This window comes from Mauremys mutica, chromosome 20 (genome assembly GCF_020497125.1).
Source record: "Mauremys mutica isolate MM-2020 ecotype Southern chromosome 20, ASM2049712v1, whole genome shotgun sequence".
Lineage (NCBI taxonomy): Eukaryota > Metazoa > Chordata > Testudines > Geoemydidae > Mauremys > Mauremys mutica.
Window position 1 is genome coordinate 20667037 of NC_059091.1, and position 72089 is coordinate 20739125.

At 45.7% G+C, this 72089-nt stretch overlaps 1 protein-coding gene, 1 long non-coding RNA gene and 1 pseudogene across 2 annotated transcripts; 2 read left to right on the plus strand and 1 right to left on the minus strand.

Moving 5' to 3' along the window:
* The first annotated feature begins 9650 nt into the window (after nt 1-9650).
* On the plus strand, nt 9651-29466 carry LOC123353821 (annotated as a pseudogene).
* Nucleotides 29467-45481: 16015 nt separating this feature from the next.
* LOC123353465 (C-type lectin domain family 17, member A-like) lies at nt 45482-56071 on the plus strand. The gene is made up of 3 exons (XM_044994566.1): nt 45482-45594; nt 46285-46394; nt 55923-56071. The coding sequence occupies exons 1-3, from the start codon at nt 45511-45513 to the stop codon at nt 56056-56058; spliced, it is 330 nt and encodes a 109-aa protein (XP_044850501.1). The 5' UTR covers nt 45482-45510; the 3' UTR covers nt 56059-56071.
* Nucleotides 56072-65971: 9900 nt separating this feature from the next.
* On the minus strand, nt 65972-67527 carry LOC123353477. The gene is made up of 3 exons (XR_006574510.1): nt 67396-67527; nt 66517-66742; nt 65972-66082 (listed from the first exon to the last, which is right to left on the minus strand). It is a non-coding gene; the product is annotated as an uncharacterized LOC123353477 (long non-coding RNA).
* Between the last annotated feature and the right edge of the window lie 4562 nt (nt 67528-72089).

Genomic DNA, 72089 nt, shown 5'->3' on the forward strand with positions numbered 1-72089 from the left:
TGATGAGTGGCTGATACTGCAGTCTGCCCCAGCGAACGGGGGCTAGATAGAGACTGGGCAGTAGCCAATACTGAGGTGGAGTGGGGATAGTGGGGTGGGGGTTCCCCTGGGAGGGGGAGACCCAGTTAAAGGGGCACTGGGGTCCTGGGAGGGACACGGGGGCCAGTGGCTGTAAAGCGGATCACCGGCCTGCAGAGGGCGTTCCCAGGCTGGAAAGAGCTAATTCCCCAGAGTCAGCCAGCAGGAGGTGCCGCAGGGGTGAGTCCGACCCTTTACAAGCCAATATTCATAACTTCAAGTACAACAATGACATGTGTACAAATAGGATGAATAGATTTGGTAGATCATAACCTTTACAGAGATCTGTTACATGGCCTATGTAGCATAACCCATATTCCAGTTATAGCATATATACATTCCTAATCATATTCCCATGAAGCCTTATGGGATGCACCATGGCCATGCGGTTGTACAAATTCATGGGGAAACTGTTTCTGGTTCTATAAGTATGACCAGCTCATGGAGCAGATGTCAGAGCTCTTAGTGATCTACTTAAACAGAAAAATAAAGTTTCAGTCTGTCTTTATATCTATATGGATTCAGATTTTATGATACAAGGACTGTTATACTGGATTGGGATTTGGAAAAAGAATCACTGGGAAACAGCTGAGGGGAAAAATTTGGTCCAAAAGGAGGATTGGAAATGTATCTATGATACTCTTAATTTTCCTGGTTGTAAGACATATTAAAAGTAATCAAAAATGAGAAGGGAATGAAAAATATTGGAATGATGAAGCAGATGCTTTAGCTAAATTAGCAGCAAAGGAACCTTTGGGATTATGGGAGTTACTAGAGCTCAAGCCATTAAAAGAGGAGGTTAAACATGAGGAAAGATGGGGAAACTGGACGATACAAGGTGGATACGTGGTGAATAAGAAACAGGAGAGGTAAAGTGGGTACCTGACAAACTTCAAAGAGAACAGATTATTAATCTGTGTCACTCTCTTGCTCACCAAGGAATAGAGAAAATTCTCTTTAAGGTAAAATAAATTGAATATGGCCTAAGGTGCGAAAGCATGTAGAAAACTTTGTTAAAAACTGCATAAGGTGTGCAGCAGATGGGAATAGATCACTGAATTTGGGATCCTTGTTGCATCAAAGAATTGTGGGGCCGTGGAGTAAACTAGAGGTTGATTACATTGATATATGGCCTAAGACCCAAAGGAGGAACCAGTATTTACTAGTGATAGTAGATTCCTTTTCTGAATTGGTGGAGGCAATTCCCATCAGAAAATATACTGCAGCGACCACTGCCAAAAACTTGTGGGAAGTAGTGTTTAGTAGATATGGAACTCCAAAAGTAATTGATTTAGATAATGGGCCACAATTTGTAGGAGAAGTAATTAAAAGTTTATTAAAAGCTTTAGGAATAAAGCAACAACTACATATTCCCTATCATCCTCAATCGTCAGGGACAGTAGAATGAAACTGGCAAAGATTGGAACGATACATTGCCAATGGTGTTGGCAGCCATCTGAAGTAGTGATCAATTGGGAACTGTCTACCAGCCTATCAAATTCTCTTTGGAAGTTCTAGGAGATTGTGGAGCCCGTTATTGTACCCAGAAGAAGAAGAAGAGGAGGAGGAGGTATCAGTTACCCAGTGGGTAAGGGAGTTACTGATAGAACTTAAGAAAATGGAATTTAAACTAACTGACGCCATTGAAAAAGCAAAAGATTATGTGGATTCTCATTTGGCTTAGGACAGTAAATTATGGAAAATCGGAGATAGAGTAATGTATTTGAAATTAATATTGAAAAATCATGTCCTGAAGTCCAGATGGGTTGAACCATTTTCCATCATGAATAAAATTGCACCTACTGTCATGCAGATTAACAAGGGGAAAAAGGGAAAGTGGCTCCACACATCACAATTCAAGTTATGCCTAAAGATTAAATAATGTTCTGTTCTTTTTCTTTTAGTTTATCTTAGAGCGGGAAAGGAATACCCAATTGCACCAGAGATTATCCTGTACGGACCTTGGATTTGGAGTGTGGATACGGTGCTACAATTTTTGTAACTGGCTTATTGCTTATGCTGACTTTGTCTTGCATTTTGTGCTGCTTAGAAGAATTGTGTTGTGTGTGTTATATTTTAGGAAATAAAAAAATAGTACCAGAGTCAAGCGAAGATAGATGGGGTTAGTGTAAATATTTAAAATAATATGGCCAGAAGCATTGGACATTATTCCTATGGAATAATGGTCATGGCTTCAATATCGAGGATCCTCATAATTAAAAAAGAGTGGAAATATGGATTTTGGCTTTTATGTTTTTGAATATTTGGGGAAATTTAGGGGCACATGGATATACATGTGGGAGCACCTCTAGGATGGAGGTATGGATCAAAGGGGATAATACATTTGACTATTCATGGGACAGAATGGGTAAAACAGGAACAAACAAAACCAGATGTAGATAAAAATCTTTTGAGGTAGAATTTGAAATATGGTGGGAAGATGGCAAAAATGTGACATAGGAATATCTAAGCCAAAAGATTTGGAAGAGCAATGGAGGTATTTGAACATACTAAGGGGGAAGGTCACCTAATGTTTAGATTTAGTTATAATGAGAACAATATAGAATATCAGGGTTGGAAGGGACCTCAGGAGGTATGTAGTCCAACCCCCTGATCAAAGCAGGACCAATCCCCGGACAAATTTTTGCCCAAAATGGCCCCCTCAAGGATTGAGCTAAACCCTTGGTTTAGTAGGCCAATGCGCAAACCACTGAGCTATCCCTCCCTCCACATGAATGTGAGTACTCTGAACTATACCTTTTGGAATTTTGGATTTGATGTCATCCTAGATGTGACTAATGAACAAGAATTGGCTAATACTCATGTGGGATGGAATGAGTCAATGGCTCTTAAATTATGGGAAATGGTGTAATGGCAAATCCCTCCATAATAATAAGATTGAGTTGCTTTAGGAAAACTAATGGGGCGATATGCAAAAGATGTATCTAAGTCTGCTCAGCTGGAAAAAAATAAACATTTTGATCCACAATGGTTAAATATTAAAACTGGGGAAAGAAGGAGAAGAACTGGCAATTTTTCATTGGTATGATGTTTTTAAAGGATGGTCTCCCAGTGTCATAGTTCTTCTAAATTTAATGATCCATCATACTGTCATATTATTTCCATTAATGATTTTAAGCTTCATTATGTTATGCTTATACTCTCAAATAAGGAAGCAACAAGAAGTTTTGGAGCAAGTGATACATAAAATTGAATTGCTTGTGAAATTATAAAGTGATACAATAATTAATGTCATTAATCATGTATCAAGAGGGGGGAATGTTAAGCGCTCTCTCTCTATATCTATATATATCTATATATATATATATACACACACACTGTGATTCATATATCTGTGTAATAGGTTATAGGTCACTGAGGCCTGGTATGCATGACGTGTACTTGACATGAATGCGTGCATTGCAAATTGACAACCGAAGCAAGAACTTAAGGTCAAGAACTATTCGAACTTTTTGTGCGAAAACAATCTTATGTTCTGGGAAAAAGATGGTGAACCATCAGAAAAGGAAACACCAGCTGGACTGATTTTAAATTGTATAAGGATTGGAGGAAATGGCACACCTTGGATCATGGCAGCCTCCCAGTCTTGTCTCTTTGGAATTGTGCGGGTAGAAGGCCTAGTAAACAAGGGCAGAGAACCAATAACATGACAGAATGGACCATAAATGGTTGCCTATGATTTCTGCAGATCGAGTCATTTATTGATCCAGAGCCCCGTGTGGATACAGATGTGGTTTTTGACGGCTCCCCACATCTTATGATCTTATTATCGGAAGGAATTTCGACAGGCCATTGGGACCATTCTAACCTTTGGACTGTGGTATAGTATGTTTGGGGTGTGACTGTATAGTGACTAAGGTTTATTTTGTAATCAATAAAGAGTATTATATACCAACACTGTGTCCGCTATCTGCCTGCTCTCCATCCCATAAAGAGACCTCTATTGCAGGTCTAACAGATTTACCAGGTCATGAATGTGATAACTTTGGAAAATACTCTCAAGATTCAGCAGGTTCAAGAAAATGGAGAGATATACAGGACATGTTTGAATTGCATGTGACGGGTTCCCCCCGGGATGCCACCTGAAAGTAGATACCATTGAGCCCATCCAACCCACCAGCCTGGGCTCCCTTTACACTGTACTGCTGCGATAGGCTCTCAAGCCCCCTCCAGTACACATACAGGTAGGGACACACCCAGCTGCAGCTTCACACACAGTTGCTGAGATCAGCTCTGCATGGGAAGGTTCAGCTAAGGAACTGTCCAATTTCTCCAAAGTTATACCATCTTGCGCTTGCACAAGGAACTGTACAGCGTAAGCTCATGAAATTCACCTCCTCCCTCAGTGTGGAGAGGAATATACACAGCTTTTTGCCACAAGTAATGATTCCCCCACACACTGGTTTTAGACAAAGCAAAAATAAATGTATTATCTACAAAAGATAGATTTTAAGTGATTATAAAGGATAGTAAACAGATCAAAGCAGATTACCTAACAAATAAAATAAAAATGCAATCTAAGCTTAATATTCTAAAGAAATTGGATATGAGAAGCAACTTGTCACCCTAATTGTTGTTTTAGGCAGTTTGCAGGGATTCTTGAGGGCAAGCTGCACTTGCTTGCAGCTTAAAACCCCAGATATTCCTTTCACAGGCTAGAAATCCTTCTAGCCTGGGTCCATCCCTTCTCCCCAGTTCCATCCTTGTTTCTCAGGTGTTTCCAAGAGTCTCCTTTGGGTTGGGAGTCAATGAAGAACTGTGATGATGTCACTCCCCTGCCTGCTTTTGCATATGGCAGGAACCCTTTGTCTCCAACTTTAGTGCCCACTCCTTTCAGTGGGAAAACACTGGTATTCTATGATGGAGTCTGGTACCAGGTGACTTGGTCACATGTCCCTGTAGGGACACAGCAGCCATGACTCGGAGGCTGCAGGGTTCTCAGGAAGGCTCCCCGGTGGGAGATTAGCATCTTCTAAGACCTCTTGTTCTTCCTAATGGCCCTTCCAAGCCAGCCATCAAGACTGATTGCATTTTCCATAGTTGGCATTCTCCAGGTGTAAACAAATTTCCAATAGATGTATAGACAATATTCCTAACTTCATATATCAAAATGATACATGCATAGGAATAGGACAGTCATATTCACTGAAGCATAACCTTTCCAACGATATCTTACATCATCTATCTTACATATAATAAATCAGTATTATGCCATAATCATATCATAATAATATTATAATGAAGAATACAGGGCATAATGCCACGTGGCAGTTTAGCCAAGTAAGGCCACTTGTCCGGATTCAAAATAGATGGTCCTCTTTTTGGCTGGTTTGTCTCCCATCTGGTAGTGGGAAAAACTGGGTGTGATTTTTCTGGTATCAAATGGGAGACCCCATTTTGGACAGTGCACTTCTCTGCCCCACCAGTATGACTTTGTACACCTGCTACATCCAAGGTCTGGTCCATGGGAGCAAGACACCCTTAAAATAGGGTATGCAGTATGACCTTGCACCAGGGGTGAAAGTAATATTAAACACTTATCTATATGGGGGCCTGGCTCTGGGCCTCTGGAACGGTTGGGGCCTTGGGCTGAAGGGGCAGGTGGAAAAGTGGGGCTGGAAGTCAGCCTCCTCCAGACAGCCTATCCATGCTGACTGGCCCGCTCCGCCTGGGGCTCTGGCAGTGATTTAAAATGGCCCAGGACTCCTGCTGCTGCTGCAGTATCTGTTAAATCCCAAACAAACTGATTCTTCTTAAAAAAGGGAGTCCCCAATACTATTGGCTCAGCTGGCTGATCTATCTGAAGCATTTGTTCTTTACAACAAAAATCCCCCACTCTCTCTCTCTGGGTAGAGCTATTTCTGCTGAGTGATACATTTTTCCTGTCACTCCTGCCCCAATTAAGGAGGCTGCTCTAATAATCTCTGACACAGATCGAGTCAAATCACAATTTATATTGACAATATTTACACCTGCCCCACTATCCAATAGGGCATCTTTGGGTCCATTATCTCCCACAATGACAGTTGGCCTAGGCCTCCCGTTTGAATCCCATCTTCATCTAGTTACCATCTCCCACTCCTGAGGACCCATTTCCAGTGGGAGGGACTTGTCATTGGGGCTTCCCTATAGACCAGGGTTCTCTGAACCCTCAGCTTGCACAGCTGCAACCTTTTTCTGCTCCTTAAACATTTCTTCTTCCATTCTTTGCATTTCGTTGATAAGTTCATCAGTACGTCTCCCATCCCACTTATCCATATCTACTCCCCTCAATTTCAAATACCTCCAAGCGATATTCCAAATCACATGTACTCCCTTCTGGGGCTCATTTTGATTATTCCACCCTCTACCTCCTTGGGGTGGGGTGTTTTGTCCTCTACCATGGCCTCTTCCTCTCTCACAGTAGCCTGATCTATAAACACTCTCATCTGAATATGTTATTGCTTCAACAAAAGGTACTCTAGGTTTCAATCCTTCTACCTGGCTTCCCCCTTTCATCATTTGTTGGCATACTATCCAGCGCTCCGATGCATCCTTAACAGTTAACCCCTCATCCTGGACTGCTTGGTTCACCAAATTAGTAGACATCGCTAATAAGTTACTGTCCAATCCTTCAAACATATCATTCCATAATTCCCTCTGATTCAAATCAACTGCCATCAAAAAATCAGGTGTGACATGTCTGAAGACCTCCACCCTGGGATTAGTCGCTGGTTGTATTTCTCCAGCCAAGAATCCTAATGTTATTCTCCTTAACAGGTAATCCCTGGCTGAATCTCCAGGCTTGATGTGATCTGCACAGGATAAAACATTCATGTGTCTTTGGCATATATCTTTCCCTAACAGCATAATAAATCGTGGTATCAGTTGGTGTGCTTCTGGCTGCCTGTCCAAAACATTTTTCATTCCATCTACTGGCTGTCTAATCTCTCCAGTGGTAGCTGCCCTGATTAACCTATAAGATTCACTCATATTTAAATTCTCTGTTCCTCCTAACTCTGCCCACTGTATTAGCCATGGAGCTAAAATTTTCATATTCAATGGGCCTAATGACTGTACCATCAACTATGAATCTGATGAATTTACAGGAATTATTTGTGTCTGCTCTGACTGTATCTCCCCCCCGGCATCCTTAATGGTTGACCTCCCTTCTATCACTGCTACACACTTTTCTGGCTTAAGCTCTCCAGGACAGTTTCTTCTTATAATAATAATATGAAATATACCAATCCCCTAGAACTGGAAGGGACCTTGAAAAGTCATCTAGTCCAGCCCCTGCCTTCACTAGCAGGATTAATTTTTTCCCCAGATCCTTAAGTGGCTTTCTCAAGGATTGAACTCACAACTCTGGGTTTAGCAGGCCAATGCTCAAACCACTGAGCTATCCCTCCCCCACTAGTTCTTCCCTCAACTTAGTATAAAGCCCCTCTCGAGGTTGGTCAAATTCCCTTTGCTCTTAACCCCCTCACAGATCCTTTCCCTACCAAATATCATTGGAATCCAAACCCAAATCCAAATCTCTTTCTTTTTGACACAAAGTCATAACTTGCAGTTCCTGTATTTTCCCTTGGTTTTCCTGTCCTGCTATAGTTCTCCTGCACCAACTGTGAGAAACGGTTGTGATCTCCTCTTCCTTTCCATTAGTCAAATCTTGAATTAACTGTTTCATTCCTATCTCTTGATGATCTAATTTATCTTTGTCTGCTTTAATCTTTTCCCAATCCATCATTCTTTTCTCCAGCTCCCTATTTTGTTTCCCTATTTGTTCTAACTGAGTTTGCACTATCTGTGCCTGCCTCACTTCCCGCTCTAAATTTTCCTGGCAAGTTTAAAATTCTCTTGTAATGTTTGTAACTCTGCACAGATTTCCCCCTTACATAACATTGCCTTTAACAGCTTGCCAAAAGAGTCATACTACGGCCATTTGCTTTTTACTGGCATTCAGCTTGTACGTTTGTACATCTTTCTCAAACCTGTTTTCTAAGGTATCAAATGTCACATCCAGTTCCACTGCACCTTACATTCAAGGGCACATCCCAAATGCAATAATCTACTTCTCTAACAGAGAAGGGGGTTTAACTTTAGTCCACTGGGGTTCCTCTTTCACCTCTTTTCTTCTCTTCTTAAACAGTATTTTAAACCTTATTACACTAACACCATGTGAAATCATCCCACACCATTTTTTTCCCCTCAGCAATTTCACAAATAAGGAACTAGTCTTAAATAAGACTTCTTAGTCTTAAATAAGGACTCCCCCAACACTGTAAGACCTTGTCTCGAAATCCAGCACTCCTTAATCTCTCTCTCCTCTCCGCATTCTCCACCAATTGTTAGACCCACAATAGAGGTCTCCCTACGGGATGGGGAGCAAGCAGATACAGGTCACAGTGTTGGTATATAATACTCTAAATGCTCTTTATTGATAACAAAACAAACCTGACTCACTCCACATTCACACACCAAACATACTATACCAAAGTCCAAAGGTCATAAGGGGGTAGAGAATAGGACGGAGAATATCTTATTGCCCTTATATAAAACCATGGTACCCCACATCTTGAATACTGAGTACAGATGTGGTCTCCTCATCTCAAAAAAGATATATTGGCATTAGAAAAGGTTCGGAGAAGGGCAACTAAAATGATTAAGGGTTTGGAACAGATCCATATAAGGAGAGATTAAAAAGGCTATGACTTTTCAGCTTGGAAAAGATGAGACTAAGGGGGGATATGATAGAGGTATATAAAATCATGAGTGATGTGGAGAAAGTAAGTAAAGAAAAGTTATTTACTTATTCCCATAATACAAGAACTAGAGGCCACCAAATGAAATTAATGGGCAGCAGGTTTAAAACAAATAAAGGGAAGTTCTTCTTCACATAGCGCACAGACAACCTGTGGAACTCTTGGCCTGAGGAGGCTGTGAAGGCTAGGACTATAACAGAGTTGAAAAGAGAACTGGATAAATTCATGGAGGTTAAGTCCATTAATGACTATTAGCCAGGATGGGTAAGGAATGGTGTTCCTAGCCTCTGTTTGTCAGAGGGTGGAGGTGGATGGCAAGAGAGAGATCACTTGATCATTGCCTGTTAGGTTCACGCCCTCTGGGGCACCTGGCATTGGCCACTGTCGGTAGACAGGATACTGGGCTAGATGGACCTTTGGTCTGACCCAGTACAGCTGTTCTTATGTTCAGAATGGTCCCAACTGCCAGTGTACGTTCCTTCCATCAGGCCTTCTCCCCACACAATTCCAAAGAAACAATCTTGGGCGGGCTACAACGAGCCAAGGCCATGAGCCAAGAAATCTCATTTCCTGCAATTCTTATACAATTTTATATCAGTCCAGCTGGTGTTATTTCCTTTTCTGATCATTTTCTGTATTTTTCTTGGAATGTAAGATTGTTTTTGCAAAAAGAGTTCTAAAAATCCTTGACCTTAACTCCATGCTTCGGTATTCATACCAGGCCTCAATGATATATATCTCAACATCTCTATGATTCTGCACTGACCTAGAGAGGAAATGGTTGAGCCATGATCCCTGACCTGGCAATTGTGAGAATGGGAAATGTAACCAAAAGTGGCCGTGTCCCCGGAAAGGTATGATGACATTTCCTATCACTATAAACTGTACTGACGGCAAGGAGTAGAACCGAGACATCTGCAGCCATGTGGCCACACAGCTCCTGCCACAAATGGGAAAGCTCGGAGCAGGTGGAACTGGCAGTACAGGGAGAAAGCAGCGCATCTGGAAGAGCCGGTAAAGGTGAGCTGGGCTGAGGAAGGGTGGTCTTTGATTAAGGAGCTGCCCTGGGAGTCAGTTCTTTTTATGAATAAATCTTTAGATTCTAGATTCTAAAGGATTAGCAACGGTGTGATTTCTGGGAAAGATCTGACCTGTATATTGACCTGGGTCTGGGGCTTGGTTCTTTGGGATTGGGAGAATGTTTTTTCTTTTACTGAGGTATTGGTTTTCATAACCATTCATCCCCATAATGAATGGCACTGGTGGTGATACTGGGAAACTGGCATGTCTAGGGAATTGCTTGTTTGACCTATGGGGGTGAGAACGAAGTCCTCTCTGTTTGGGCAGGTTTGGTTTGCCTTAGAGGTGGAGAACCACCAGCCTGAGACTGTGACTGCCCTGCTCTAAGTGACTTGTCCTGAAATGATGCTTTCAGTTGTGTCCCGTGAGAGTCAGCGTTACACCCACATGGAGAGATCTAACCAGTGTTGCTCTCCACAGCTCTTTGCCTCTCCAACTCCACCCAAGGGAAGGCCAATGTGATCCTGTATGTCCTGCTGGCGATTTGCATTGCAGTGGCCACCGCTCTCACTGTGGTGCAACTTCAGAAATGTAAGTCTCCTCTTTGTTTCTACCTCGGCCTCAGATCTCACCTGCCAAGAATGTGGCTGCTCTGACTAGTTTTTGGTGGATTTTAGCAGTGGGGCACAAAATTTGGCTGAGAATGGAGGCTCAGCTGTGACCTTAATTATGGAGCACTTGCAACTAATAAGTAACTTTCACTCACCTCTGAGTTAAGGTGACAGGATTTTCAAAGTGGTGTGATTTGTCCTTAGCATAACTCTTGCTACCTTTCCAGGGGACTTATGCTAGTAAATACCAGAGAAATCTGAACCAAAATTGTTATATCCTTGGGGCAGCCGGTGTAGGAAGCAATCACTTGAGGCCAGAGAGCAGACAGCTAACCAAAACCTCCATTTTATTTTACAGAAACAGAGAGCTCACTCAGCCGGTTGAAACTGGCTGAGCTATCCCTTAATAGTCTAACTCAGTTGCCACAGTAACAAAACCCATGACAACCAAATACACAACAAAAATCAATAACCAGGCCATGTTTGTATTAACATTGTGAAGGTTCTGCAATATTCATACAAAAATGATTTTTAAGGGTGTTCTGGGGCCAGTGCAAAGGGCTGGCTGCAGATCCCACTAGTGGAGTGGGAGTGAAAACAATGCAACGGGGGCATTGCACAATGCGCTGGCACAATTACCTCTTCCACATTAACCCAAGGAGAGCTTGGGTACAACAAATGCATTCCTTTCCTTTTTAACTTTGTCAAAAGACATGCAATAAAATCCTGGGGGTTGCACATGGGTGGGGTCTCTTCCTTGACACGCCCATACAGAGCAGCTCTTTTCTGCCCCCTGTTGTTTGCAGTGTCCAAGGAGCTGGCTGGCAGGAAATGGCTGGGAGTGAGAACAATGCAATGGGGTCATAGCACAATGCGCTGCCACAATTACCACTTCCACATTAACACAAGGAGAGCTTGAGCCCGACAAATGCATTCATTTCCTTGTTAACTTTGTAACTAGCTAACCACACACAAACCAAGACAGGCTCCTAGTGGCAGCAGGCAGCTTTCTGCTCTGCACAGCACTCAGAGCTCTGCATTGCTCTGCGAAGGCTGAACCTTTCCACTCTCAGCTTTGCTAGGCCCCTATGAGCTCTCCAGCCACATTCCGTACCCATGTATAGCAGTAGCAGCTGCACTGCACATCTTGGGGGCTACTGGCAGCTCAGTGTAACATAGAGCAGCCCCAACGCAGCGCTACATTGAACCGAGGACCGAGCTGATGTCCAGAATAATGAATCCCTGTGTTGAGCACAGTGCACCGGAAGCGGAGGATCACAGCTAGCATGAGAGAATGTCCATCAGAAGTTTTGGGTAGTAACTGGGAGGAAAGTGCATTTTACAGCAGCATGGATGTGCCCTAAGATATGGGTTTCCCCTGCTGATAAATTTTACTCTGCTATCAAAAGTCTCATGTCTACAGTATCCCAGGGTCTTGCTGAAGCCCAGGTGGATCGAGATACAATAAGAAGAGATGCCCAGAGAAATCTGTCACATCACCAGAACTATCTAGGTGAGAGGATAAAGGAAATGTATCTATTCCTTGTTGGACTTTGCAGATCTTTTTTGGTCCTTACACCTCAAGGGAGCGGAGAGTTGGGCCCATGGGGTCAGTTGCAGGGCTGGTGGAAGTTGATGTAGCTCCTTGGACTTCAGTGGAGCTGATCAGACATTCTTCAGCCGGGGATCTGACCCCAGCTCAGACAGGGCTCTAGCTTATTGTGGGGTGTGGGAACCACAGGAGGTGGAAGCAGCTCTTAGAAGTTGTTGGATAACATTGTCCTTCTCCTAGGATCACGGATTAGCCAATTAAATTTTGTTTTGATGAGGTCACGTTTCTACCAGTGTCTCATTGATGGGGCGTGTTATCCGGCTGGGGAAGCCAGGACCATGAGTGGAATTGGTCTGTACCAAAAGTAGAAATATGCCTGGGGCCCCCATAAAGATAACTTCTGGTTGGGTGAGTGGGAACTGAGGACCCAACCTACCCAGAAGAGTGTGGTGGTGTGTCCCCAATCACCCAGCAAATGGCCCCTGCCAACCTACCTAGAGTTGGATAATTGCACAGGGGCAAGGCCAATGGGAGTCCTTATGCTGGGGTGTGGATGATGCCCCTGGATTGTCTGATTACAGCCCTGGGTCTGACCTGTTATTTCCACCACAGTTCCCCTACGTGGGTCATTGACTGGATCTCTCTTAATAAACACTGGTGTTAATTTGCTAATTTTCCCCTGGGACTCTAAAGACTGTACTGAGCCTGCACCCACTTGGACTGCATGGGTGTTTCTGTGCAGCACATCCTGGGCACTGAGAACATCCCATTAACAGGGTGTTAGTACTCAGATCCTGCTGCTCCAAAAGGGGTTCCGAGCCCCAGCTCAGTAGAGGTTGGCTGCTGTTGTGGCTAAGGCATGGGCTGGGACTCACAAGATCTGGCTTCAGTTCCCAGTTTTGCCACTGACTCCCTGTGTGACCTTGAAAGAGTCACTTAATTTCTCTGTGCCTCAGTTTCACTATCTGTGAAATGGGGAACATTTCTTGTCTATTTCTATTGTAACCGTCTCTCGCTCTGTGTCTATGCAGTGCCAGAGCAAGGGTACCCAATCTCAGTTCGGGTTTGTGCAGCACCTGGCACAAAGGGGCCATAATCTCAGGTGGGGCTTGTAGGCAACACTGTAATATAACTCATTAATAGCTATCAGTGAAACCCATTTATATCCTTGCAAACGACTGCGCTTGCTCGATAACTTTCACACACTCGTGGATGAATGGTCCTTGTGCAGTGCTCCTCAGGATGGAGCATGTGGGTTGGGCAGCATGAGGTCCTGTGTTGTTATTTAAAATGGAAACTCCCCATTCTCTCATCTTCCTTTCAGAGTCGAAGATGTCCAAAGAATTCAATGTGTTTAACATTCGACTTTTTAATGGTATGTTCTGCTGATGTTTCTCAAGAGGTGGGGCATAAACAATTTCAACGTCACAAGAAATGCACTAAAATCCTGGGGGTTGCACATGGGTGGGGTCTCTCCCTTTGACACACCCATGTACAGCAGTTCTTTTCTGCCCCCTGTTGTTTGCAGTGTCCAAGGAGCTGTCTGGCAGGAAATGGCTGGGAGTGAGAATAATGCAATGGAGGCATAGCACAATGCGCTGCCACAATTTCCTCTTCCACATTAACACAAGGAGAGCTTGGGCCCGACAAATGCATTCCTTTCCTTTTTAACTTTGCAACCAGCTAACCACACACAAACCGAGACAGGCTCCTTGTGGCAGGAAGCAGCTTTCTGCTCTGCACAGCACTCAGAGCCCTGCATTGCTCTGCGAAGGCTGAGCCTTTCCACTCTCACCTTTGCTAACCCCCTATGAGCTCTCCAGCCACATTCCACCCCCGTGTGTAGCAGTAGCAGCTGCACTGCACATCTTGGGGCCACTGGCAGCTCAGTGTAACATAGAGCAGCCCCAACACAGCGCTACATTGTACCGAGGACCGAGTTGATGTCCAGAATAATAAATCCCTGTGTTGAGCACAGTGCGCCTGTAGCGAAGGATCACAGCTAGCATGAGGTAACGGACATCAGAAGTCTTGGGTACTACCTGGAAGGAAAGTTCATTTTACAGCAGCACAGATGTCCCCAAAGTAGTGGGCTTCCCCTGCTGATAAATTTTACTCTGCAATCAAAAGTCTCATGTCTACCGTGTCCAAGGGTCTTGCCGAAGCCCAGCTGGATCGAGATACGATAAGAAGAGATGCCCAGAGAAATCTATCAGATCTCCAGGACTATCTAGGTGAGAGGATAAAGGAAAGTTGTAAGACTGGGGAAGTTCATGCAGCTCCTTGGACTTCAGTGGACCCCAACTCAGACAGGACTCTAGATTATTGTGGGGTGTGGGACAACCACAGGAGGTGGAAGCAGCTCTTAAATGTTCTTGGATAACATTGTCCTACTCGTAGGATCACTGATTAGCCAATGAAATTTTGTTTTGATGAGGTCATGTTTCTACCAGTGTCTCATTGGCTGAGATTGTTATCCTGCTGGGAAAGCCAGGGGATGTGTGGAATTGGTCTGTACCAGGAGTAGGCACATGCCTGGGGCCCCATAAAGACAACTACTGCTTGGGTGAGTGGGAACTGAAACCCGTCTCCTCCAGGACACTCCTCTGACCATTTGAAGACAGGAAGCAGGAATAAGGGAAGTGGGAGGGCCCAGCCTACTCAGAAGAGTGTGGTGGTGTGTCCCCAAACACCCAGCAAATGGCCCCTGCCAACCTACCTAGAGTTGGGATCATTGCACAGGGGATCATTGCACAGCATGGAAGCCTTCATGCTGGGGTGTGCTTTATGCCCCTGGATTGTCTTAATGCAGCCCTGGGTCTGACCTGTTTTTCCACCACAGTTCCCCTGTGTGGGTCATTGACTGGATCTCTCTCAGTAGACACTGGTGTAATTTGCTAATTTGCCCCGGGACTCTAAACGCTGTAATGATCTTGCACCCACTTGGACTGCATGGGTGGCTCTGTGCAGCACATCCTGGGCACTGGGAACATCACAATAACAGGGGGTTAGTACTCAGATCCTGCTGCTCCAAAAGGGGCTCTGAGCCCCAGCTGAGTAGAGGTTGGCTGCTGTTGTGGCTAAGGCATGGGCTGGAACTTCCAAAATCTGATTTCAATTCCCAGGTTTGCTGCTGACTCCGTGTGTGACCTTGAAAGAGTCACTTCCTTTCTCTGTGCCTCAGGTTCAGTATCTGTGAAATGGTTAACATTTCTTGTTTATGTGTATTGTAACTGTCTCTCACTCTGTGTCTATGCAGTTCCAGAGCAAGGGTACCCAATCTCATTTTGGGTTTGTGCAGCACTGGCACAAAGAGGCCCTAATGTCAGGTGGGGCTTGTAGGCAGCACTGCAATATAAATGAGTAATAGCTATAAGTGAAACCCATTTACATCCTTGCAAATGACTGCGCTTGCTCCATAAATTTCACACACTCCTGGATGAATGGTCCTTGTGCAGTGCTCCTCAGGATGGAGCATGTGGGTGGGGCAGCATGAGGTCCTGTGTTATTATTTAAAATGGAAACTCCCCATTCTCTCATCTTCCTTTCAGAGTCGAAGATGTCCAAAGAATTCAACGTGTGTAACAGTCGACTTCTTAATGGTATGTTCTGCTGATGTTTCTCAAGAGGTGGGGCATAAACAGTTTCAATGTCACAAGACGTGCACTAAAATCCTGGGGGTTGCACATGGGTGGGGTCTCTCCCTTTGACACACCCATGTACAGCAGTTCTTTCTGCCCCCTGTTGTTTGCAGTGTCCAAGTAGCTGGCTGGCAGGAAATGGCTGGGAGTGAGAACAATGCAATGGGGACATAGCACAATGCGTTGCCACAATTACCTCTTCCACATTAACACAAGGAGAGCTTGGGCCCGACAATTGCATTCCTTTCCTTTTTAACTTTGTAACCAGCTAACCACACACAAACCGAGACAGGCTCCTTGTGGCAGCAGGCAGCTTTCTGCTCTACACAGCACTTCTGCTCTGCGAAGGCTGAGCCTTTCCACTCTTACCTTTGCTAGGCCCCTATGAGCTCTCCAGCAACATTCCACCCCCATGTGTAGCAGTAGCAGCTGCACCGCACATGTTGTGACCACTAGCAGCTCAGTGTAAACTAGAGCAGCCTCAACGCAGCTATACATTTTCCTGAGGATCGAGCTCATGCCCAGAATAATGAATCCCTGTGTTGAACACAGTGCACCTGTAGCGGAGGATCACAGCTAGCATGAGGTAATGGATATCAGAAGTCTTGGGTAGTAGCTGGAAGGAAAGTGCATTTTACAGCAGCATGGATGTCCCCAAAATTATGGGTTTCCCCTGCTGATAAATTTTACTCTGCTATCAAAAGTCTCATGTCTACAGTGTCCAAGGGTCTTGCCGAAGCCCAGGTGGACCGAGATACGATAAGAAGAGATGCCCAGAGAAATCTGTCACATCACCAGAACTATCTAGGTAAGAGGATAAAGGAAATGTATCTATTCCTTGTTGGACTTCACAGATCTTTTTTGGTCCTTACATCACAAGGGAGGGGAGATTTGGGCCCACGGGGTCAGGTGCAGGGCTGATGAAGTTGATGTAGCTCCTTGGACTTCAGCGGAGCTGAGCAGACATACATCAGCCGGGTATCTGACACCAGCTCAGGCAGAGCTCCAGATTATTGTGGGGTGTGGGAACCACAGGAGGTGGAAGCAGCTCTTAGAAGTTGATGGATAACATTGTACTGCTGCTAGGATCACTGATTATCCAATGAAATTTTGTTTTGATGAGGTCACGTTTCTACCAGTGTCTCATTGGCTGAGAGTGTTATCCTGCTGGGGAAGCCAGGGGCATGAGTGGAATTGGTCTGTACCAGGAGTAGGCATATGCCTGGGGCCCCCATAAAGATAACTACTGCTTGGGTGAGTGGGAACTGAGACCTGTCTCCTCTAGGAAACTCCCTTGACCATCTGAAGACAGGAAGCAGGAATATGGGCAGGGGGAGGCCCCAGCCTACCAAGAAGAGTGTGGTGGTGTGTCCCCAAACACCCAGGAAATGGCCCCTGCCAACCTACCTACAATTGGGATCATTGCACAGGGGCAGGGCCAATGGGAGCCCTCATGCTGGAGTGTGCCTGATGCCCCTGGATTGTCTTAATGCAGCCCTGGGTCTGACCTGTTATTTCCACCACAGTTCCCCTAAGTGAGTCATTAACTGGATCTCTCTTAATAGACACTGGTGTTAATTTGCTAATTTTTCCTGGGAATCTAAACATTGTAATGAGCCTGCACCCACCTGAACTGCATGGGTATCTCTGTGTGCAGCACGTCCTGGGCACTGAGAACATCACAATAACAGGGGGTTAGTACTCAGATCCTGCTGCTCCAAAAGGGGCTCTGAGCCCCAGCTGAGTAGAGGTTGGCTGCTGTTGTGGCTAAGGCATGGGCTGAGACTTCCAAGATCTGACTTCAGTTCCCAGTTTTGCCGCTGACTCCGTGTGTGACCTTGAAAGAGTCACTTCATTTCTCTGTGCCTCAGGTTCAGTATCTGTGAAATGGGTAATGACTCTACGTTCCTGATTACAGAGCGGTGTAACATATGCTCAGAGCAGCAGTTTTCGACCTGTGGTCCATAGACCTGTGGGGGTCCACAGACCATGCCCAAGATTTCCAAAGGGGTCCTCACCTCCATTCTAAAGTTCAGGGGTCTGAAAATGAAAACAGGTTGAAAATCACCGGCTTTGTGTTTAAGCGCTTTGCTGCATTGTGGTCTCAGTACCCTATAGATACATGGGAGTGAAGGTCTTTGGGTGTGTATAGGGGGGCTCTGGTTTGCTCAGCGCTGCTGAGAGCTCACAGCTCCCTTGGCCTGCAGAAGGAATTTGGGAATGCTCAGCCTTTCTGGTATCAGGCCCATCCAGGGCTAACATGAACTGAATTCTGATCTTGGTTCTGCTGGTGTCAGTGCCGTGACTATGGATTTAGACCTCCATAGAAAAGCCCTGTGATGCAGAAGTGGAGTATGGGCTATGTGATTGTGAGCCTACTGAGGTAAAAATTCCCTCCCTGAATACAACAGTTGGCTTGTAGGAAAATCAACGAGCCCAGGATAGCAGAGATGCTTAGATAATAAAATGGTGGACTCCAGTATCAGAGCATAGATAGGTCAAAGGGTGTAAATGGGGACACATACTGTGCTTGCGGATGGATGGACACATAGAAATTTCCAGGTGCTGTGAAGGAAGGTCTGAGACAGCCTAGAAATATTAACCTGTTGATTTCAGTGGCATTTTTCTACCCCCTGCCTGCCCTGACAGAGAGAATGTCGAAGGAGCTGGCTGAGGTGAAAAGGGACCATGACGGACTCCAGGAGGTCTTGAGCAGGGTGCAGGACGAGTTACAGAATTTCAAAGGTAAAGAAGCGCCGGGCAGGGCTGTGAGGCCTGTGACAGCATTAACCTCAAATGCCCAGAGTCAGTGAAAGGCAACAAGGCACAGCACGTTCGACTGTCATATTCCCAATAGGCCCCCTGCACTGAAATTGAGCACATCTCCACAGCTGGGCGTCCCCAGTGGCTGTAGAGCCAGCACAGATGTCTCCGATGCCACCCTCCTGTCTGGCCCCAATTCTCACATTGGTTCTAGGCCTTTGGCACCAGAGTTTGTGTAGAGCCAGCGAGAGACTCGGGGAACCATAACCCATTCCCTGATATCTGCCCTCCACCCAATGGAAACAGACACAGCTGATAATCTTGGCCCTCCTTGGCTAAATACATAATGAAGCCTTAGGGTACGTCTACACTACAGGACTATTCCGAATTTGCATAAACCGGTTTTGTAAAACAGATTTTATAAAATCGAGTGCGCGCGGCCACACTAAACACATTAAATCGGTGGTGTGCGTCCATGGTCCGAGGCTAGCGTCGATTTCTGGAGCGTTGCACTGTGGGTAGCTATCCCGTAGCTATCCCATAGTTCCCGCAGCCTCCCCCGCCCCTTGGCATTTCCGGGTTGAGATCCCAGTGCCTGATGGGGCAAAAATCATTGTCGCGGGTGGTTCTGGGTACAGCCTCACCCCTCCCTCCCTGAGCAGCAGACAACCGTTTCGCGCCTTTTTTTGCTTGGTGAACTGTGCAGACGCCATAGCACAGCAAGCATGGACCCTGCTCAGCTCCATACCGCAATCGTGAATGTTTTAAACACCTCGCGCACTCTCGTGCAGTCTATGGTGAACCAGGACCTTCAATCCGAGGCGAGGAGGAGGCGGATACGGCAGTGCGGCGATGACAGTGATGAGGACGTAGACACAGAATTCTCTCAAACCGCGGGCCCCTGCGCTTTGGAGATCCTGATGGTAATGGGGCAGATTCTATCCATTGAACGCCGATTTTGGGCCCGGGAAACAAGCACTGACTGGTGGGACCGCATTGTGTTGCAGGTGTGGGACGATTCCCAGTGGCTGCGAAACTTTCGCATGCGTAAGGGCACTTTCATGGAACTTTGTGACTTGCTTGCCCCTGCCCTGAAACGCCATAATACCAAGATGAGAGCAGCCCTCACAGTAGAGAAGCGAGTGGCGATAGCCCTGTGGAAGCTTGCAACGCCAGACAGCTACCGGTCAGTCGGGAATCAATTTGGAGTTGGAAAATCTACTGTGGGGGCTGCTGTGATGCAAGTAGCCAAAGCAATCACTAAGCTGCTGCTACGAAAGGTTGTGACTCTGGGAAACGTGCAGGCCATAGTGGATGGCTTTGCTGCACTGGGATTCCCTAACTGTGGGGGGGGCGATAGATGGAACCCATATCCCTTTCTTGGCACCGCAGCGCCAGGGCACCCAGTACGTAAACCGCAAGGGGTACTTTTCAATGGTGCTGCAAGCACTGGTAGATCACAAGGGACGTTTCACAAACATCCACGTGGGATGGCCAGGGAGGGTTCATGACGCTCGCGTCTTCAGAAGCACTACTCTGTTTAAACGGCTGCAGCAAGGGAATTACTTCCCAGACCAGAAAATAACAGTTGGGGATGTTGAAATGCCTGTCGTTATCCTGGGGGACCCAGCCTACCCCTTGATGCCATGGCTCATGAAGCCATACACAGGCAGCCTGGACAGTGGTCAGGATCTGTTCAATTACAGGCTGAGCAAGTGCAGAATGGTGGTGGAATGTGCATTTGGCCGTTTAAAGGCGCGCTGGCGGACATTACTGACTCGCTCAGACCTCAGCCAAACCAATGTCCCCTATGTTATTACTGCTTGCTGTATTCTCCACAATCTCTGTGAGAGTAAGGGGGAGACCTTTATGGCGGGGTGGGAGGCTGAGGCAAATCACCTGGCCGCTGATTACGCGCAGCCAGACACCAGGGAGATTAGAAGAGCACACCAGGAAGCGGTGCGCATCAGAGAAGCTTTGAAAACGAGCTTCATCAATGGCCAGGGTACAGTGTGACTGCTGTGTTTGTTGATGAACACCCAACCCTCTTGATTGACTCAGTCCCTGTAAGCAACTCCCCCTCCCCCTTCGAGTACAGCTTACTTATGCAAATAAAGTCACTCTCATTTAAAAAGCATGAATTCTTTATTGATTCATTATAAAAAGAGGGAGAGAAGTAAGGGTGTGGTTTGGGAGGAGGATAGGAGGGATGGAGAAGGCCATTAAAAAAAAATCACAGTAACGACATCCTTCTGGTTGGGCTGTCCACGGGGGTGGAGTGGGCGGGTGCACGGAGCCTCCCCCCACGCGTTCTTACACGTCTGGGTGAGGAGGATGTGGAACATGGTGAGGGTTGAGGGTGGTTATACAGGGGCTGCAGCGGCACTCTGTGATCCTGCTGCCGTTCCTGAAGCTCCACAAGACGCCGGAGCATGTCAGTTTGATCACGCAGCAGCCCCAGAGTTGCATCCCGCCACCGCTGATCTTCCTGCCGCCACCGCTGATTTTCCTGCCGGTCTTCCTGCCGCCACCTCTCATCTCGGTTGTCCCTCCTGTCCTCACGTTCATCCCTCCTGTCCTCACGTTCACTGGCCTCTTTCCTGTAATTTGAAACCACGTCCTTCCACTCATTCAGATGAGCTCTTTCATTGCGTGTAACTTCCATAATATCCGAGAACATCTCATCTCGCGTCTTCTTTTTCCTCCGCCTTATCTGTGCTAGCCTTTGGGATGGAGGAGGGATGGTTGAAAAATTTGCAGCTGCATGAGGGAGATAAATATTTAGAAAGATACATTTTACAGAACAATGGTTATACTCTTTCACAGTGAACAGCACTATTCACCTAGCACATGTGATTTCCCTACAAGGTCGCATTTTTCATCTTAATAGTGAGTGCTTGCAGCTCTGGAGTTACAGATCTCACAGACACAGGTCCAGGCATCAGAATTCAGCTTGCATGCGGCCATGGTAAGCCACTGTCTTTCGGCTTCTGTAGTGATTTACCCCTCCCCCCCAACGCATGGCTAATACCACGCTAGCTCCCTGCTAATCAACAACCTTCCCACCCACCCCCACCCACTGCGTGTCTGGTAGCTTGGGGAAGATCGCCGGTGACCAAACACAGAAAAGATCATCGGCATTTCACTCCTCCCCTCCCCCCGCTTCGCTACGTGCAGGAAAGGGTTTTTTTTAAGCTAATGCAGTCCACGAACCCAGTAGAAAAATGGCCACCCCCCTTACTTAAATTCCTGATTTTTAACCAGGTTATCCTGAACGATATCACTTTGCTGAGGATAACAGAACAAGATAAAGAGCGGATGCTTCTTGAATGCCAGCAGTCACCGGGACCATACGCTGCTATGCTTTGCCACGCAATGATACCTGATTACTTGCTACATGCATGGCGTGGTAAAGTGTCCTACCATGGTGGGCGGAACAAGGCTGCCTTGCCCAGAAACCTTCTGCAAAGGCTTCTGGAGTACCTACAGGAGCGCTTCATCGAGATGTCCCTGGAGGATTTCCTCTCAATCCCCGGACATGTTAACAAACTTTTCTAAGTAACTATACTGTCTGCGAATGCATCCCAAGTCCTCAGGGCAAATCAATCATTAAAAAAGGCTTGCTTAAAAAACAATGTTTGCTATTTGCAAAGGTACACTCACCAGAGCTCCCTTCCATGGCGTCATTGTCTGGGATAGTGGCTTGTGAGGGCTGGGAGGACGGTAATTCCGTCAGGGTGATAAAAAGCTACTGGCTGCTGGGGCTCACGGAGTGCTGTGTGCTCTCTGCTAGGTCTTCCTCCTCTTCTTCATCTTCATCTTCCCCGTCTGCATAATCCTCAGCCATGGCAGAGATTACAACCCCCACCTCGGAATCCACAATCAGGGGTGGGGTACTTGTGGCGCAGCCCCCTAAAATTGCATGCAGCTCAGCATAGAAGCGGCATGTTTTTAGACCTGCCCCGGACCTTCCGTTTGCTTCTTTGGTTTTCTGGTAGGCTTGTCTGAGCTCCTTAACTTTCACTCTGCACTGCACTGAGTCCCTGCTGTGGCCTTTATCCGTCATAGCCTTAGAAATTCTTTCAAATACTTTTTCATTTCGTCTTTTGGAACGCAGTTCTGTTAGCACTGAATCCTCTCCCCATATAGCGATCAGATCCAGTACCTCCCGTGCAGTCCATGCTGGGGCTCTTTTACGATTCTCAGGAGACTGCATTGTTAACTATGCTGATGAGCTGTGCGTGGTCACCTGTGCTGATGAGATCTCCACGCTGGGGAAGCAGGAAATGAATTTCAAAAGTTCGCGGGGCTTTTTCTGTCTACCTGGCCAGTGCATCCGAGTTCAGAATGCTGTCCAGAGCGGTCACTGGTGCACTGTGGGATACCGCCCGGAGGCCAATACCGTCGATCAGCGGCCACACTAACCCTAATCCGATATGGTAATACTGATACTAGCGTTACTCCTCTCGTTAGGGAGGAGTACATAACCGGTTTAAAGAGCCATTAAAATCGATATAAGGTGCCTCCTAGTGTGGACGGTTGTGGCGTTAAATCGGTTTTACGCTCCTAAAACCGATTTAAACGCCTAGTGTAGACCAGGCTTAACGTGGGATGGATACAATACAGTATGGCAGAAGCCACCAGATGGTGCTGTTGAACATCAGTTTGCAAGTTCTCTTTCCAAGCATGTTAGCAGTATTCAGTCTTTGAAGACATGCTGTGTCCTTCTTTGCAGGCTGTGATTTTTTTTAAATTTTTTGGGTGGGGGGGGGGGACGGGGGGAAGCTGTTGCAACTAGCAAGGGAGTTTGCTCCCTACCTGAAACTCTCTAACTAGGTTCAGTTCTTGGGGCAGAGCTATATATCCAGGAAACTAGGCAACAGTGTCTGGGCTGAGATCACAGACTAGCCTGCTTTTTGTTTATGGGCACCTCTTTTGAAGGACTAGTGCACAGAACGAAAATCAACAAGTTATACTAGACAAATATTAAATCACAGATTTATTTTTCAATGGGAAACCGACCTACCAGACCCTGCCATCTGCTACCACATGTCAGAGGGGTGACACTGCCATGTAACATAAAACCACCCCATAGAGGATGAATATAAAAGTATGAATATTTGCAACAAACTATTTGCCAAGCTTTTCAGCAGGGTGCGGGGAAATTTCTTGGAGAAATTCATGAGAAAATCCAAATACTGAATAACTTATAGAATTTCTTTAACTGCTTATGAGCAGTTAGACTGCATTTTGACTCTCTAATGCAGGCTTGTCCCATAATTTGACTTCTCACAGAATTCACCTGGCAGCGTTTTAAGAAAAGTTGCTATTTCTTTTCAACATCGACTAAATCCTGGGTGGACGCTAAGCAGTTCTGTACCGATCAAAGGTCTGGCCTGGTTATCGTTAACACCGAAGAGGAACAGGTAAGCCATCCACTCAGATTCCTATTGTGGATCAAGCACAAGGGGCCAGATTCTGTGTTGTTCCACCAGGGTGAATTTGGAGTTACTCTAGATTCACCCCAGCATAACTGAGATCACAGACTGGCCCACGTTCTCCAGGAATTTGGAAATCTTTTTGGATGTAGCTTGCTGTTCATGGGGGATTGAGGGGAGCTCAATATCTACAATCATTTGAAAAATGTTGAGTGACCTATGTGAACAGAAATCTCAGTGTCAGATGTGGATGGTTTGATGTGAATCAAAATTCATGTGTGCGTTTCGGGGCTTGGGGGGGAGGCAGTTATAATCCCATGTGAACCCAAATCACAGAGTCTCATGGGAACCTAAAAATGAAATTGTATTGCTACTCACCTGGGCAGGATTTCAGCTGCTGACCCAGATGATTTTCACAGCAGCTCACTACAAAAGGCCTTTTGATATCCTAGGAAAGACCCCACTCCCGATTCCTCATCGGGACTTTGCAGAAGGAATCCTGCCCTGAGGGAGAATCCACCTTAAGTTTTAAATTGAGCCCGGTGCCTGCTAGGAACAGGACTTTGGGAGACTAGTTGGTGCTGAGAGGATGCCCATGTAGTGCAGAGTTGGGCAAGATATGGTGTGAATCTGGAGTCACCAGAACCTAAATCTCACTCACAAGCAGCACAGCTCATAGCGTGTCTATTTCGCTATCCCGTCTTCAGTTCTGGATTTAAGGCTCCCCCAGTTACCAGGGTGCAGACTGGGACTTAACAGGGACTGTAAGATGATTCCTTGGTCCCCCTTGATGGAGGAGACCTATGGCCATGAGCTGCACAGTCCCCAGAGGCAGATCCTCAGTAGCTGTAGAAGGATTGAAAGTTATCTGCAGTTCTCAGGGAATAGCAGTGTAATATTCAGCCTTATTATTATCATTTATCTGTATTGTGGTAGCACGTAGAAGTACCAATCAGAGCCCTGTTTTATCTAGGTGCTGTACACACGTCACAAAAAGACAGTCCCTGCCCAAAACAGGCCAGTGTTCACCTCCCATTCTAAAGGGGAAATTTGCAGGGCAAAGGGCAGAGATGAGGCATTTGAAGTACAGCTGGTCAGAAAATGAGCTTTTATTTCCTGTGGAAAATTTCATTTTGGGGGGGCAAAAATTTATATATTGCAATTTTTTGGCTGAAAATTGAAACATTTCAATTTGGAAATGCCGCTGCAAAGCCTCATGGAAGCTGTGGTTTGGATGCCTCGGGCCCCCATTCTTTAGAGGTCAGGCAACCCACTCAGTCTACATCTCCCATGATGTACAACAGTCATTCCTCTTGAAGAAAGAAAGCAATGCATCATGGGAGTGCCTGGTGCATCATGGAAATGTAGGGTGGCAGCCCTAATGTAAAGGGTTGGGAAAACAGAGGAAGGGGTCAGACTCTACAGCTACAGACTCTACTGCCCACAAACACAAGCCCCATGAAACCCCCTCACCTCCCCCCTCACCTTCTGCTTGGGATCATGATTGTCTCCTTCACCTGTTTTCCCATATAGACATTTTTGACAAACCACATAACTGAGGCTGATGAGTACTGGCTGGGCCTCAGCGACTCAGCGAAGGAAGATGAGTGGCGCTGGCTGGACGGCAACCTCCTGTCTATCAGGCAAGTTCCTCTTTCTTTAGCCTCTTTGGAGAAAGAACTGTCCCTTACAATCAGCTGTTTCTGCTTTATCTCCTGTCCCTTTAAAGAGCCAGATGGAGCATTACATAGAGCCAATGCAACTGATACTACAGGGGTCTCTGGTCCCCTTTAGTGGCTAAACCATGTAAAGAAGGTTATGAGTCTGCAACTGCCTCCATGCTTAGGTCATCCAGGGTCAGCACAGAGCAGGGACTGGACCTGGGATGTTCCTGGGGAGCAAAATGCTGCTTTACCATGGGACATTCTGAGTGTCATGCTAAGGAAAGGTGCTGGGGAGAACAGCAACATGGCCCAGTGGATAGGGCCATGGAGAAGGAGGCAGCACTGCTGGGTTCTAGTCCCAGCCCCATGAGTGTGCTCTGCTGGCCGACTGTGGGGCACATCTCTTCCTGCTCTATGCCTCAGTTTCCTCACCTGTAAAATGCACTGGAAACTGATGTCCTCCAAACTGAGAACTGCTCTGGCTTGAGCAGTGGCTGGGCCAGCTTCCCCCTGTTCAGTGCTTAGCACCAACTTCCTGTGGCCCTGACCTCCAGGCACCACCTCAAGGAGTGAGTAGGAAGATCAGTCCATGCCCACCTTGACTCTCTCTCTCTTAAAACTATCAGACCAGTCAGGGCCCACTGGTATCAGTGATGTGGAGGCCTGTCCCCTAGGAGCTGGCTCATTTCATTTGACCTGCATGGAGGAGGTTTTTGAACCAGAGACACTGTATGCATGTGGACTCTGTTCTGTTGCTAAGTCCCACAGCCACGCTGGGGATGGGACGGGAGATGATTTTCAGCAGGGGCAGCCTGTGGAGGCCAGGAGCAAGTGGAGCATTTGCAGGGGTGCTGGGATACACAGCATCCACCAGTGGGAGTTGCTCTAGGAGCAGAGCCATCTAAATCATGTTTCTGCAGTGCAGGCACAGTCAAGCATCGGTCTCTTTGTGCCCCGACTGCCCTCTGTGCTGCGATGGGCAGCCACCCATCCTCTGCCTTCTTCCATCCATCCATCTTCCTCTTACCCACCGACTGCACCACCTGGCCTGCCAACCCCTGCTGTTTGAATGGTGACATTTAAAAGCAGCTAGAGCTGTATGAAGCAGCTGGCGTCCACCAGGGAACTTCCATCCAAAGTTATTGGTACCCCACCTCCCTTGTAGAACTTCCATACCCACCTCTAATCCCATGGGGCTTCGGTTTCATTCTCAGCTTCTGGGCATCTGGGGAACCCAACAATCTTCGGCAGGAGGACTGTGGCATCCTCTTATCCAATGGGAAGTGGAATGATGCCAGCTGCTCCAGGCATGAGCACTGGATCTGCGAACGGCAGTGCTAGCTGAGTCCCTGAATCCACAACAGGGAGGGCAGGGGTCACACAGCCTGCCCCACGTGGGACTGCTCCGGAGCGTTCATCTCTCTAAATCGGTGATTCTCAGACTACCGCTCGTGAGGTGCAAGAAGCTCTTCAATGTGTCTCCTGTGGCTCTTTGCAGCACACGCTATTAAAACACTGTGATTTAATTATTGGCAGATCTAAGTTATTAACCAATCTGGATGCTTTTACTATTTTATTAACCCATTATTTGCTGTGAGAATAATAGATATAGATATAAAACTAAATATTTCCCATCACAATGTTTAAATATGAATAGTACTATAGTAAATGAAACAATGAATTCACCTACTGTGGTTCTTTTGCATGATGGTGATGGCTAATTTGGCTCCTGAGCCGCTGAGGTCCGTGTATCACTGCTCTACATGTTAGGCGGCTATTGCAGCAAGTGGAGCTATGGGACAGGATCATGGAAAGCAGAGGTGGAGAAGCTGACTAGCATTGGACCGTCTAATCCATTTCCCTCCCATACTGAGGCCCAGAGCAGGGTAATTCTCAGCAGGGCTCCAGCATTAAATGTGGCTCCCGCCCTTCCCACAAGAAGAAGCAATTCCCGGCCTGGTCAGGGCCACCCAGAGGATTCAGGGGGCCTGGGGCAAAGCGGGAGAGCTGTGGCGCTTGTACTCACCCGGTAGCGGTCTGGGTCTTCGGTGGCATTTCAGCAGCGGGGGGCCCTTCAGTCGCTCCACGTCTTCGACAGAACTGAAGGGCCCCTGCTGCCGAAATGCCAGACGAAAACCCAAACTGCCGCCAGGCCAGAGCTCACGGGGCCCCTGCGGGGCCCAGGGCCTGGGGCATATTGCTCCACTTGCCCCCCACCCAGGGCCGGCTCCAGACCCCAGCGCGGCAAGCACGCGCGTGGGGCGGCCCTTTCCCGGGGGGGGGCGGCAAGCTGGGCCGGCGGACCTGCCGCAGTTATGCCTGCGGGAGGTCCACCGGAGCCCCGGGACGACTGGACCTGCCGCAGGCATGACTGCGGAGGGGGCGCTCGTCCCGCAGCTCCAGTGGACCTCCCGCAGGCATGACTGCGGACGGTTCGCTGGTCCCGTGGCTTGGCTGGACCTCCCGCAGGCATGCCTGCGGCAGCTCAAGCGGAGCCGCCGGACCTGCGAACCGTCCGCAGCTGCGGGAGGTCCAGCCGAGCCGCGCGACCAGCGGACCCTCTGCAGTCATGCCCGCGGGAGGTCCGCTGCTCCCGCGGCTCCGGGGCGCCTCCCGCGCATGACTGCTTGGGGCGGCCAAAAAGGTAGAGCCTCCCCTGCCCCCACCCCCCCGGGTGGCCCTGGGCCTGGTAGATCTCATTGCCAGGCTGTTCTTCCTGACACTGGGCCAGAGTCTGATCTCAGGTGAACTGCTGTAAATGCAGAGGCTGAACTGGCTTCAGGGGAGTTACCCCGAACTGACATCGAGGTGAGCGAGATCAGCATCGGGGCCATTCACCCTCAAACGTCCTTTTCTTAATTCCATCCCATTGCTCCTCGCTCTGCCCCCGGGTGTCTCCGCTGAGCAGAAGGATGATCTGATGTAGGCACAGGACTGGGACCTGGGTTCAGTTCCAGCGCTGCCACTGATGTACAACAGCCATTCCTCTTGAAGAGAGGAAGCGATGCATCATGGGAGTGCCTGGTGCATCATGGAAATGAAGGGTGGCAGCCCTAATGTAAAGTGTTGGGAAAACAGAGGGAGGGGTCAGACTCTACAGCTACAGACTCTGCTGCCCACAAACACTGGCCCCATGAAACCCCCTCACCTCCCCCCTCACCTTCTGCTTGGGATCATGATTGTCTCCTTCACCTGTTTTCCCACATAGACATTTTTGTCAAAGCACATCACTGAGCCCAAGGTGTACTGGCTGGGCCTCAGTGACTCAGCGAAGGAAGGGGGGTGGCGCTGGCTGTCAGGCAAGTCCTCTTTGTTCAGCCTCTTTGGAGAGAGAAGTGTCCCTTACAAGCAGCTGTTTCTGCTTTATCTCCTGTCCTGCTAAAGAGCCAGATGGAGCATTGCATAGAGCCAATGCAACTGATACTAGAGGGGTCTCTGGTCCCCTTTAGTGGCTAAACCCGATAAAGAAGATTATGAGTCTGCAACTGCCTCCATGCTGATGTCATCCAGGGTCAGCACAGAGCAGGGACTTGACCTGGGATGTTCCTGGGGAACAAAATGCTGCTTTACCATGGGACATTCTGAGTGTCATGCTAAGGAAAGGTGCTGGGGAGAACAGCAACATGGCCCAGGGGACAGGGCCCTGGAGAAGGAGGCAGCACTGCTGGGTTCTAGTCCCAGCCCCATTGATGTCGGTGACGTGGAGACCTGTCCCCTAAGAGCTGGCTCATTTCACAGCACCACGAGGGAGGAGGTTTTCAAACCAGAGACCTCTAATTTCATGTGGCTTCGGTTTCCTCAGGTTCTGGGGGCCCGGGGAACCCAACAATGCTGGGGCACACGGGGAGGACTGTGGCAGCCTGTGCTTTAACGGGAAGTGGAACGATGCCACCTGCTCCTTGACTGACACTGGATCTGCGAACAGAATTTCTAGCTGAATCCCTGAATCCACAGCAGGGAGGGCAGGTGTCACACAGACTGCCCCACGTGGGACTGCTCCGGAGCTTTCATCTCTCTAAATCAGTGATTCTTAGACTGCCTCTCGTGAGCTGCAAGAGGCTCTTTAATGTGTCTCCTGTGGCTCTTTGCAGCACATGATATTAAAACACTGTGATTTAATTATTAACCAATCTAAGTTATTAACCAATCTGGATGCTTTTACTACATTATTAACCCATTGAGTCATCAACTTGCAGTAAGCTACCAACTTATTTGTTGTGAGAATAATAGATATAGTTATAAAACTAAATATTTCCCATCACACTGTTTAAATATGAATAATACTATAGTAAATGAAACAATGAATTCACCCTACTGTGGCTCTTTTGCATAATGGTGATGGCTAATTTGGCTCCTGAGCCGCTGAGGTCCGTGTATCACTGCCCTACATGTTGGGCGGCTATTGCAGCGAGTGGAGCTATGGGACAGGATCATGGAAAGTAGAGGTGGAGAAGCTGACTAGCATTGGACTGTCTAATCCATTTCCCTCCCATACTGGGGCCCAAGGAGGGGTTGTTCTTTTCAGGGCTCTAGCATTAAATGTGGCTCCTGCCCAGTGATGAGCTGCCAAAGTCTTAAGAACCGGTTCCCTACCAGTTCTTCGGCGGCGGGTCCTTGACTCGCTCCAAGTCTTCGGTGGCATGTCGGAGGCGGACCCTTCAAAGCTGCTGAAGACCCGGATCGAGTGAAGGACCCACCACCGAAGTACCGCTGAAGACCCGGTAAGGAACCAGTTGGTGAGTACAATCCCCCTGTCCATCCCAGCCAGGGAGTGGGGAGTATTGACCTGGGAAGGTCGCAGGGGAGTTTTACTGGGACTGTCTGCATTGGGGATCTGAGACTTTCCTTGAGGGAGGATACCTGAGCATGTAAAATGAGAACCCAGGAGGGGGGTTGGAGATCACGTGACCTCCTGGCCCAGGAAAGAGACAAAGGGAGAGGAGGGGCTGGAGAGTTTCAGTTTGGAGCTGACTGGGAAAATGGTGGGGAGGCCAGACAGACCTCCTGACCTCCCCTGGCCCCCAAGATGGACCTGACTGAGGGGGATCCTGTTGTCTGTACCCGAAAGACCTTTCTTGGACTGTGTTCCTGCCATCTAAATAAGCCTTTGTCTCCCCCAAACTCCGTGAGAGAAGGATAAACATATTAATTAAACAACTGCTTGTTGGAGAGGTGATTTTCTAACTGGTGCCGGGATGCAACCCAATCTGCTGTAAATCAGATTCGGCGTCACTGCTTTAGAGTTCATGGGGCAAAATCCATAGCTGGTGTAATATAATTGGTGTTAAGGGGCCACATCTGCAGCTGATGTAAATGAGCATTGCTCCTTGGAGTCACTCAGCCATATCTCCCGCTGGTGTGTATTTACATAGTTCCATAGACTTCAAATAGCACGATGCCGATTTACACCAGCTGAAAATGTGGCCCACAAAAGTGATCATCTCTCTCTCTCTTTGATATCTGGGGAGTTTCTGTTCCGGGAGTTTTCTTTTTAAATAACAGAGAGATTGTTACAAACATTTTGCAGGCATATGCAAATTCACAGATCACCTCTACTGGAGCATGGCAGCCTGTGTGGGTTTCTCTTTTAGTGGACGGTACATGAGTGGGTTTACCACATTTACCAGGGGCATGCAAGTGAAAGTGTGCAGCACCAAGTGAATCAGTGTGAGAATGTATGTGCACACGCATGTGTATGTGCATCTGTATATGTTTGTATGTTGACACCAGCTAAGGATCTGGCCTATTTAATTTAATGGACTTATTCATGATTTACACCCATAGATACAAGATCAGAATGAAACCCCCTCTGTGTGTTATTCCTGCATATCATGTTAAGGCTAGGAGCAGCAGAACTTTGGAGTTCTGATAGTCCTAAGTAAAGATCTCCAGAGTAGATTCTGATCTTAGTTACACTAGTGTAAATCCAGAATCACACCTTGGAACTCAGTGGAGTGACACCAGATTTAAGAGTGCAGAGCCTGGTCCTTTGGCTAAACACTTCAGTGTATGAATGTTGTGGAGTTTAGGCCATGAGCCCCTGGGAGGAAGGATGGTGAAGATGGGAAAACATCTTTGCGCCATCGAGCAGGAACATGTAATATGATTCAGCAGGTCAAGGGTTAAAGGATTACTTTAAGAGCTCTATCTATAGCAGATGAAAAGTCATTGCAAGCAACCCTTGTTTGGATGCCCTGGGCTCATGACCCCTGCAAAGCATCCCTAGGTGCTTCCAAGGTTTGGGTTACCTAGCTGCCTGTAAAGCCTGGGACACGGTAATTAGCTCAGGTTTGTCTGGACTGGTACTGGTTTCTTCCCAGGAGAATTGCAGTTGCCCTGGCCTCCACCCCCACTAGTGACCTCCATCCCACAATTCAGTGGTTTGTGTTAAGAAATTCCCTCAAGCCCCTGCACCCAGGAACTACTGGACAGGTGAGTCCCAGAATGCACTGGAACAACCATGGCTGCAAGGGGTGGATAGGCCTGGTGAGAAACACAAGCACATATACTGTAATGATCATAATAGGACCCTCACATCCGAGCTCACAGCTAGTATGGGAAGCCTCCTTCTTACCCTAACCCATGACGTCTTCCTGTGTGGGCAGGACAGGGCCAGTTATAGGTGATGAGGATCACTGGGACTTAACAAATGTGGTACATTATTAGCAGGTGCAGATATATCCTCTTCTAGCCCTTTCTTCACAGCACTGTGGTTTGCTGCATCAATGACCATCTTATTTATAAAACAAATAAATAGATGCTTAAAAATAAAAGTGTTGCCAGTCTATACCTCCAGCCCTACATCTACTACTGGGCTACACACTGCTCCAGCGATCTGACGGGCATTATGGGATCGGTATCCCACAATACACTTGGGGTGAAATTGATCTCTCTGCAGAAGGCTAGCCCAAGGCTTAGGGCATAAAGAGGATGTACATGGTGCCTCGGCCGGGGGAGTGATGTGTATTGATGACCACTTGCCAACAGCCCAGCTCATAGCATAGGCACACTTATCTGTGGCAGGGGCCTGCACTGGCCCTGATCCCTGCTTCAGGACTGAGGTATTGATTGAGTTGTAGGATAAAAGTCTAGCCACCAGGGAAGGACTCTGTGTTTCCTCCACGAACCACCCAGAGCCAGGGAGTGGGGACACTGGCGCAGCTAGGACATAGGTCTTCCTATGGACTCTAGGAGAAGCTGCAGTGGGGCTGGCTGCTAGTAGAGACAGGATATTGGGCTAAATGAACCACGGATCCAATCCAGTATGGCGACTCCTATGCTCTACAGTGTGACTCTGAACCTTTCCAGACTACTGTACCCCTTTCAGGAGTCTGATTTGTCTTGCGTACCCCAAGTTTCACCTCACTTAAAAAGCACTTGCTTACAAAATCAGGCATAAAAATACAAGCATCCCCGCACACTATTACTGACAAATTGCTGACCGTCATTTTTACCATGTAATTATAAAATAAATCAATTGGAATATAAATACTGTACTTACATTTCAGTGTATAGTAATAGAGCAGGATAAACAAGTCATTGTCTGTATGAAATTTTAAGTATCAGAGGGGTAGCCGTGTTAGTCTGGATCTGTAAAAGCAGCAAAGAATCCTGTGGCACCTTATTGACTAACAGACGTTTTGCAGCATGAGCTTTCGTGGGTGAATACCCACTTCGTCGGATGCAAGTAGTGGAAATTTCCAGGGGCAGGTATATATATGCAAGCAAGAAGCAAGCTAGAGATAACGAGGTTAGTTCAATCAGGGAGGATGAGGCCCTGTTCTAGCAGTTGAGGTGTGAAAACCAAGGGAGGAGAAACTGGTTCTGTAGTTGGCAAGCCAGTCACAGTCTTTCACAGATTAAATCAGGATTAAACAAAGACTGTGACTGGCTTGCCAACTACAGAACCAGTTTCTCCTCCCTTGGTTTTCACACCTCAACTGCTAGAACAGGGCCTCATCCTCCCTGATTGAACTAACCTCGTTATCTCTAGCTTGCTTCTTGCTTGCATATATATACCTGCCCCTGGAAATTTCCACTACTTGCATCCGACGAAGTGGGTATTCACCCACGAAAGCTCATGCTGCAAAACGTCTGTTAGTCTATAAGGTGCCACAGGATTATTTGCTGCTTTATGAAATTTTAGTTTGTACTGACTTTGCTAGTGCTTTTAATGCATCCTGTTGTAAAACTAAGCAAATACCCAGATGAGCTGATGTACCCCTTGGAAGACCTGTGCGTACCCCTGGGGGTTCACATACCCCTGATTGAGAACCATTGCTCTTCCAAGTGTGGGCAGTAGACCCATGCAGTTCACAGACCAGGTGGCCACCTCACCACCATAGCTACATTCCATGGCACACAACATGGGCTCCCCTCTTTCCTGGCTTCTGTGCACAACTGAGTTCTGCTGCATTTCAGGCTATTTGCATAACCTTCTTCATCCGAGCCCCAGCAGAGAGAGGAACTGAAACTAAGGGAGTAATACAACTGCCCTGAGCGAGATACTGAGAGCAAGGGCGTGCCTCAAGCAGAACAGGGTCTGGGGTTGGGGCGGGGTCTGTTGATTCAGCAGCAGCCCACCTAAGCCCCCAGTCCCCAGCAATAAGGAATGGCTCAGCAGGAGCTCTATGGGAACTGGCTGTGCCCTCCACCGTCGCCAGGGAAGAGACTGGTGAGACAAACAGGTAAAGACAAAGTGGTTGGAAACAGGGCACCATGTTTAGCCAGGCTTAGAAGGGGCAGATGTGTGTTGTGGTTGTGGGAAGTGTGCAGCCATGTGCATTGTGGGCTGTGGGCTTTGTGTGTGTACGTAAATGTGTAAGCCCCATTTAATGTGGGTTATGTGGAGGGTGCATATGCAGTTGTATGTACTGTGCTTTGTGTACAGGGCTGTGTGCGTACACGTGCTGTTGTGTGAGCGAGTTTTGTGTCTATGTGTGTACATGGGTGTGTAGTACATCCATTTTTCTGTGTGCAGGGCTGTGTGCGTTCTGTGTGTATGTGCAGAGATGTGTGCCATTTGTACGGGAAGGTGATATTGTGTGTTTAAGTATGTGGTTATTTTGGGGGGGGGGGGTGTAGCATAAAAGAGTGCTCTTTGTGGTGTATATTTGTTCAGAAGGGAGTGGGGTAAGATGAGATAAGGTCAGTCAACCACACACCCAATACATCTCCCACTCAAATCTAGTGGTAGCTGGGGAACCACACTGTGGTTCTCACTTGTATCAGTTTAGATCTCTGTGGAAGAAAATGACTTGGAAAATAACTGAGAAACCATAACCGACTGTGGGCTGAATTCTGCTCCCACTCAAATGCAGGCAATGGGCTGATGGTGTCAGCAGGCCTAGTTCCTCTGGAGCTAATAGAATTGTAATTGCTTGTACCCGGGTGGAATTTAGTGGGGCTGGATGTGGCCAGATCCCAAGCTGGTGTAAATTGTCATCACTCCATTGACTTCAGCTAAGGGACGCTGATTTACATCAACAGGGGATCTGGATCTTTGTCACTAAGGGCATGTCTACATCAGGGGATATTTTAATTTGAGGTTTACAAGCGTTTGGGAAGATTGCAGGACATCAACCTTTACAAAGTTAACTTCTTCCAGTGAACTGGCAAGTAATTAACTCAGGTCATAAACTCTATTGTAGACAAGACTGAAGGTAGAAATAATATTAAAATGTCACCAGAATCAGATATGTCATGTCCAAGACTCTAGGACAGATCTGAGAGGCCATTCAAACCCATACAGATCCTGGCTGTGCTGTAAGATTGAACTGTGTTTTAACAGTTTCTGGGAAGAGCATAACTGTAACCCCTGACCAGGCTGGATTCGTAACAGGGATGAGATTTAGGAGGCTCAAGGGAAAGGAAAATCTCCTCAACCACATCAGGGCATACGACCTCCATGCCCAAGACAAAATGCTTCTGAAGAGCAAATTTGTTTCTGTTTTGGAATACGCCAAGCATCAGGTATTTTCTAGGGCTGTTAAGTGATTAAAAAAATTAATCACGATTAATCGTGCGATTGATCGCACTGTTAAACAATAATAGAATACCACTTATTTAAATATTTGTGGATGTTTTCTATTTTCAAATATATGATTTCAATTACAAAGAATACAAAGTGTAGAGCGCTCACTTTATATTTATTTTTATTACAAATGTTTGCACTGTAAAAAACAAAAGAAATAGTATTTTTCAATTCACCTCATACAAGTACTGTAGTGCATTCTCTTTATCATGAAAGTTGAACTTACAAATGAGGAATTATATACAAAAAAATAACTGCATTCAAAAATAAAACAATTAAAACTTCAGAGCCTAGAAGTCCACTCAGTCCTATGCCAGTCAATCGCTCCGACAAACAAGTTTGGTTACAATTTGCAGGAGATAATGCTGCCCGCTTTTGTTTACAATGTCACATGAAAGTGAGAACAGGCATTCACATGGCACTGTTGTAGCTGGCATCGCAAGATACTTACATGCCAGATGTACTAAAGATTCATATGTCCCTTCATCTTCAATGACCATTCCATAGGAGACATGTCCATGCTGATGACGGGTTCTGCTCGATAATGATCCAAAGCAGAGTGGACCGATGCATGTTCATTTTCATCATCTGAGTCGGATGCCACCAGCAGAAGGTTGATTTTCTTTTTTGGTGGTTCAGGTTCTGTAGTTTCCACATCTCAGTGTTGCTCTTTTAAGACTTTTGTAAGCATGCTCCACACCTTGTCTCTCTCAGATTTTGGACAGCACTTCGGATTCTTAAATCTTGGGTCGAGTGCTATAGTATTTTTAGAAATCTCACGTTGGTACCTTCTTTGTGTTTTGTCAAATCTGCTGTGAAAGTGTGAAAATGAACATGTGCTGGGTCATCATCTGAGACTGCTATAATATGAATATATGGCAGAATGCGGGTAAAACAGAACAGGAGACATACAATTCTCCTCCAAGGAGTTCAGTCACAAATCTAATTAACGCATTTTTTTTTAATAAGCATCATCAGCATGGAAGCATGTCCTCTGGAATGTAATGCAATGCCGGCTACAAAAGTGCCATGCGAACTTGTGTTCTCACTTTCAGGTGACATTGTAAATAAGAAGCAGGCAGAAGTATCTCCCATTAATGTAAACAAACTTGTTTGTCTTAACAATTGGCTGAACAAGAAAATAGGACTGAGTGGACTTGTAGGCACTAAAGTTTTATATTGTTTTGTTTTTAGTGCAGCTACGTAACAAAAAATATACATATGAAGTTACACTTTCACAATAAAGAGATTGCACTACAGCACTGGTATGAGGTGAATTGAAAAATAGTATTTTATCATTTTACAGTGCAAATATTTGTAATAAAAATAATAATATAAAGTGAGCACTGTACACTTTCTATTCTGTGTTGTAATAGAAATTAATGTATTTGAAAATGTAGAAAAACATCCAAAATATTTATGACATTTCAATTGATATTCTATTGGTTAACAGTGCAATTAATCATGATTAATATTTTTGAGTTAATCACATGAGTTAACTGCGATTAATTGACAGCCCTAGTATTTTCAGAGGGCAGTTATCATGGAAACCTTCCTGCTACACAACCTTCAGTCCTCCAACCTCTACAGGAGATGGCACTAGCTGAATTCCATGCTTTGCCACCACTGGATAAATAGGGCCAGATCCCCAGCTAGTGTTATTCTAGACTTGTCTGCCCTAGAAATGTTTGTTGCTTTAATTATATACTGGTATTGCTAAAGCGGAAAACCCCAGGTTGCATGAATGCAGTTATACCAGCATAAAAGTTTTTATCCTGGCATAGCTTCTTCTGATACAGGAAGAGGAATAAGCTGTATTGGTATAAGGCAACTTTCAACCAGTATAAATGCATCTACACTGAAGCTTATACCAGAATTTGGGTAAAAAAAAAAAATCACACCCTCAACTGACAGTTATACTGGTGACAGGTTTCAGAGTGGTAGCCGTGTTAGACTGTATCAGCAAAAACAACGAGGAGTCCTTGTGGCACCTTAGAGACTAACATTTATTTGGGCATAAGCTTTCATGGGCTAAAACCCACTTCATCAGATGCATGCAGTGGAAAATACAGTAGCAGGTATATATACACACAGTACATGAAAAGATGGGAGTTGCCTTACCAAGTGGGGGGTCAGTGGTATTGAGACAAATCAATTAACAGTAGAATACCAAGGGAGGAAAAATCACTTTTGTAGTATAATGAGGGTGGCCCATTTCAAACAGTTGACAAGAAGGTGTGAGTAACAGTAGGGGGAAATTAGTATGGGGAAATTAATTTTTGTAATGACCCATCCACTCCCAGTCTTTATGCAGGCCTAATTTGATGGTGTCCAGTTTGCAAATTAATTACAGTTCTGCAGTTTCTCATTGGAGTCTGTTTTTGAATTTTTTTTGTTGAAGAATTACCACTTTTAAGTCTGTTACTGAGTGACCAGTGAAACTGAAGTTTTCTCCTACTGGTTTTTGAATGTTATAATTCCTGATGTCAGATTTGTGTTCATTTATTCTTTTTCATAGAGAATGTCCAGTTTGGCCAATGTACATGGCAGAGAGGCATTGCTGGCACATGATGGCATTGGTAGATGTGCAGGTGAATGAGCCCCTGATGGTGTGGCTGATGTGGTTAGGTCCTATGATGGTGTCCCTTGAATAGATATGCGGACAGAGGTGGCACCGGGGTTTGTTGCAGGGTTTGGTTCCTGGGTTAGTGTTTTTGTTGTGTGGTATGTAGTTGCTGGTGAGTATTTGCTTCAGGTTGGGGGGGCTGTCTGTAAGCAAGGACTGGCCTGTCTCCCAAGGTCTGTGAGAGTGTGGGATTGTCCTTCAGGATAGGTTGTAGATCCTTGAAGATGCGCTGGAGAAGTTTTAGTGTGGGGCGGTAGGTGACAGCTAGTGGCGTTCTGTTACTTTGTTGGTTGGGCCTGTCCTGTAGTAGGTGACTTCTGGGTACCCTTCTGGCTCTGTCAATCTGTTTCTTCGTTTCACCAGGAAGGGTAGTGTAGTTTTAAGAATGCTTGATAGAGATCCTGTACTGATATAACTCTTCTAGTGTAGACCAGCCCTTGGTGTTGCTCTCTTGGAGTCAATGAGCCAGACTCCAGCTGAAGAAAATCAGGTGTGGCTCCACTGAAGTAAATGCTGATTTACACCTGCTGAGAATCTGGCCCATAAATTGTAACAGACTTTTTCTTTGATGAGTTTCACCTCTTTTTTCCCCCTGTTGGTGAACGGTCTCAATTTCTGTCCTAATTATGTGTTATCCAAAATGGTTTGCTGAGCAACTCCTCAGCTTGTAAGACCATTTGCCATATTCTGAAATCCAAGGACACATGGAACCACTTCCTTTCCCTGACTGGATAACTGTATCTCCATGGATCAGGTTTCTAGTAGCAGAGGTTCACGCTTACAGGTTCAAAGCTCTCTTACCAATGCTGCTTTAGTTTGATATTGCCAAAGAGCAGCTGCAGTGAAGATGATTTGGTTTCACCAGCTTGAGAGCTGCCTCTCAGATTGTGGTGTCAGCATCAGATCCTGCAGTGGTATCCTGTAGAGAATTCTCACTTTCTCCAAACACATACCCTTTTCCTTCCTTGTTTGCAGGGATCTACTTATTAGCAGGGGGACCAGCACATGGAAGTCACTTCAGATCTGGTGAGTCCATATTATTTCCTCCTCATGTTCCTTGGATCAGGCTTCCTGCATCTGGGCCAGAGCAGAGTCCTGGGCAATAGCATGGTGCAAAGCGATCCTCGATGAGATGCCAGTGTAGAGATGACTCTACTCCCAGCTCTGCTGGTGATGTATATACGACCTTGGACCTCTTCTCTCTTTGTGCCTCGGTTTCCTCATCTGTGAAATGGGTGTAACAACTTCAAACCCACCTTCAAACAGGTGCTTTGAGATCTGTGTATAAAGGGACTGATTCTCCTGTCCCAAACACCAGTTTTATTATTTGTATTACGATAGCACCTCAAAGCCCCACCTGCAATCAGGGCCCCACTGTGCTGGGTGTTACAGTCACATCATCAGAGATAGTCCGTGCCCTGAAGAGTTGACAGTCTAAATTTACAAGACAGGCAAATGTGACGGGACAGCGGCAGGAAGTGATTTGTTCAAGGTCACATGGTGGGTCAGTAGCATAGCAACAAACAGCACCCAGGGCTCCTGAGTCTTAGACTAGTGTCCTATCCACTAGGCCACAGTGGCTTTTGGCTTTGCTCCATAAACCAAACCTACTGGACCAGCCAGCATCTCCTAACTTCAGCAGTTTCTACAGATTTTCTCCATTATAAGGAAGAAGAGAATGAGGCTCCAAAAGAAATGAATAATATACTCATCATCCTTCTAGTAGTGAAGAGGGCAGTTGGTGAAATCTCACTGCAGGTGTTCTGTAATTCCAAAGCTACTAAAAGCTCCATGCCCAGGATGTGGAATCCCCTATGAATGTTCTCAGATGCAAATGATTTGTTCTAATCTAAGTATATTAGCTCATTGGGCCGGATCCTCAGTTGATGCAACTTGAAGTTATGCCCATTTATAGTGTCTGAGGATTTGGCCCAGATTACTGTACTGGGATTAATTCTTCTCATCTATTTAGACTCACCTGATAGTTTTTCCAACGAGGAGGATTATGACGATGTGTCCCTGACGGAGGTGGGAGATCAGATGCAAAAGAGGCTACCAGCTTATAAAGACAATACAGATGTAGCAAGCCACAGAAGCAAGGAAGGCACAGGTAGAACCTACATCTTCTCCTCCTGTTCGCTCCCTGGCCTGAACTGATCCCTGGTGAAATCAGTAGGGATTCACCAGAGATGAGTTGGGGCCCACGACTGCATGTGGAGTTACACTCCCAGCAGCGGCGCCAGGGCCGCCCAGGGGGGGGGCAAGTAGGGCAATTTGCCCCGGGGCCCACAGGGGCCCCCCACGAGAGTTTTTCGGGGCCCCTGGAGCAGGGTCCTTCACTCGCTCCAGGGGCCCCAGAAAACTCTCGCGGGACCCAGGCCCCCGGAGCTTCTTCTGCTCTGGGTCTTCGGTGGCAATTTGGTGGCGGGGGGTCCTTCTGCTCCAGGACCTGTCGCCAAAGTGCCCCGAAGACCCGCAGTGGGGGGTCCTTCTGCCCCAGGACCCGCCGCTGAAGTTCTGGGTCTTCGGTGGCAATTCGGCGGCGGAAGACCCCAGGCCCCCTGAATCCTCTGAGCGGCCCTGAGCGGCGCGGCCTGGAGAAGCCTGCATATTTGATTGTGGGTGAATTGATACTTCCTCCAATGTCTGCACTTTCCTTCCTGTTTGCAGGGGTTTACGTGCTAGCCGGGAAGCCAGCATCTTCAAGTCTCCCAAGGACAGGTTAGTTGGAGTTCCTGCAGTCTCCTGTCCCTTGGACTCTACTGCCTGTGTTGCTCTGGGTAATTGGATTAATATGGGCTACGGAGCAACCATCAGATGGGAATGATTTTTGATTGCTATAGTCCTGGAATCAGTCAATCTGTCTAAAGATTTTATCCTGCCACCCATATCTGACCACCTTCCACGTAAAGTTAATAGTATTAGCAGAGTCCCTAGTGGACTTCATGGAGTCTCTACCACTTCTCCCTTTTGGTTTGGATTGGGACTGATGCCCTAGAGATTAAAGTCCTTGTATCCTTTTTCCCTGACACCCCACAGCCAACCGCATGCCTGGGGACAGATTGAAGCCAATGCCTGTATTCCCTTCCCCAACCTCTGTCTTCTGATCCAACCATGAGACTCCACTCACCTCTCAAAGCTGGGGAGAGAACCCAGGAGTCCAGATGCCCAGCCCTAACCACCAGGCACCACTCTCCTCTCAGAGATGGGGAAAGAATTCAGGAGTCCTGAATTCCGGGCCACACCCAGATGTGACCACTAGGCCACACTGCTTCCCATTACTCATTTAAAAGAGTGAGCCGTCATCATTGTTTTCAGTGCAAGCCAACATGATTCTGAAAAGTTTAAATAACCACAAAGTCTTCCTTTAACATCAAGAGCCTGGGTGAAACCCTGTCCTGGGGTAAACGATTCCGGGATCCTTCCTGCTAGGAAATACTGAAAAGTACAGGGAGGTACTAACCAGTGCTGCTCTCCACAGCTAACCCCGTTCCTGACTCCAATCAAGGAATAGGCTACAGACCAAAGTCCATTGTGACACTGTATGTCCTGATGGGGATTTGTTTTGCAATGTGGGCAGTTCTCCTTTCACTGGCAGTGGTGAAATGTAAGTCTCAGCACAAGTTAGTATGGACACCTCCGGGGGGTGGGGGGTGAGGGAGGGGCCTACTGATGTTATTCGCTTCTCTGAATTAGTATATTTGTGCTAGGACAGGCATGCCACAGGGGCAGAAGTGGGGAGAGAGCATCTCAGATAAGCAAGTAACAGAAAAAAATCCATTGCTATCGCCCACTCACACACACTGAATTCAGTTACACTGGTGCCAAAACACCATCAACACACACTATCTCACAGTAGTGCCAAAGCATCCCCAACACACACTGATCTACTATGCTAGTGCCAAAGCATGCACACACACACACACACACACACACACTCTGATTTCAGTGCCACTCGTGCCAAAGAACCCCCAGTATACACACTAATCTCAGTAACACTGGTGCAACAGCACTATACTCTGTGTCTCGGATCTGTTACACTAGCGTAAATCCAGAGTAACTCCAACAAAGTCACAATGCTGTAAACCTCATTTTATGTTGTCCTGAGCCCGGTCCTGACTTGGTATTACTTTACACCCACCTTGCACTGGTGTAAATGGCTGCACAAGGTTCAAGCAACAGGGGCTCAAGCTCTACCCATGCTAGCAACACTACTTTACCACTGAATGTTAAATGGGCTGGTGCTATTCTTGAACATGGAGGATGGAGGTGGGGGAGTGCCTCCAGGAACTCCAGACAAATCCCTGCTCCAGTGATTCACCTATCAGGTCCTCTCCAAGAGAAAAGTTAGTGCCATATCTTCCCCCCCACCAAGTGATCTTATAATTATTTATTATTATTACTTGTATTACAGTAGCTCCTAGAGAACCAGACCAAGATCAGGGCCCCATTGTGCTAGGAATTGTACAGGAATATAGAGAAAGGCAGTCCTTGCCCTTTCAATCTAAATGGATGAGGGTACAGGTACACAGTAAAAAAACCCCAGAACCTATGGCAGTGGTCTCAGACCAGGATCAGTTGACTTGGGCTTGTGGGGCTAAAAATAGCAGTGCAGATGTTCGGGCTCGGGCTGGAGCTGGGCTCCAGGACCCTCCCTTGTTTCAGCGGCCAGGGTCTAGGCTGAGCCTGAATGTCTACATTGCTAGTTTTAGGCATGCAGCGTGAGATCCGTGAGCCTAGCTAGTTGACCTGGGCTCTGAGACTGGCTACCACAGGTCTTTTTTTTTTTTCTGTGTAGACATACCCTAAGGAAGACAAAGGGTGGAAGGGACTCCTGTCAATGCAGTCGAGTCCCATACCAGCAATCCCACACTTAGGGATCAGATACTGCTCTTGGTTACAGTGGTGTAAATCTGGAGTAACTCTACTGGGCCAGATACTCAGCTGTGTAAATCAACATAGCCCCACTGACTTAAAGGCATAAGCCAACCTCTCATTATTGGGTGGTAGGAGGAAACTTCCCTTGGAGTCAGGTTATCACCAGTGCACCTTCCCACAAAGCAGCGGGTGGAGACCGTTGTTGGAGACAGGACACTAGACTAGATGAGATTCCTGATATGATCCAGTGTGGTCATTTCTAGCTAGCTGAGGATCTGGGCATATTTATTTTAGCATGAATGGAAAAAGCCATATTCTTTTGTTTCCTTTTTAGACTTGGAGATGTCAGAGGAGTTAAAAGTTTTAAACTATAACCACTCGGAGAGGCTAACGAACGGTAGGTTCTGGGACTCTAGCTAACGCGTCGTAGGTGCTTCTGGTTAAAAGTGGAAAGTGTTGGGTTTGAATTAGGGGTGGGTGGGTCAATCTGGCTAATCCTTTCAGGAATCCTTGACCCATCTCTAGCACCACCCACTGAAGCATCTCAAAGCTTTTTGTAAATAATGAAAAAAGCTAAACAAACCACCCCCTAAATCTGATTCTCCTTTCATTTATATCAAGAAAAGAACCATTGACTCCAATAGAGTTACTTCTGATTTACACCAGAATTACACCTTTGGACCTGATTCAGCTCTCACGTCAGTTTATATTAGTGTAGCACCACTGACGCCAATGGAAGTAGTGCAGGTGCCCACTGGTTTAAGTGAGATCAGGATCAGACCCGCTGAGCTTAATGGAGTTACTCCTGATTTACACTGGATAGTATGAGAGGAGAATCAGATGGAGAAATTGAAGCTGCAAGAGGCGAAGGATTTGGTTACAGTCACACAAAGAGACTGGGCACTTAGAAGTTCCTCATCTGATGTAAATCAATAAATGCCAATTGACAACAATTGAGGCTTATTGTTATCGCTTATCTGTATTATGGTACCACCTCGTGGCCCCATCCTTACTGTGCCAGGCACTGTGCAAACATATAAAAAGATCACGGTCCCTGCCCCAAACAGCTTACACTCAAAGTCAAGAAACATCGGATGAAAACAACAAATAAATGGTAGGAGCACACGATCACAATGAAGGAATTAAGGATCTGGCCCGTCATGAGGAAGTCACAAGGAAGTCTGCCTCTCATGGAGCTGAAACTGAATTTCAATTATTACTTGCATTACACCAAAGTCAGGGGTCCATTGTTCTAGGCACCGTACAGGCACATGAAGAAAAAGAGCTCTTGCCTGCACAATCTAAAGACAGAGGGAAAAGAGACTTGCCCAGACTAAGGTGGGAATAGAATTGAGATCCCTAGCACAGGGCCTCATCTGCTAGACCATGCTGCCTACTGCCTATTGCTTCAGATGATGCTTTGCACTTTTCAGTGGTGCAGGACCTGGCTGATGCACGAATAGAGCGAAAGAGAATCCTGAGCGACATGAACAAGAGCTATAAGGAATTGTCGGATTTGACAGGTACATCAGGCATATTTTCATCACTAGTATTTTCTCATGGTCTGTTCATGGTACCAGTGAAAACTATTGTGACAATCAGTAAAGTTCCCCCCCCCCCCAACAGCTAGTTAGGCAGCTTATAATAGCTGGCAACCATTAGGGGAAACTGGACACCTCTGGGACACAGTAGCCTAAACTTTTAAACTGCCTTCCCTTATCAGTCTAGAGGCAGTTAAAGCTAGTCCTGAACTGGTTTTTGCTAAGCAAATTGCAAAAGTGCAGGATTTGCTAACCACCAATCAAACGCTAACACGACCAAAGCCGGTGTGTAAGTGTGTATAAAAAAATTTTTTTTTTGTATAAAGTTAAAGTTTTTTGTATCTTGGTACAAAGCTCTCCTTTCTTCTGCAAACTAAAGCAACCTTTCCTTATCCCTGTCTAGCTGTCATTGGCTCTCAGCTAGGCGGACCCGACATTTCGGTAACACTATGTTGATTTTTATCAATTTTACCCCAAGAAGCATCAAAAGGGGCTGGTGAATGAAAGTCAGTTTCTGCTCTTGTATAAATCCAGAGTAACTCAACAGAAGACTATTGAGTCATTTTGAGTTTATGGCAGTGTGAATAAGAGCAAGATTTGGAGAAAGAAGGATTCTAAGGCAGGCAGAATCCAAATAAAAAAGGATTTACAGGTCAAAATGGTTCATGGAATCAAACTGGAAGAGAGTGAAATTGCTGGAAAACATGTGACACACTCCCAGTGAGCCACCTCACTAAATAACCAAAAAGCTGCTTTCTGCATAAGCCAGAGTTTCCAATGGTAAAGCAGGGCTGTCCTGAATTCTGCCTTACAGCATCCATCTGCAATGCTCTCCCAGAGCCTATAAAATGTGCAGCCGGCTGGGAGAAGTTTGAGAAAGGATGCTATTACTTTTCAAATATGACTGAAGACTGGATGGGTGCAAAGCAGTTCTGTACTGATCGAAACTCTTACCTGGTTATCGTTAACAATGACAACGAACAGGTAAGCTATCCCCTCTGCTATAGTATGCCATTCAGAATGGAAAGAGTGAGGCATAAAGATCCTGCTTTCAGCTCCATCCATGTCAATCCAGAGTAACTCCAGTAAATTCAAAGGTATTTCACAAGTTTGTACTGCCTCATCTTCCTCTCTGGCTGATGTAACTTGACTGGCTGCAATTAAGTTACACTGATGGTAGAAGAGAATCAAGCTTGGGGTGGGAGTTTGTAACTTCCGTCACAAATGTGATTTGAGATTTGACCAGCTCCTGAGATTTGTAAATCATCATAGCTCTACTGAAGGCGTTGGAGCTCTGCCAATTTAAATCAGCTGAGGATCTGGTCCTTTTGACTTCAGTAGAACTACACCAGCTGAGGATGTGGCCCTGAAAGCCCACCTGTGCTTCTTTTAGAGCACTGGGGAGGAGGCTATGGTGGGAGGACGTTTGTCAGAGACGTGCACCCTGCCCGACTGGGAACTCCCAAACTCATCTCCCCTAAGGCAGTGAAAAAACATTCAGAAGGCCATGACTTTTGATCGCTAGACAGCTGGCTGACTTACAAGTGAAAGGCTGTTGAGATACCATGCCGATGGGTGCATTAGAATTGTACAGACTGGCCCCTCCGTTTCACCTTGCCAGTCCCCAGAGCCATCATTCTGACCTTTTTCATATTAAATTCTTTTCCATTCTAGGCTTTTTTGAAGGACAGTAATAAACAGGGAAGGACATACTGGCTGGGACTCAGCGATGCAGTGGAGGAAGGGAAGTGGCAGTGGGTAGACAATAGCCCATATTCTGTCAGGTAAGCCCCTTCTCATGCAAATCCCTTAATCGGAAAATTAGTCCCAATACTCGGGCGTTTTGAAGCCATGGATATGTCTGTTTTGTCTATTATCTCATGAAAAGGGACTGAGCAGGATAGGCTCAGACCAGACACTGTCCCTGGGAAGCAGGGGTGCAGAACTGGGGCTGGAATCTTAGTATGGGAGGACTCTTTTACATGAATTTAGTGCCAATAAAAAGTACCCTAGAGACTGAAGTCCTTTGTTTATCTGCAGAAAAGGTACAGCCCATGCAGCAGCCGAAAAAGCCCCACTTCTGCCCCAGCTTTTCCTTGCCAATATGCCTCACCTCTGCCCTGGAGGGACTCCTCTGGGGTGAGAGAGGAGTTCAGGCTCCATGGCCTATTCCATCCTTGGCCTCTCTGCCCTGATGGCCAACGTTTTTTGTGAGTGAGTTTCTCACATCTTTCCTGTCCCAATGTTGGTGCACAGGGCAGAAACCAGTCTCTTCCATACGGTGTTGAGATAGCCTATTCTGCCCTCCTTGCTGAGGGTTCTTCTTAAGGTTTTTCTTGGGTGTCCTTGATTCCTCACACCAGTCAGTTTCTACTTGGCAGCTTCATGTGGGAAACTGTGTTGGCATCCAGAGTACAAGCACCACATATGTCCAGCACTTCCTTCTGATTCTGATGGAAATAAGCTGTTAGTTGTTGATTTCTCAGATATCTTCATTGTGATGAAGTTTTTTTCAATCAACTCTCAGAATCTTTCATGGGCACTAAATTTCCAAAGTTGTCTAGTTTTCTTTCTAAGATATTAGTAAATCTCCAGGTCTTGCAGCAGTATGTTAGCACCGAGATTACATTTCAATTGAAAATTCTCAGGTTTTGTTCTAGTACTATATTGCTTTGATTTCTATATGTTGCTGAGTTTAGTAAGTGCTGTGGACGGCTTTACTATCTTTGATGTCACTTCCTTCTTGAGGCCTCCGTTGGCTAACTTTCTTGACATTTTTGCATTCTACTGTGATGTTACTGCTTGACATCTGGGTTTCAAGGATGTTTGTTTTAGCTTAATTAATTCTGAGCCCCACGTTGCGTGCTATTTTTGCCAAATTTTCTGTCTTTGTTTTTAACTTTCTGGGGGTATTGCTCAGTAACACAATATAATCAGCAAAGTGTAGGTCTTCTAGGCATTATGCCATCTACCCATGCTATATCAGTGTTTGTGTGGCTAATACATTTCTTTCTTCACTATACTGTCTATTGCAGTGCCAAACAATGGTGGAGATAAAATTTAACCCTATTTGATGCGGTCCACACTGAACCAGTCTGTGGTCTGATTGTTCACCCTTACAGAGCACTTTGCATCTTTATACATGGCTTTGATGTTGCTTATGACTTTAACTGGGATTTTGTAGGATTGAAGAATATTCCACAATGTATGTCTGTGCAGGCAGGCAAATGCCTTTTGAAAAAAGAAAAAAAATCAATAAAATTGATGAAGAATGGAGTTTGCTATGAAGGTTCTTAGTGTGAATATCTGATCTACATAGGATCTTTTGGGCCTGAATCCAACTGGTTCTTCTCTAAGCTTTGCATCCACTGCCTCTTTCATTCTGTCACACTGCAGAAGGCTTTCCCTACAACAGAGTAATGTAACACCCCTCCAGGTGTTACAGTCAGGAAGATCACACTCTTTTGGGGTATTCTGACAATGATTCCATGATTCCACTCATAGAATCATAGAATCTCAGAGTTGGAAGAGACCTCAGGAGGTCATCTAGTCCAACCCCCTGCTCAAAGCAGGACCAAACCCAACTAAATCACTGGTCAAAAGGAAACCCCCTTTTCCCCAAATGTCATTGAACATCTGTCAGTTTGGGTAGTATCAAATACTTTCAGCGTTTCTGCTATAATTTGGTCATCTGCCACCACTGTTACTTTTCATATTTTTGACTGCAGCCTGTACTTCTGACATCTTTATTGGATTGTTGTTAATGTGAAGGTGATCAGCTTCCCATGTTCCATCAAACATGGCACCGAAATGGGACTGGGTCTATTGACGACTTCTTTGAAATGCTCTGCTCATCTGTTTTATTGGTTCTACTTCAGTTGTAAGCCTTTTTCTGTCTTTGCTTTTTATTGGCCCATGTCTGGTTTTTGAAATTTTCACACAGTCACTTGGTAAACAGCTCTGTGGTTTCCTAACATAGCAGCAACAGCAGCAACTTCAACTTCAGCTGCTAGGTCTTCAACATATCTGTCCTTGTGTTGCATCACACTGCTTTTTCTGCTTTCTTATACTCCTCTTTTGGCTTTTGCCAATAGTTTATTGGTCTTAGCATTCAGTTCTTTCCTTGATGAGATCTCTTGGCTTATCCAATTTTTGCTCTGTCTATGTTGATAGCCAACTGTGACTGCTGCAGCTTCAATCATATGGTTTCTGAGCACTGCCCATTTTTCTTCAGGTCCAGTCTGTGTCTCACCTCTCTCTGCCTCTGTCAGTGCCTCAAGCCTGTTTCTTAATTCAAGTTGGAATTTCTCACACTACACTTTTGCTTTCAGTTTTATACTGTTGATTTTCCTCTCCCACTTTCTGCTTAGCATTGATCGTTCTCAATTTTAATTTCGGTTTAGCAATGCAAAGATTGTGGTCACCACTAAAATTTGCTGCTCGATATGTCCTTACATCTCAGATGGATTACTTGGACCTTGAGCTAGTGTGGATGTGATTAATCTGACTTTTCATTTTGCCATCTGATGAAATCCAGATTTCTGTGTGTATTCCTTTGTTAGGGAACAGGGTACTTGCAAGAACCAGGTCGGTGACCAAGCACAATTCAGTGAGTATCTCACCATTTTGGTTGATGGTTCCCAACCCATGCTTCCCCATTGCTCTTTTCATTACTGAGTTGTCACATCCTATTTTACCATTAAAGTTGCCCATCACAAGCAGTAAATCATGTATAGGTATTCAGTCGATCACACTTCGGAGACAATTATAGAATTCATCTTTATCCTCAGCACTATGTTCCTTTGTTGGCACTGTATGATGGACATTTTTAGGAATCTGGTTTGGAATCTGGCGCATATGACGTTTTGGTTAATCAGTTCCCAGCCAGTGAGTGAGTGAGGGAACTGGGATTGTTTAGTCTGCAGAAGAGAAGAATGAGGGGGGATTTGATAGCTGCTTTCAACTACCTGAAAGGGGGTTCCAAAGAGGATGGATCTAGACTGTTCTCAGTGGTAGAAGATGACAGAACAAGGAGTAATGGTCTCAAGTTGCAGAGGGGGAGGTTTAGGTTGGATATTAGGAAAAACTTTTTCACTAGTAGGGTGGTGAAGAACTGGAATGGGTTACCTAGGGAGGTAGTGGAATCTCCTTCCTTAGAGGTTTTTAAGGTCAGGCTTGACAAAGCCCTGGCTGGGATGATTTAGTTGGGTTTGGTCCTGCTTTGAGCAGGGGGTTGGACTAGATGACCTCCTGAGGTCCCTTCCAACCCTGAGATTCTATGATTCTATGATTTTTCAGCAGAATCTGTCAAAATGAAAGCTACTCCCCTGTATGTTTGTTGTCACTACAACCTGAGTAAATGAGATGTTTCTTCTCTGGCTTGAAACGCTTCTTATCTGCACCTATCAACCTGCTCTCACCAATGCTCAAGATTTCAAGTCTATTGTTGTCCCTCTATCTCATGAACTGCAAGATCTTTGATGTTTGAAACATTGTTCTCACATTCCAATGACCAACTCTGAAGGCCAGCATCAAACTTGTGGGGGGCCCTGGCTTCCACCAGGAGCCTTCTTGCAGCATGAGGGGGCAGCAGTGTTCATTTCTACTGAAATGTTGAGACATTTTTACTAGGCTAGGCGCAGTTGCCAACTTTCACATGGTAAATAAGCACCCTGACTTTCACAATAATCAAGTTAATCCCATTTCAAAACAAGGCCAAAACAAGCCAAACCCTAAGAACTAGGCTGTCAAACAATCAAAACAATTAATCATGTAATTAATCACACTGTTAAACAATAATAGAATACCATTTATTTAAATAATTTTGGATATTTTCTACATTTTCAAATATATTGATTTCAATTAGAACACAGAATACAAACTGTACAGTGCTCATTTTATATTTATTTTTATTACAACCTAATACAAGTGCTGTAGTGCAATGTCTTTATCATGAAAGCTGCACTTATAAATGTAGAATTATGTACAAAAAATAACTGCATTCAAAAATAAAACCATGTAAAACTTTAGTACCTACAAGTCTCACTTTCAGGTGACATTGTAAATAAGAAGCAGTCAGCAGTATCTCTTGTAAATGTAAACAAACTTGTTTGTCTTAGCAATTGGCTGAACAAGAAGTAGGACTGAGTGGACTTGTAGGCTCTAAAGTTTTACATTGCTTTGTTTTTGAGTGCAGTTATGTAACAAAAAAAATCTACATTTGTAAATTATACTTTCACGATAAAGAGATTGCACAACTGTACTTGTATGAGGTGAATTGAAAAATAGTATTTCTTTTATCATTTTTACAGAGCAAATATTTGTAATAAAAATAATAATATAAAGTGAGCACTGTACACTTTGTATTCTGTGTTGTAATAGAAATCAATATATTTGAAAATGTAGAAAAACATCCAAAATAGTTAATAAATTTCAATTGGTATTCTATTGTTTAACAGTACAATTAATCACGATTAATTTTTTTAATCGCAGTTAATTTTTTTGAGTTAATCGCATGAGTTTACTATGATTAATTGACTGCCCTACTAAGAACCCCAACACTCTATGTGACTAGATCCCCCCAGCGTGCAGTCTGGGACTGTGGTGGGCCCACTGTGCACCCCTGACTCTCTCCCCCACCTTGTTTCTGCTTGCCCCTTGCCCCTGCTTGCCAGGAGCCGATCACAAAAAAAAAGAAGCAACAAGCTACAAGCCAAAAACTAGCCAACAAGCAACTCACAAGCCAATTAAGCCAAAAACAAGCCCAATTTCTGCATTTTTGTTGTAGGTTTGCCATGTCTGACCGGCAACCCCAGCATGCATGAAGTGGGGTTCCATTATGGTGGTTTGTTGTTATTCTTCTCCATTGTTATATGGACTTATCCCTCTGGTAAATGAATGGACACTAAGGAACAAATTGTGACTTAGCATAAGTGGGTGCATCTCTGTGGATTTGCATCTGCTTTCACCAGACCAGACTTTAGTCCTAGGAATTCATTTCGCATAGACCACCAAAGAGCCATCAGATGGTGACATCTCCTGGTTGTTTTGTCAACTGGCCCAGTAATTTAGAACTGGACCTCTCCAGTGTTCAGAGCAATCCAATCTCCTCTGCCTTGGAATAACTCTTGCTGGAGAGTTGCCACTCTTGCCAGGGTTTGAGTTGTTCTACAGAACCTTCCCCTCCTACAGCTCCTTCCCCAGTAAGTGCCCTTCCAGTGCCCTCCCAGAGCACCTCCTTGTGGTACAGCAAGGCCCTGCAGGCACACTTCCTTCAGTTCCCTCTACGGGGATTCAGAAATAAATCACTCGCCTCCAGAATCTTTAAACAATATTCCCCTTCTCCTGGGGTCTAATTTATTTAGTGTATACAGATAGGTCTTCTGATTTTCAGTTGTAACAGATAAAGACTGATAAAACACCATGATACAAAAAGAAAAAAAAATTCCAAGTTTATCCAATAAACAATGGAAAATATTACTGGTATCTAAGGACTTGTCTGCACAGAGCAGTAATTTGGGAGTTGGGATGGGTGATTTCTAAAGCCTACTAATGTGTTGTGCATTAACTGGTCCGTGTAGATCCTGCTGGTATGGACTAAAGGTTCCCCAAGTGTGCTTTAACATAGTTTGAAACAATACTGTGTTAAAGTGTGCTTAGGGAATATTACAAAGAGATGAGTTACAGTATATACACATTACTAATTACAGTACATATGAAGAGAAAGTCCTGAAAATCCCCAATGTTTGTAACTCAAATATTGCTAAAAATAAATCCCCTAAACTGAAATTAATAAACCTCACAAATCAGAAGACTTATTAATACAGCTTCACCCAAAATAGCTCGTTGTTCAGTCCAGGGTCTTTCCAGCCCTCCTTCTTGGGATGGGGGATTTCAGTCCTGGCCTCCCTGGCCCATAGAGTCTCACCTCAGATGCAGGGGTTTTCCTAGCCCTCTTTCTTGGGGCCAAGGGGATTTCCTGTCAAGCTTCTGCAACAGCTTCCCTTATTGGGCTGTGTTTATTACCTCAGGCTTTAAACCATCTTCTCCTCCAGCTAGTCCTTTTTCACATCAGTCCTTTTTCTCCCTGCACTGAGAAAGCTTAGCTGACATCAGCCTTCCACTTCCTGCAGTGTCCCCCTGTTTTGAGGGAGGAGGCAGAATATACGCAGACCTCTTTCCAAGAGCTGGTTCTGCTTGGTTAGGAGAGGGTGGGGTCTTGTCTCACCATCTCTAGAAGACTTCTGGTCCTGGACTCTTAAAAAAATAGCACAGGTTTTCACCAATTACAGACCCTTCCCTGGGACCGATTCTCCTCTCCCCACAGCTGCCTTTGTCATTTTCCAAGAACCTGGGGTACTAAACCTTAAAAGGACGACGCCACAGGATAGGGATGGAATGACCCCTAGGCCCTACTACCCCAACACTGCAGGGCAAGCACTGATCCATTGATATGACTGGCATTAATTCCCCTCTTGCTAACACCAGTGCAACTCCAGAAAGCCAGATTCCCAGCTCATGTAAACTGGCATTCCTCCATTTACATGTCCACTTACATACCAGAACATACAGATGAAGGGACTTACTGGTGCCATGGCACCGGGCCAATGTTCCAAAGGGGCCCCGGCGCGGCCCGCTTTTCTCCGCTCCCCACCCACTGCTCTCTCCTGTGGGGGCAGCAGGCAGAAGCTTGGCTGGCTCCTGCTGCAGCAGGGCATGTTCCGCCGGCTACCAAGCTCCCGCCTCCTCTTCCTCTTCCACTGAGCATGCTGTATTCCCTCCCCTCTCTGTGCATCTCCTGCTGCCGAACAGCTGTTCATTCACGTGAGGGAGGGAGAGGAGAGGAGCCGCAGTGCTGCTCAGGGGAGGAGGTGGAGAAGCGGCAGGGGCGGGGCCTTGGGGAAGGGGGTGGAATCAGGGCATACCCCTCTAGCCCCCTGCCATAAGCCGCTCAGAGAAGGGGACTGGGAGCACCCCCACAACCCCAGCCAACATCCCCAGCCCCCTGCCCTGACTCCTGCACCCCCCACAAATACCCAGCCCCCCACCCCCCATGCCCTGACTCCAGCACCCCCCTCACACACACCCCGCCCCCAGTCCTGACTCCTGTATCCCCCCACATCCCCACCCCGAGCACCAAATGGGAGCTCCTGCACACCCCACACACACATTCCCACCTGCACGCCTCACATCAAATGGGAGCTGCCCCAGGTAAGTGCTCCACAACCGAACCTCCTGCCCCAACTCTGAGCTCCCTCCCTCACCCTAGCTCCTGGCCAGACCCTGCACCACAACGCGCAGCCTGCTCCTGCACCCTAACTCCCTCCCAGACCCTGCACCCCAGCCCTGTGCTCAGTGCACCCCCACCCTCAGCTCAGTGCAGAGAGAGATGAAGAGAATGGGCTAGAACCAGGGAGAAAGTAGGCACCAGCTCTATGTGGGCAGGGGGATCCTGTTTACCCCCTCCCCAGCCCTGCTGCACTTGCAGTTTACCCCCAGCCCCTCCCTTGCTCCGAGGACCTACCCTAGTCCCGCCCCACTGTGCTTTTGCCCCCAGCCCCTGCTTTGCTCCAGTCAGCAGGGACTACTGTGCTCATCTTGCCCCGTCCCCTGCCTCACTCCAGCTGGGGACCAATCCTTCCCTCCCCCTCCATGCCCTGCAGTGCTCTTGCCCCGTCCCCTGCCTCACTCTAGCTGGGGACCAATCCTTCCTCCCACCCCATGCTCTGCTGTGCTCTTGCCCCTGGCCCCTGCATCGCTCCAGCTGGGGACCAATCCTTCCCCGCCGCCCCCACCATGCCCCGCTGTCAGGGTGGATAAAAATCAATGACTTTTTTTTTAAATTAAAAATTGATTAATTTTTTTTTAAATTTAAATCGGCTTTTTGAGGAAAAAACCTATCTAAAGATAGTTTTAATTAAGATACATTATATTTCATTATATATATTATAAATTCTAATTCTATAGTATGAGACAATATATTCATGTAATGTTTAAGAAAAGTTTTGTAAATGTGTTCTGATAGTTCATGGATTAGGGACCCAATTTTATGGGGTTCCACAGACTTCTGTACAGATTATTTCGGTTAATCTTTCTATCTACCCAATGGGACTCAGTGCTCAGTCTAGAAGATACCAGCAGAGATGCTTAGTTTTGCAATTCTCAAACTGTGGATTTGTGTCTCCAGAGATAACATGCTTGTTAACAGCAAAAAATGTTTTAAAATAAATAAATAATATAGAGAGGTGAGAAATAACAGACCTCAACCCTATTGCCCCTCTGCAAACATGTGTACACAGAGTCAATCCCTTACCTCTCTTTAAATGTGAAAAGTTTCAGAAAGTTCAATGAATAGAAGATTGTTGGGGGCGGAGTAGATCTGGACAAGGAGAAGAAGTCTGCAGATTAACATGAGAAGTGAGGGACATATGCTTTTTTGTTAAAATATTATGTTTGCTGTTGAAGAAAAAAAATCCAGAATACTTAACGTTGTTGTTTTAGTTAAATAAAACAATTTAGATGTCTGTCTGGTGATGTTCTCCTAATACAGCCTGGCAAGAAAATCCTCCAAATATGAATGATTAACCTGTTGAATTGGAGATAGTTCACCTCCCAATGACTTTATAAATATCTGCTTCAATTATCTTTGAAAAATGAAATAGCCAAACAATTATTCATTTTCTGATATAGCTGTAAAACTCATCTGAAAAGTTTTCAAAATAAATCACTGTTTAAAAATGTATAGTGTATACCTTCTAAAAATGAAACCTACATCTATCTCTGAGTTGTGAAGAATATGTATTAAGGTTATAACAACCAACAAGAATGCACTTTTATGTAGAAAACCATGATTAAATCGAGTCTTCCTGACTAGTGATTTAAATCATGATTTAAATCAAATCCACCCTGCCCTCTGTGCTCTTGCCCCTGGCCCCTTCATTCCCTAGGGGGGCCCACAAATATGTTTGGCACCAGGCTCACAAAAAGTTAATCTAGCCCTGGTTACCTTCTCAGAGTAAGCTTTTGGTCTCCATTACACTGGAGTAAATCTGTAAACTCTTCATTGATGTCAATCTGTCTTACTCTTACACTGTTACCAGAATATGACCCATTGATTTAATCTTAAAAAACTCGATGGAAGAATTTGTAGATATCTATCTCTTCAGTGGAAGAGCTGCATTTAATAAAGGGGACTGAGATCTACAAAATCCCTCCTTAGAGGCTACAGTTACTGGCACTGAAGGTGACCTTTTAAATGTCAACACAGTTTAACTACATCAGCAGACACTATGTGGCTTTGTTTTTCTTGGCAGCTTTTGGAATCCGGGAGAACCAGGCAATGAGAATGAGGAGGAAGACTGTGTCAGCATGAAGTCTACTGGGACGTGGGGCGATTCCAAGTGCTCCCAGCTCAATCACTGGATCTGTGAAAGTACATGGATCTGCTGACCCACTTTTCAAACATGCTCTTGTTATGGGATTGAGCACAAGTCCTACTGCTCCTCCTGCACCTGCTCAGTGGCTGACAAGAACTCACTCCAGCTCCCCAATAGCTGAACTGAAGATGACGTTTCTCCTGATGGTTAATAGTGCTCTCCTGCATGCTAGTTAGGGCTGTAGGTTCAGGGGTCCAAGTGGTCCCAAAAAAGTGGCAGTATTATACCTCAGGGCTTGGCTACACTTGCAGATGTGCAGCGCTGGGAGTTACAGCTGTGTTCGTACAGCTGTGTAGGGAAAGCGCTGGTGTGTGGCCACACTCACAGCTACCAGCGCTGCAGTGTGGCCACATTTGCAGCATTTGCAGCGCTGTTGGGAGTGGTGCATTATGGGCAGCTATCCCAGCGTTCAAGTGGCAGCAACGTGCTTTTCAAAAGAGTGGGGTGGGGTGGAGTGTGACAGGGAGCGAGGGAGAGAGAGAGAGTGGATTTTTGGAGCCGACACTTCAGCTCCCTGCCTTGCAAAATCTGAAAATTTCCTCGACCCCTCATTTAGTCTTAACTGCAAATAGCCTGCAGACCAGATAAGCAGCTGCTCCAATGGACTCCCTTTCTCCCCCTCCCCCCGCTGTTTCTCTCCTCAAGCAAACACTCATCCCCCTGCCTGCCTCATTCACAGCAAGGTAGTGGGTTATCTCAATTGATTGTTCACAGTCAGTTACAGATTGATCACAGCAAACAAGAGCTGTGTTTGTTTTTTAGATAAGCAGCTCCCAGAGCCCCGAGTTCACAACAAAACAAAGAGAGGCATCATAACAAAACAAGGAGAGTAATTTAGTTAAAAGCATTCTGGGATATCTCCTAATACCCTGGAGGCCAATAACAGCGCTGGTGTGTGGCCACACTTGACGAGCAGCGCTGCATCACCAGCGCTGCACTCGTTATACCCCAAGCAGACCAGGTGTACAGCCAGCGCTGCAGCCAGGGAGTTGCAGCGCTGGATGTGCCTTGCAGGTGTGGACAGTTACTAAGTTGCAGCGCTGGAAAGCCTCCACCAGCGCTGCAACTCTCCAGTGTAGCCAAGCCCTTAGTCCTGCTCACCTCCTCAAGCTTTACCCATAAAACGCAGAGCAGCTACACACTTCAGCTAAAATTATCAATAGTTGAAATGTAACTGTGTTGACATGTAAATGGCCACCATTGGGCTTCAGAATCAACACTCACTTAAAACAAATGAGGAAAGTTCATGCCTCTCAGAGCTACGAGGCCCAATTCTTTACTTGCATCTGTTTTAAACCAACGTAACAACTGATTTCAATGTCGTTACCTCTGCATCAGTAGTGTCTACTTAACTCTCAGAAATTATGGCTTATATAGACTAATTCTTATACTTCAAATCCACTCCTCAAAAATATGATAGTGTTGACAAGACCCCTTAAGGGGATAGAGCCACTTCACTCATACCATATATTTAGGCTTGGCAGAATTAGATTGTTTTTATATATACAATTTTGACAGATAAATAGTATCAATGTTTATTTAAGTATTTAAAAAAATTATCAGTGTAAATGTTCACAGTTGTAGAAAATTATGGGCAGGTCAGACAATATTTATTTTATGACAGTAGATGTAGACATTCAAAAAGTTAAAACATTATCACCATTAAAAACACAAATTGTCAACGTCACATATCAGAATAGACAAAGTAGATATCTTTAAATCAAACTCTAATATATGCTCGAGCAGTATTTTCCTACTTTATCTATCTGTAAATTCTGATTATTAGCAATGAAATTTTTTTTTGTCGGTTTGTGTATTGTGAAATTGACATTTACCAGCATTGAGTGATAAACATCGAATCCTTCCAAGCTTACATATATTCCTCCGTCACTTTCTATCACTCCATGCAAGTTGCATCTCTCCCTGCCGTAAGCCATGTCCTTTCATTCATTTGTGGAATAATAATTATGTGATTCTGTAGCTAGGGTCAAGTTGAGTTTTGCCCTTTAAAAACCGGGATTCTGCTTATTGTTACATAGAAAGAACATAGCATATTTTCCTCAAATGTGCAGCAATTGTAACTGAGCACAGAATGGATTTTCTGAGGGTTTACAAGTAAATCTGTTGACTAGTTTGTATTATAATCAATTAAACTTGTGTCCTTTTAAGAAGTACATTGCACATGGCCAGACTTTTTTTTTGTACTGAATAACAAAATCATCTGTTGCGACAAACTCTCTGTTTAAAGATTGACCTAAGTGCTCTAAAATTGACGTTTGTTGTATTTCTTTAAATTTGGTGTGCCTCAGGAGGATGCAGGGTAGGATTGCAAATTTGGAGTCATTCGAGCCAGAGACAAAAGCCTGGAAAAAATAGCTATTTTTTTAAAAAAAGGTTTGTAGGTGGGGGTTATTTGCAGAGAGCTAGAGATCGAACTATTGATGGGATGCAGGTAAAAATGGTCTCAATCTGTTGAGTTTTACCCAAGGCAGTGTGTTGTACTCACTAAATCTTTGGGGGACCCAAACTGAGAACAGTATTTAAGAAAATGTACATTTTTACACTGTACGTGCACCAATACAAAAAAACAACTAGACAGCGTCCATGCCAGTTTTTTATGCTTTAATCCTCGACTCCTGTAAGAGCTCTAAATCTGCATAGTTAATTGGATTGCTTTGAAATCTGGTGTGCCTCATGGTGGCATAGGGTAGAGTTAGGAATCCAAATTTGGGATCATTTGGCCAAGGAGTTCCTGAGTTACAGGTCCCCTCCAAAAAAACGGTTTCCTTCTTTAGCCTTCTGCTGTTAATCTGAGAGGTATTAATGACTGGATGAATCTCAGGTTTGGTCTACACTACAGAGTTAGGTCAATGTAAGGCAGCTTATGTCGACCTAATGCTGTAAATGTCTACACTACAATGTTGCTCCTGCCGATTTAAGTCACCCACTACACCGACTTAATAACTCCATCTCCACAATGGGCATAGCACTTAGGTTGATATAGACACTGTATAGACATAGTATAGACACTGCATTGCTTACATCAGACTGTTCTGGCTGAGCCCGGGGCTCATGGCTGGCAGTGCCCCATAATGCCCCACACAGACAGTTAAATAAATGCAAGTGCTCCTGGTGAGAACATTCACTGCCAACAGAAGGAATTAGTGTGGACATGCAAAACCGATTTAATGACTGTGGTGGCTGGAGGTGTAACTTAAGTGGACTTAACTTTGTAGTGTAGACTTGCCCTCAGAGCCCTTGATGGCTGTGAACTCAGCCTGCAATTACCATATCTAAGGATAACCCCAACCTAAGACAAAAGGAGTTTGGAACAGAGTGGTTGGAGGTGCTACAATTTGTGACTCATAGGTGCCAGATTTATTTTGGTGGAAATGTAATCAAACAACTTGGAGGGGAAAAATCAGACCTGTGAATGCTTCCTGAGATGGGAGGGGTATTAGAGAGGGGAAGGAATAGAGGTAGAGGGGTTTGGGGCTGGAGCAAGAAAGATTCTGGGGAAGTGGATAAATAACGGATGGATGGTAAGTGTGGTGAAAGAGTTTGGGGGCTCAGGTGAGGGAGGCATAGCACGCCCCACCTCTGCCAAACCATTCCAACCCACCGGCACCCCAACCACCTTGCAACCCCAGCTCTGCCAGTGCACCTCAACCCCCCTTCACACAAGCCACCCTCCACCACAACATGCCTGTAGCCCACAACTCTGCCAGTGCACCTCAACACCCTGGAATCCCCAGAGAAGGGCTAGTGGGATACAGCTGATGTGCGTGGTAGGTAGGAGGTAGGAATGGCTGGCTCAATATGCTAATTGTGGGACCAGAAATGTATAGTTGCCCAAACGACTACTAACATCTAACAACAACACATCTTTTCTTGTTCCAAAAAACAGGAAATTCAACAGCAAAAGCCTGTTAGCACAGAGTTAAGGTTGCTTGGCAGTATGTTGTCTGCTTGCAGAACATTGAAACTTCTGAAAACCAGGAAGTACAGAGTTAACATTGCCCAAGCAACCTTAACTCTACCCTCTTCCTCTTCCAGCAATGCCCAAATGCAAACCGTTAACATACATACTTGACTCTGCCAACCCACAGTTGCTGAAGCCTGGTCTACACTAGGCGTTTAAACCGGTTTTAGGAGCGTAAAACCGATTTAACGCCACAACCGTCCACACTAGGAGGCACCATATATCGATTTTAATGGCTCTTTAAACCTGTTTCTGTACTCCTCCCTAACGAGAGGAGTAACGCTAGTATCGGTATTAACATATCGGATTAGGGTTAGTGTGGACGCTGATCGACGGTATTGGCCTCCGGGAGGTATCCCACAGTGCAGCAGTGACCGCTCTGGACCGCAATCTGAACTCGGATGCAGTGCTCAGGTAGACAGGAAAAGCCCCGCGAACTTTTGAATATTTCCTGTTTGCCCAGCGTGGAGCTCCGATCAGCACGGGTGGCGATGCAGTCCGAAATCAAAATAAAAAAAGAGCTCCAGCACGGACCATGCGGATGTGATCGCTGTAAGGGCAGGCAAATCCGTTCTATCAGCGCTCCGTTACAGAAGATGAAATTCAGAATCCTTTTTTAAAAATCTCCAGACAGACGCCATAGCAGGGACTCAGCACACTGCAGCGTGACAAGCGTAACGGAAAGCCAAAGAATCAAATGGACGCTCATGGACTGGAGGACTGAAGCTATCCCACAGTTCCTGCAGCCTCCGAAAAGTATTTGCATTCTTGGCTGAGCTCCAAATGCTTCTAGGGTCAAACACAGTGTCCGCGGTGGGTCAGGGCATAGCTTGGCAATCTACTCACCCCCCCCACCCACCCCCCCCAGAAGCGAAAGGGAAAACAATCCTCTGACTCTTTTACATGTCACCCTATCTTTACTGAATGCTGCAGATAGACACGATGCTGCAGCCGTCAACATCAACATCCTCACTCCCCCCCTGCCATGGGTGGCTGATGGTACAAAAGGACTGGTAACCGTCCTCGTCATCAGCCTATTGGCACATGGGGCAGTAACCATGCTGACTAGCATCCGATCAAGGGCTCCTGGCTCTAATTTTTTCTGGTGGATGGTGGATGGTGCAGTATGGCTGGTAACCATCGTCATCATAGCAACAGGGGGCTGAGCTCCATCAGCCCCCACCCTTCATGTGTAAAGAACAGATTCAGTTGCCCCTGGACTAGCAGAGGGATGCTGGGCTTCTCTCTACACACTGCTTAATGTCCTGTCTGGACTATCATAGCATCTGGAGGCTGCCTTCCACTCATTTCTCACTAACAAGTCACCATGTCTTTTTATTCCTGCATTCTTTATTACTTCATCACACAAGTGGGGGGACAATGCTACGGTAGCCCAGAAAGGCTGGGGGAAGAACGGAATCAACAGGTGGGGTTGTTACAGGAGCACCCCCTGTGAATAGCATACATATCAAGTTTCTGCAGGATCTGACACAGAGCAGCTGTGCTCTCTGGTTATGATACAGTGGTTATCTAGTACACTTACCTATATTCTAGGCAGGACTGATTCTATTTTTAGATACCAAAAAGGAGGGATTGACTCAGGGAGTCATTCCCAATTTTGGCTTTTGCGCCCCTGGCTAAGAGCAGCCAGGGGCACTTATGACAGCAGCAAATGGTACAAAAGGACTGGTAGCCATAATCATCCTCACCAGTTCCAATTTATGGAAGGGTTTGGATGGTGCAGTATGACTGGTAACCATCTCTGCTGTCATGCAAAAGCAAAAGCATGCTTCTGTGTAGCGCTGCTGAATCGCCTCTGTGAGCGGCATCTAGTACACATACGGTGAGAGTCACAAAAGGCAAAACAAGCTCCATGATTGCCATGCTATGGCATCTGCCAGGGCAATCCAGGGGAAAAAGGCGCGAAATGCTTGTCTGCCGTTGCTTTCCCAGAGGAAGGAGTGACTAACGACATTTACCCAGAACCACCCGCGACAATGATTTTTGCCCCATCAGGCACTGGGATCTCAACCCGGAAGTTCCAAGGGGCGGGGGAGGCTGCGGGAACTATGGGATAGCTAGGGAATAGCTACCCACAGTGCAACGCTCCAGAATCCGACGCTAGCCTCGGACCGCGGACGCACACCACCGAATTAATGTGTTTAGTGTGGCCGCGCGCACTCGATTTTATAAAATCTGTTTTACAAAACCGCTTTATGCAAATTCGGAATAGTCCCGTAGTGTAGACGTACCCTGAGATCTACAAGCTTTTCACCTTCTTTTACAACCCATTCACTCTCACCCACAGGATTCCATCGAACACTTTTAAAGGCCCCCCCAAAAAAAGACTTGTCGATGGCGTGTTCCCACTATACTTTTTGAGCAATGCCTCAATATGAACTCAGCACATACTCCCACTAACCCTTGGCACTATTAGATCTGGGAGGTTCAAGATCCTGGCATACTCCCTCACAGTTTGCCAACACCCCAGAAAGAATACCACACATTACAATTTAAGAACTACTTCACAGACTTTTACAGTAACTCTCTTATACTTACTCACAGGATACCATCTCACTTTCACTTCACCACCATTAAAGCATTGCAATCCCCTCAAATTCTGTCTTCCTGCTGACAGTATCCCTTATAATAAAAGCCCTATGTCCTGCTATTGACAAACCTACCCAGAAATTATGCATACTGCAATCTGAAGGTACGCACACACTGCTTCTCTTTCCTCACACAGGAGAAAATGGAAAACATTGATTTTCTCATATCACCGTCACAGCTCTGTCACACACCTCAAAGGAATCCACAGATCTCGGAAGTACACCTCTATTAGGCAGGGCTAACTACTGCCTCCACCATATGGAGAGAGAGCTCTTTAATGTTTTTAAGGAGGTAAATACTAATAGGAACTGTTTGATCATGGGGGACTTTAACTTCCCAGATATAGATTGGGAAACAAATGCTAGTAATAATAATAGGGCTCAGCTTTTCCTAGACATGATAGCTGATGAATTCCTTCATCAAGTAGTTGCTGAACCGACGAGGGGGGATGCCATTTTAGATCTGATTTTGGTGAGTAACGAGGACCTTGTTGAGGAAATAGTTGTAGGGGACAACCTTGGCTCAAGTGATCATGAGCTAATTCGTTTCAAAATAAATGGGAGGATAATCAAAATTGCATCTGAGACTAAGGTATACAATTTCAAAAGGGCTAACTTTACTAAATTAAGGCGACTAGTTAGGGAAGTGGATTGGACTAACATATTTAGGGATCTAAAGGCAGATGACGCCTGGGGTTACTTCAGGTTGAAGTTGCAGGAGTTGTCAGAGGCATGTATCCCGAGAAAGGGAAAACGGCTCGTAGGTAGCAGTTTTAGACCGAGCTGGATGAGCAAGCGTCTTAGAGGGGTGATTAAGAAAAAAAAGAAAGCGTACAAGGAGTGGAAAATGGGAGGGATCAGCAAAGAAACCTACCTTATTGAGGTCAGAGGGTGTAGGGAAGCAGTGAGAAAGGCAAAGAGCCGGGTGGAGATGGACCTAGCGAAGGGGATTAAAACCAATAGCAAAAGGTTTTTTAGCCATATAAATAGGAAGAAAACCAAGAAGGAAGAAGTGGGACCGCTTAAAACTTTAAACGGAGTGGAGATTAGGGATAATCTTGGAATGGCACAATATCTAAACGAATATTTTGCCTCGGTCTTTAATGAGGCTAATGAAGGGCTAAGGAATAGTGATAGAGGGACTGATGGGAATGAAGATATGGGGGTAGACATTACGGTATCTGAGGTAGAAGCCAAACTTGAACAGCTAAACGGAAGTAAATCGGGGGGCCCGGATAATCTTCATCCTAGAATATTAAGGGAATTGGCGAGTGAAATTGCAAGCCCGTTAGCGATGATTTTTAATAAATCTCTAAACTCGGGGGTTGTACCGCTTGACTGGAGATTAGCTAATATAGTTCCTATATTCAAGAAGTGGAAAAAAAGTGACCCGGGTAACCACAGGCCTGTTAGTTTAACATCTGTAGTATGCAAAATCATGGGAAAAATTTTAAAGGAGAGAGTGGTTACGGAGCATGAGGCCGATGGCAACTGGGACAAATTACAGCATGGATTTACGAAAGGTAGATCATGCCAAACCAACCTGATCTCCTTCTTTGAGAAAGTAACAGATTTTTTAGACAAGGGAAATGCGGTGGATCTAATATATCTTGATTTCAGTAAGGCGTTTGATATGGTACCGCATGAGGAATTACTGGTTAAATTGGAAAAAATGGGGATCGAAATGAAAATCCAGAGGTGGATAAGGAGCTGGTTAAAGGGGAGACTGCAGAGGGTCATATTGAAGGGGGAACTGTCAGGTTGGAGGGGGGTTACCAGTGGAGTTCCTCAAGGTTCGGTTTTGGGTCCGATTTTATTCAATCTATTTATCGCTGACCTGGGAACCAAGAGTAGGAGTGGGCTGATAAAGTTTGCGGATGACACCAAGTTGGGAGGTATTGCAAATTCGGAAAAGGATCGTGATATCCTCCAGGGAGATTTGGATGACCTTGTAAACTGGAGTATTAGTAACAGGATGAAATTCATTAGTGAGAAGTGTAAGGTTATGCATTTAGGGATGACTAACAAGAACTTTAGTTATAAGCTGGGGACGCACCAGTTGGAAGTAACGGAGGAGGAGAAGGACCTAGGAGTCCTGGTTGATCGTAGGATGACTATGAGTAGGCAATGTGATGTGGCCGTTAAAAAAGCTAATGGGATGCATTAGGCGAGGTATTTCTAGTAGAAATAAGGAGGTGCTAGTCCCGTTATATAAGGCGTTGGTGAGACCTCATTTGGAGTACTGTGTGCAGTTTTGGTCTCCCATGTTTAAGAAGGATTAATTCAAACTGGAACGGGTACAAAGAAGGGCCACTAGAATGATCCGAGGAATGGAAAGCCTGTCGTATGAAAGGAGACTTGAGGAGCTTGGTTTGTTTTCCTTAACCAAAAGAAGGATAAGAGGAGATATGATTGCACTCTTTAAATATATCAGAGGGATAAATACCAGGGAAGGAGAGGAATTATTTCAGCTCAGTGCTAATGTGGACACGAGGACAAACGGATATAAATTGTCAGTCAGGAAATTTAGGCTTGAAATTAGACGAAGGTTTCTAACCATCAGAGGAGTGCAATTCTGGAACAGCCTACCAAAGGAAACAGTGGGGGCGAAGGACCTCCATGACTTTAAGATTAAGCTAGATAAGTTTATGGAGGAGATGGTATGATAGGATAACGGGCTTAGTCAATAGGTCAATTAAGTGCCACACTGGTAATTAGTACAATGGGTCAATGATAGGATATTGTTAGCCTTTTTCCAGAGGGTATGGCTGGAGAGTCTTGCCCGCATGCTCGGGGTTCAGCTGACCGCCATATTTGGGGTCGGGAAGGAATTTTCCTCCAGGGTAGATCAGCAGTGGCCCTGGAGGTTTTTCGCCTTCCTCCGAAGCATGGGGCAGGGGTCGCTTGCTTAAGGAGTGGGTGGATCGGCTTATGTGGCCTGCATCTTGCAGGAGATCAGACTAGATGATCATAATGGTCCCTTCTGATCTTGAATTCTATGATTCTATGATTCTATGATTCAATAAAGCTACACCTGACACTGACCACACTCACTTCATCAGGAGCTCATGTAGATAATAAAAGCTTAGGCTGCTCTCATATCCCAGCTCGCTACTGACAATACCTCTTGCAATAAAGCCCCCAGGCTCTGCTAACTGCATAACATATACAATTCTGCACGGAAATGATGCATACTAGATCCTGAAAGTACACATGCAGCACTTTCCCTTTGCTCACACACTTTGGAGGATGCAAAACATAGATCTCCTCATATCGTAATCATAGTTCTGTCACACACCTCAAAGTAATCCACATGTCCTCATATCACAGACTTACCTTTACTCAGCAGGCCCAACTACTGCCTCCACCATTTAGTGCAGGTACACCTAACACACTGACTGCACCTGGACTCTGTCCAAATAATTCCCATTGGCCACTGCCAGCTCCTGGAAAACAGAGGGAAGGGGGTGTGGGCAACAATTTTTTGTTTTTGTTTTTGTCCTTTAACAGTGTTCAATGGAATTCCATGGGTGAGAGTGAATGGGCTGCAAAAGGTGATGAAGGGCTTGTACATTTCTATGTGGTTGGCACAGTAAAGGTATGTGTGTTAACAGCGTGTCTTGAGGCATTATTGAAAGAGGGCAGAGTTAAGGTTGCATGGCCAACCTTAACTCTGCATTTCCTGGTTTTCAGAAGTTTGAGTTTTGCTCAACTCAGCGTTCTGCAAGGGGACAACATATCACCAAGTGACCTTAACTCTGCATTTACGTAAGGTTTTTTTTGGTAACAGAATACATATAGAAAAACAATAAGAAAGCAAAGAGAGAAGCCCCAAGCAGGGCAGGGGATATTGCAAAGTGTCTGCAGTATCACAACTCACAGTGAATGTGTTTTGGCCTGAGCATTATGCTCCAGCTCAGCTCAAACTATCCCGTTCAGGCCACTGCGATGGCCATTTCTGTGTTGACTGTGGGCAGCTGAATATCATGATGGCTTGGGAGAACTCCAGATATTCTATGCACAGGTTCTTGAAATCTGCCTCCTGGCTTTTGTGCTCACTTGGCCACTTCTCAATCCACGTGTCTTTGCCAATGACATAGGAGATACTGGAAGGGACAAGAAGAAGATTTGTGCCTTTGATTCCGGGTTTCACTCACTACTCACTGACCTACCTGTCTGTTGAGTTCTTCAGGGATTGCCAGGCCTACTCTATTTGCAGGATCCCAAAGACCACACCTGACTTGTACAGAATCAGAACAGATTGCATCCGGTATCATCTTTAATTCAGGAGACTACAAGTCCCATGGAGACTACAAGTCCCAGCAAGCAATGATCCACATTCAACTGGTCCGATTAGGATGGACTATTGCTCAGATGTCCTGACCTGCCCCTATTCTCCTCTCACTCACTGACTGATCAGTTCTAATCAGACACCTAAATACAACCTTGGTTTCCACAGGATCAGCCTAGGCTGTGCCACTGAACTGGTGGCACCTTCCCATTCTAAGCTTATTTATATATTGTCCCCCAAAAGAAATATATTTCCACCTGTTCAACTGAAGTTATTTATACAAATTCAGGCCAATGCAATTCAGAAATGGCTCTGAGCCAATAATCCTTGAAGCAAACTGAAAACAGTGACCTTTAACTATTGTTTGTGCTGGTTAAGGTGAAATGATTCACAAACTACAACTTCCTGCCACAGCATTCTCCCCATCAACATGCAGAGATTCAAGGCCCAGGTCAAGGGCCTACTTACTTGGCTGTCAAGGCCCACAAATCACTTCTGAGGCCCCAGATTAAATAGTCATTAAGATCCAGTTTCAGAGCCACACGACATTTTGCATAGCTGATGAACACACATGTTTTTCCTTCTGGATTTTCATCAGTTCCTGGGGAAAAAAGAAAGAAAGATGCCACACATCAGAAGTTGGAGAGGGGGATACCGAGTGCAGGGGAAAGAGATAACAGGATTAGGAAAAAGTGGAATCCCAGATGTTCTCCTGCAGCTTTAGTACAGAGACCTAGGGTCAAATTTAGCCCTCGAATAAGCAAATGAACCTCTTATTGAAGCTAATCCCTATAGTTCGAGCACTCAGATTAATGCACCTCCCAATCATGACAATCACGGAAGTGGCACCAGAGCTTACTTTGCCCTCTGTTCACTTTGCTTTTATCATGGTTGATAGAAGTCAATTTTTAGGAACATCGGATCATCCCCATCCATACCAGATTGGGGCAACATCAGAGCTGGCATCTTGACTTCTGCAGTGGCTATTAGTGGAAAATTATGCTTGGCAGAATTTTTTTTTTATTATTTTAACAGATAATATTTTTGTTTGTAAGCATTTTTTCTATTTTTATCCATTTAAATTTTCACAGTTGTAGGAAATTATGGGCACGTCAGATAATGGGGGAGGTATCAGACAATAGTTATTTAATTACAGTGGATATTGAGATTTAAAAAAAGTTAAAGCATTATAACAGTTAAAAAACAAATTGTCAGCATCACACATTATAATTTACAAAGTAGAAATCCTTAAAACAAACTCTAAGGAGTTCTCATGCCACATTTTTCTTACTTTGCCTATCTGTAAATTTTGATTATTGTCAACAGAAATATCTGTCCATTGGTTTGTGTGTGTATGGTGAAATCAGTGTGACATTTACTGATAAAAATGAGGAAGTTACTCACCTTGTGCAGTAATGGTGGTTCTTCGAGATGTGTGTCCCTATGGGTGCTCCACGGTAGGTATATGTGCACCCCTGTGCCTCTAATCAGCCTCAAGGCTATTTAGCACTGCACGGGCGAACCCCCCTCACTTCCTTCTCTACTGCAGAGCCCTATAGAGAACTCTGAAGTAGAGGGGAGGAAGACAGGTTGTGGAGCACCCGTAGGGACACACATCTCGAAGAACCATCATTACTGCACAAGGTGAGTAACTTCCTCTTCTTCTTCGAGTAGTGTCCCTATGGGTGCTCCACGGTAGGTGACTCCCAAGCAGTACCCACCTCTGGAGCCTGGGACTTCGGAGTGGAGTCTTTTACCCCAGAGAGTACTGCGGAGTCGAAGATGGTGTCAGCAGCCAAATCTTCAGTGATCGCATAATGTTCTGCAAAAGTATGGGCAGAGGCCCAAGTCATTGCTCTATAGATTGCTGAGATAGGGGTATCCCTATGGAATGTGATTGAGGTAGAAACTGACCTCGTGGAGTGTGTATGGACTCTGGACGGAAACAAATTGCGCCCTTGATAAGTGATTAATGCAACTAGAGACCCATTTGGATAATCTTTGAGCAGATATCACAGAGCTTTTGGATCTTTCTGTGGATGAAAGGAAGAGTTTAGGGAATTTCCTGAAGTCCTTCATCATGTCCAGGTAGAATGTCAATGTCCTTCTAATATCTAGCTTATGCGCAATTGTGTCCCAGTTGTCACAATGTGTTTTTTGGAAAAAACAGGGAGATGGATCTGTTGATTCATGTATAACGTGCAGAGACAGTAAGGAAAAATTGGGATATGGCCTTAGAGTTACTTTGTCTTTAAAAAATAAAAAAAAGGCCGTGAATGGTGGGTGTGACATCAGGCCACTATTTCTCCTATGTACCTAGTTGAGGTGATGGCAATTAGAAGTGCTGTCTTCATGGACAGGTGTAAGAGAGGACAAGTTGCCCTGGACTCAGAGGGAGGTCTAGCCAAAGCCCTGAGAACTAAGTTAAAGTCCCAGGGGCTGGAGCGGGTGGTGTCACATGTGGGAAGAGATTCCCAATGCCCTTAAAGAATCTACACATTCGTGGGTGAGCAAACACCAAGTGGGAGGATGTTTTTCGCTGAGAGATGAACCTTAAGGGAGCTGAGACAGAGTTTAAAATGTAGTGCAAAATGAGAGGGAGGAAAGATGAGGTTGGGTCTCTGTGTTTGGAATGACACAAACTTGGAGTCGTTTCCATTTTGTAGGTAAGTATGTCGAGTGGTCGACTTCTGGTTGCATTGCAACACATCTTTCAGCTTATCAGAGCATTCTTCCTCTACGCCTTGGAACTAAGAAGGAGCTAAGCCTGGAGGCGGAGGACCCGCAGGTTGGGATGAAGGGTCAGCCCATTGTTTTGAGAGAGTGGGTGAGGAATGGGCTGAAGAGAAACAGGAGGGCATATTACCATCTGTGTTAGGTAAGGAAGCCAGACTTGTCATGGTCAAGAGGGGCAATCAGAATAACTCTCGCTTTGTCTCATTGAACTTTCAACAGAATCTTGGCTAGAGTAGGAAACTGGGAAAAGATATACAAGTGGGCCCCGTCCCATGGGAAGATGAGGGCAACTGCCAGTGAATGTTTCCCCAGGCTGGCCCTGGAGCAGTAACAAGGACCTTTCTTGTTCCACTAAGTAGTAAAGAGATCCATAGCCAGGGTTCCCCAAAGGGCGGATATATCTTGAAGCACCTCTGAGTTCAGTACACACTCATTGTCGTGACAAAATTCTGACTGAGACTGCCCTCTGTCACATTCTGTATCCCTGGTAGATAGACAGCTGAGATGAGCACGTTGTGATGGATGCATCGATTCCAAAGTTTGAGTGCTGTCTTGTATAGGGAGGGAGATCTGGCAGCCCCCTGGCGATTTATACAAAACATACAGGTCATATTAAATCCATCATGACTTTTGTGAGTTGTTTTTCATGAAAACAGAAAGTGTGCACAGGCATTCCTGACAGCCCTTAGCCCCAAAAGAGTGATATGGAAGGTCATTTCTGTGGAAGGCCATTTGTCCTGAACCTTGTGGTTATGTAGGTGAGCTTCCCAGCGTATTAGGGAGACATGTCCCAGGGTGGTGAATGTGGGTAGCGAGAGGAATGCTCTTGCTTGTACTGCATCAAAGTTGGTGATGATAAAGTCCAGACACTGTACTGGGGTTAATATGCCACTACAGTGAAGAGAACCTTGGAGAATATCCTGTGTGGAGTAGTCTGTACTGATAATGATCCTGCCACAACGGTAAGCAGTAGGAAATCTCCTGTATGATGGTTGTATTGAGATACAGAAATAGGCTTGTAGGCTCAGGGCTAGAAATCAATCTCCTTGCTCTAGAGCTGGTCCTAACTGCTGTGAAGTAGGGCAAGGTGACTTCTGAGTGGCGTGACAGGTATATAGATGTTGTAAGGTATCATCGTGTAAGCCCTTGACCAGCTCATCAAAAGTGCTTATAAGAGGCAGTTTGAGAGGTCAAAGACTGGGCTGCAGACTGTTCCCACTTTTGAGCCCTGGTCCTCTTACACTGTGGCTCATAACAGCACTGAGATGGTGAGTATTGAGAAGATTGTGACCTGTGGTGTGGTTGAGAGGTATATCTTCTCTTCTGTCCCACCGTCTAGATTCCTAAAGAGTGTAACGTGGTCTGAGAATCCTTCAGGACGTGGAGAGAAAATCTGTCTTCTTGGCAAAGAGTTTGGCCCTTCAAACTGGAAGTGTGTATCTCTTTGGGCAATCTAGAGAGGTGTAGCCAAAAAGAAACCCCACAACCCGCCTCAGTACCACAGTCATGGAGACTGGGCGGGCAGCTGTAACAGCTACACCCAGTGCTGTCTCTAGGACCAGTCTGGCTATTAACTGACCATCCCTAAGAATGGTCTGAATCTGTTCTTTTTGTGTCTCCAGTAATGTTCCAGAAACACATTGGGTTTCCCATAATTAATAAAATTGTATTTGTCCATTACAGTTTGGTAATTCATGATTCTAAACAGTAATGTCAATGAATACATCATCTTGCCAAGCCTGATCGAATGGAGTTGACTTGGCATTATGTTGCTTACTTCATGCCTTAACCACAATCCACTATGATGGAGTTGGGTTGCGGATGTTGAAAACAAAGTCTGCCTCTTTGGGCAGAGATGTAGGGGTTTTGTTGTTTTTGTTTTTTTACACTCTGTTGCTGGTTGGTGCAATGGAGGCTGGTGTCTGCCAGATGACTAGTAGGGTCTAGAATCACCTCATTAATTGGGAGGGCAATTCTAGATGACAAGGTGGTGTGCAGAATTTCCACCAACTTATGATGTGTATCTCTCACTTCCTGTAGGGGAATCTGCAGTTTGTCTGCCATCCCCTTGTTAAGATCCAGAAAGTTCTTAAAATCTTCCCCTAGTGATGAGGGATGGGTAGCACAGCCTCATCTGGTAGAGATAAGGAGAAGTGTGCTGGAGGGGTAGCTTCCTCTTTGGGTTCTTTTTCCTGTTCTGAAAAAGCTTCCTCCTGCCCTGGTTCAGGTGCTCTGGACAGACAGGCTGTAGCAAACCATGTGGTGGACTCTCCCTGAGAGACATTGGGGACGGTCGCGACATATGTGTGTACGTCACCCAAGAATTACAATATAGCCTTGCGGGGGAGAGGGAGGAAGGTGGGCATGGGCGGTGGGCTTACCTCAGGGGGCCCGTACCGTGATTGTAGGTTGGCTTGATGGAATTG

Bases quoted from the DNA above. Each gene is read 5' to 3' on its own strand.
- LOC123353465 (XM_044994566.1), top strand. From the start codon at position 45,511: ATGACTGAAGACTGGATGGGTGCAAAGCAGTTCTGTACTGATCGAAAC. The intron at 45,595-46,284 runs GTAAGCTATCCC...TTTCCATTCTAG, and splicing joins TTAACAATGACAACGAACAG to GCTTTTTTGAAGGACAGTAA. The intron at 46,395-55,922 runs GTAAGCCCCTTC...TTTTCTTGGCAG, and splicing joins AATAGCCCATATTCTGTCAG to CTTTTGGAATCCGGGAGAAC.